Source organism: Hippopotamus amphibius, chromosome 14, assembly GCF_030028045.1.
Source record: "Hippopotamus amphibius kiboko isolate mHipAmp2 chromosome 14, mHipAmp2.hap2, whole genome shotgun sequence".
NCBI lineage: Eukaryota > Metazoa > Chordata > Mammalia > Artiodactyla > Hippopotamidae > Hippopotamus > Hippopotamus amphibius.
In genome coordinates this window covers 77,305,983-77,378,071 of record NC_080199.1, presented here as the reverse complement: position 1 = coordinate 77,378,071, position 72,089 = coordinate 77,305,983, and the positions used below count along the sequence as shown (strand labels likewise).

The 72,089-nt window shown below is 46.8% G+C and overlaps 1 protein-coding gene across 2 annotated transcripts; it reads right to left on the bottom strand.

The window, feature by feature from the left end:
- Positions 1–40,274: 40,274 nt before the first annotated feature.
- MTMR6 (myotubularin related protein 6) lies at positions 40,275–68,220 on the bottom strand. 2 transcript variants are annotated; one of them, XM_057707277.1, is made up of 15 exons: positions 68,061–68,219; positions 57,477–57,593; positions 55,829–55,991; positions 54,462–54,619; positions 54,138–54,266; positions 51,269–51,403; positions 50,501–50,614; positions 49,081–49,213; positions 48,228–48,337; positions 47,695–47,820; positions 45,351–45,400; positions 44,702–44,902; positions 44,203–44,334; positions 43,991–44,117; positions 40,275–42,123 (listed from the first exon to the last, which is right to left on the bottom strand). In XM_057707277.1, exons 1-15 carry the CDS (start codon positions 68,082–68,084, stop codon positions 41,863–41,865), a joined length of 1,980 nt encoding a protein of 659 aa, XP_057563260.1. In that variant the 5' UTR covers positions 68,085–68,219; the 3' UTR covers positions 40,275–41,862. The 2 variants fall into 2 exon arrangements, with proteins under 2 accessions (XP_057563260.1, XP_057563259.1); XM_057707276.1 differs by lacking the exon at positions 50,501–50,614 and having other exon boundaries at positions 68,061–68,220.
- Positions 68,221–72,089: the final 3,869 nt, after the last annotated feature.

Genomic DNA, 72,089 nt, shown 5'->3' with positions numbered 1-72,089 from the left:
CCATCATAGAATTTGGTGCATGACCTTGCTGATCATCAAGTTTTTATTTATTTTTGTTTGTTTGGCACACGGGCTTAGTTGCTCCGTGGCATGTGGGATCTTCCTGGAGCAGAGATCGAACCTGTGTCCCCTGCATTGGCAGGCAGATTCTTAACCACTGCGCCACCTAGGAAGCCCTCATCAAGTTTTTAAATCATTCAATAGTTCTGCATCTGTAGGCTTCCAGAACTCTATATATTTATATCTTCCTGGCTATCTCAAAGTCATTCAGTGCTACTCAAACCCTAAGCTAGTGTTGTATCTGTTAGTATTTTCTGGTTGGTGATAGTGCATTACCTTTCATGAGTGCTACTTCTAGGGATGATATCTTGCTGTTTTTTGTTAAAATTTTATACTGGAGTCTAGTTGATTTACAATATTGTCTTAGTTTCAGGGGTGCAGCAAAGTGATTCAGTTATGCATACACGTATATCTCTTCTTTTTCACATTCTTTTCCCATCTAGGTTATTACAGAATATGGAGTAAAGTCCCCTGTGCTCTACAGTAGGTTCTGGTTGTTTATTTTATATATAGTAGTGCATATCTGTTCATCTCAAACTCCTAATTTATCCCTCTCCAATATATTTCTGTATTTATATCTATCAAGATAAAGAAAAAGGTGCTCACCCAGTAAATAATCCAATCGCGCATGCATTGTGTACAAAACACGCTTACTTTAGACCTCAGCCTCCTTCCTGAGGAGAAGGATGCGGTAGGACCGAGGAGGAGAGAGAGGCAACCACAGTTCGGGCTTCGTGGCACCGGGGTCACAGGCCCCGCTGGGCTAAAGGCCTGCTGTCGCATCTTGAAATTGCTAATACTTTTTGAACAGGGAGCCCAACGTTTGTAATTTGTACTGGACCCCACCCGACTCCTCTGTAGCCAGCCTGCTGCAGAGCTCAGGGTCCCAGGAATCACAGAATAGGTCAGTGTGGTCTCTCCGGGAAACAGTGCTGGCGCTGGCTCTTTGGGGCAACGTGAGCCAGGACCGCAGGGTGCGGCCCCCCTGGCTGCCCACGCGCTGGTCCTCCGAGATGAGCCCGGGGAGGGCCGGGGCTGGCCAGACAGCCGGGCGAGCTCTTGCTTTGAGGCGGCGCCTGGCAACAGCTGCTCACCCTGCCCGGCTGAAGATCTTAGCTGGAAAAATCTAATTTGGAGCTCCCTGATGAAGCTAATGAAGTCAAGTCATTTTCATCTGTTCTTGGTCCCGTCCTGTGTCTAATCCCGGAGTAAATAGATCATTGTGACTTGGTGGCATATGTGTTCCCCCCCTTTTCTTTTTTTCTTTTCTTTTCTTTTCTTTTTTTTTTTTTTTTTTGATATATGAGCCAAGCAACATCTTTGTATGATTTTTTTTTTAAACTTTAGGAAAGGAACTGATTTTCCTTAGCCTCGAATGTTTGGGATGTGGTAAAACTGTGGTGCCTTTAAAATAAGTCAATCATGTTCTCATATTATGTTTACTGACGATTACAAACCAATTGTGCCCACATAGTCCCTTAGTCCTGAGAGACCCTGGGATCCTCAGTGCTTTCTTGTTCAGAGAACATTTATGGACAATAAATGTCACTACGTGCCGATGTCTCCTGAAACCGGCTGAGGTTAGCGGAAGAGAAACCAAGCCCTTTCTGTTCCTCGGCCTCACATTCTATAAACCAGGAAAATTCACTCATTAACCTTTCAACTGTATCACAGTATTTCCCCGAGGCACATACATCGTCACAACGCTGGGAACGCCTTACAATCCAGAGATGCCCGGCGTCACCCGTCCACCTTCCTGCCAGTCAAGATCATCCTTCACGTCTCTACCTTCTCTTCAGATAACTGAGATGAAGTCACTCTCTCCCCTTTGGAGCTGACGCGTTCATTTGCTGAATCTTTTACATAGGAATCCAGACACTAGGCTGTCCCAGGTGTCACCTATTTCTCTCTTTAGAGAGCTTTGTTTTCCACCATGTCATTGAATTTCTAAACATTAACAGAAAATACAGGAACCAAGAGCCCAGTTGGCTAATAATAATAATAATAATAATAATAAACAACAACATGATAATAATAGTGACAACGACAGTAAGAGGTGACGTTGGCCAAGAGCCTACTCTGTGCGTCAGGCACCGGGCAGAGGGCTTTGTGTGTATTATCACGAATTCTCCGGGTCACAAGAGGCAGGGACTCCCACTGTTGGAAACGAGGGAATCGGGGCCAGACCAGCTCTGCCCTGAACCGGTCCCCAGCTGGCAAGTGGAGGGAGGATCTGGCCCAGGCCGTCCCAGGGCTGCGGGCATCGCTCGGGCTCTTTTCTGCAGGAAGCTCTCTGTCCCCCGACGTAGCTCCAGCACAGCCAAGTGCTACACGTGAGCTCTCCACTGCAGAGCGACGGCCGGGACCCTGTGACTGGTCAGCGCCCTCCCTCCCCACCATGAGGGAGAGAAACCTCTCACATCGCGGTTGAGCACGGTTGGCTACCTGTGAGGCCGGCAGCTCCCCGTGGGGACACAGAGATCAGAAGAACACAGACCCTACGTCGAAGGACATCTGGAAACCTTCCAGATGTCCTTTAGAGAGATAGAGCCCAACCACCCTGTTTGCTGGGACTAAGGGGTTTCCTGAGATATGCGATTTTCAATTTTAAAATCCCTGCCAGACTGGGGTGCGGTGGTCACTCCACGGATAGAGAAGCAAGTAGCGTCTCTGTGTGTTTTGGAAAGAAAATACGTGCGCCCCTGTGTGGACGCTCTGAGCAAACACCAGCTTGTGTGCAGCCTTCCGTGTGCACCCCATTCCCGCGGAGGCTGAGGTCCCCTAGGTAGGCAGTGTGCCCAAGACTCACATCTTAATACGGAGTCCCTACGGACCCCGAGGCAAAGAGGGTCCAACTCAGGGGAAGACAGGCCCAAAGGAAGACCTGAAGCCCCGAGGATGGAGAGAGGAGATGGGAGTGAGGACAGGGCTGCCTGTGCGTGGGAGTGCTCTGGGAGAGACGGGTACCCCCTCCCTCACTCCCCCCACCATCCCCTGACCCCCGCAACGACACTGGACCATTTCAACAGCCTGCAGCAGGGACCACCGCTCTACTTGGCCGCTCCAGGACACCCTCTCTTCTCCTCCTGGTGACCCCAGCCACATTCTAAGAGCCCTGGGCTACCTCCCCAAGCTCTGCGGTCCCTCGCCGGGCATTTGGACAAAGTTCACGAGGACAGACGTCCTGGAGGGGCACGCTGGCCCCCAGGACAGAGGCCACCCTGCCATCTGTCTCCGGAGAAGCCTCTGCGCTTCCATGTCGGTGGAGACCAGCGTGGCAGACAGAGCCAGAGGTTTCTGATGAAGCTTTGAGAAGGGATCCTGGGGAGGCAAAAATAACAGAGAGAGACAAATAGCTTTTCTTTTCCTTTTCATATTTGTTGCTGAAGAGCCCCTTGTGTATAACCTTTGGCCTTGTTCTCAGTTCCCATGACAATGAGCCAGAATGTGACGTCAGACTCCCTGGCGACCGCAGATGCGCGCCAGGGGCTGCTGGGGCCCCAGAAGGAGGGCATTGGCAGCTGAGCAGGGAACAGTGGTGTGTTCGGTGCTGTGGACCCCCATGGCCAAATAGTCCAGATGGGGGCGTTTCTCGCAAGGCTGGAAAACCTTCCACAGAGGAGATTCTAGGGAGCCAAGACGAGAACGCAGCTGAATTTGGGTGATGAACTGGGTCTGGTTTCAGAGAGAGACAGGGTACTTCCCTGTGGTCAAGGCATTCGCTGAACCAAGAACTAGTTCTTGCTGTCGGGCAGTGGACACATAACTGGGTCCCCTGGGAGACACCAGATGCCCAAATCATATTAATGCTTAAGCTGATTAAAGATTTATAGCAACTCGGTTTAACCGTGCCACTAGACTAACATCTCTTACCTCTATTTTAATTTTGAGGTTAAAATGGGAACCATTGTGAAAACAAACGTGGAATTAATTTCCTGGCATCTTTCAGGAGGAGTGTGACATCAGTGCCATCGCCGGCACTGGAGGGCTCTCTGACAATACAAATCAAGTGTCGAGCCCTACAGTAATTCTGCGGGAGGGCGGCTCTCCTAGTAAAATAAGCATCCCATTTGATTTCTATCCCCTGTTTTGTCGCCTGTACTCGTGGCTGAACTGCAGATTTCATGAGAACAGGGATCAGATCTGTCTGCATCTCCTATGCCTTGCACAGCACCACAGAAGCACATAGGAGCCACGCAATAAGTGTTTGTTGAATGTACAAACATGAATGAGCAGAGTTCCTATGAGGAAGGGTCACTGCCCTTAAAATATGCAACCCAGTAGAGGAAAGAAAGATAATTTTTAAAAAATGCATACAAGGCTGACTGAATTAATTGACAGTTGGTAGTATCTCACACACAGGGGCTTCCTTGGTGGTGCACTGGTTAAGAATCCTCCTGCCAACGCAGGGGACACAGGTTCGAGCCCTGGTCCAGGAGGATCCTACACGCCAAAGAGCAACTAAGCCTGTGTGCCACAACTACTGAGCCCGAGTGCCACAACTACTGAAGCCCACACACCTAGAGTCCATGCTCCGCAACAAGAGAAGCTACCACAATGAGAAGCTCGCACACCACAACGAAGAGTAGCCCCCACTTACTGCAACTACAGAAAGCCTGTGTGCAGCAATGAAGACCCGATGCAGCCAATATATTAAATAAATAAATAAATAAAATTTAAATTAAAAAAAAGAAGTATCTCACATTGGTTCCTGTGAGATATTCAGTCAACAAACACCGAAGGCTGCTAAGAACAAGACTGTTGTAGGTGCTGGGGTTGTGGCAGCCACCAAGAGGCACCACAAGCCTGCCTGCCTCTGTGGAGGCGAGGAGACCCACAAAAAGCAAATGAATAAGGAGGGCATACAGGCTGTCCGAACCTGAAATATACACGCAAAAAAATCAAGAAACTAAGGAGGACAGATGGGGTGCTGGAGTCCGTTTTAAAAGGAGAGCCAAGAAGGGAGCAATTTGAGCCTGAGTGGGGGAGGACCGGGAAAGGGGAGTGCACTTGAGGCGGCCATGAAGGCTCAGAGGATTTGGAGCTGGTGGATGGAAAGCCTCTTCCTGCTGCTACAGCATCCTCCCTGGGGTCGGCACTCGAAAGTAAAGCAGGGTGGGCTGGAGGGCCAGAGGGAACCCCTGGGGGTCTTGCCTTCCTCTCCCTTCCCTGTGACGGACAACCTGAATCCATCTCTTCCCAGGACCCGGGTCCAGCAGTGCCCTCTCTGCCCTCCATCAGGCCAGTGGCCCCTGTCACCATCCATCCCCCGTGGATCTGCCTCAGGACGGGGTCTGCGGGAAGGACGTATGAAGGAGAACCATCACTAGGTTTCTACCTAAAGGCATCTACGTGTATCAGAGGGTCAGAGGACCTCCTTCCCAGCTCTGGCTCCCAGCAGTGGAAGGGCCAGGGGCCACCCCAAAACCAGTGCCTTTCCCGACACCCCCAGATGGTCAAAACCCTCCAGCCTTGGAACACAATCTTTACATCACATTCTGCTCTCGTGGGACCCCCAGTGAAATGCCAGCCTGGGACTTTTCCTTGAGTTTCACGCTTTCTTTTAACGATCTCCACTTCCCTACATTCACCCTTCCTCTCAAATTCTCTTCCTCTCTTCTCCTACCCACTGTCCTCTGCTCTCCTTCTTTGTCTGTCCTTCCTCTTCTTATTATTGAAAATCCTTTCAGATTCTAGGTAACATGAGAAAAAAAACCATGAAGCAATTTATACCAAAGCAAATAAAGCCAGATTTTTTAAAAAAGGTAAAACCATAAAAGTACTAGAAAAAAAAAAATCATGTGATCTTAATTGAAAATGTACCAATACCCATTTAGGATAAAAACTCTCAATAAACCAGGAATACAGGAGAATTTCCTCCACTTGATGAAAAAACACCTACAAAAGGCCTACAGCTAACATCATACATACTTAATGCTGAAAACCTAGAGGCTCTCCTGCTAAGATCAGGAGCAAGTGCCCTCTCACTGCTTCTCCCCAACTTACACTGCAAGTCCTTCTTAATGCAATAAGGCAAGTGCAGGAAATAAAGGGAATATCGATTGGGAAGGAAGAAACAAAACTGTCTTTGTTTACAGATGACAGATTGTCGATGTAGAAAACCTGAAAAAACTGACCAAAAAACTCCTGGAACAAGTAAGCAATTGTAGCAAGGTTTCAAGATACAAGGTTAATACACAAAAGTCAACAATTTTCTATATATCAGCAAAGAACAAGTAGAATTTGAAATAAAAAACACAATACCATTTACATTAGCAACCCCCAAAACGAAATATTTTAGATATAAATCTAACAAAATGGATACAAGATCCATAGGAGGAGAAATACAAACCTCCAATGAAAGAACTAAGTCAATGGAGAGAGATTCCATGCTGGTGGATAGGAAGATACAATATTGCCATGAGGCCAGGTCTTCCCAACTTGATCTGTAGATTCAGAGCAATCAGAATCAAGATCCTAGCAGTTCATTTTGTGGATATTAACAAGCTGATTCTAAGGCTTATACGGAGAGGTAAAAGACCCAGAAGAGCCAACACAACACTAAAGGAGAAGAACAAAGTCAGGGGACTGAAAGTCCCCAACTTTGAGACTTACTGTAAAGCTACAATAATCAAGACAGTGTGGTATTTGGAGAAAAAAAGACAAACAGGTCAAGAGAAGAGAATAGAGAATCTAGAAATAAAACCATGTAAATATAGTCAACTGATCTTTTTTTTAATAAATTTATTTGTTTATTTATTTTTTGGCTGTGTTGGGTCTTCATTGCTGCACACGGGCTTTCTCTAGTTGCAGCAAGCAGGGCCTATCCTTCATTGTGATGTGTGGGCTCCTCATTGTGGTGGTGTCTCTTGTTGCGGAGCACGGGCTCTAGGTGTGTGGGCTTCAGTAGTTGTGGCATATGGCCTCAATAGTTGTGACTCTCAGGCTCTAGAGCACAGGCTCAGTAGCTGTGGTACACAGGCTTAGTTGCTCCGCGGCATGTGGGATCTTCCTGGAGCAGGGATCGAACCCATGTCCCCTGACTTGGCAGGCGGATTCTTAACCACTGTGCCATGTAGGAAGCCCTAGTCAACTGATCTTTAATAAAGGTGCAAAGGTAATACAATGAAGCAAAGATCATCTTTCAACAAATGGCACTAGAACTGGACGTCCCATGCAAAAAAAAAAAAAAATAGAATCTAGACACAGACATTACACCCTTCACAAAATGTAACTCAAAATGGACTATCGACCTAAATGGAAAATGTAAAACTATTAAACTCCCAGAAGACAGCATAGGAGACTGTTCAGTTGACCCTGGTATGACAATGACTTTTTAGATCGAACACCAAAGACAGGATCCATGAAATAAGTTATTGACAATCTGGACTTTACTGAAATCAAAAACTTGTGCTCTGCAAAAGACAATGTCAGGAGAATGAGAAGACAAGCCACAGGCTGAGAAAAAAATGTTTGCAAAAGACACATCTGATTAAGAACAGTTATACAAAATGTACAGAGAACCCTTAAAACTCGACAACAAGGATGTGAACAACTCAATTAATGAAGGGACAGAAGACCTGAAAAGACACCTCACCAGAGAAGATGTATGGATGGCAAATAAGCATAGGCAAAGGCGCTGCACATCATGAGAGAACCTCAATTAAAACATCAGTGAGATACCGCTGCACACGTGTAGAGTGGCCAGAATCCAGCAGTGACAACACCAAATGTTGGTGAGGAGGTGAAGCAACAGGAACTCTCGTTCATTCCTGGTGGGAATGCAAAATGGTGCAGCCACTTTGGAAGACAGTTTGGAAGCTTCTCACAAAACGGAACACATTCTCACCATACCATCCAGCAACCACACCCCTTGGTACTCACCCAATTGAACTGAAAATGTGTATCCACACAAAAGCCTGCCCACATGTGTTTACAGCAGCTTTATTCGTGCCTGCCAAAACTTGGACGCAACCAAGATATCCTTCAATCGGTGGATGGGTAAATAAACTGTGGTTCATCAAGACGGAGGGATATTATTCATCAATAACAAGAAATGAGCTACCAGCCGTGAAAAGACATGGAGGAACCTCAAATGCACATCAGTAAGTGAAAGAAGCCAACCTGACAAGCCTACATACTGCATGATTCCAGCTCTATGGCATTCTGGAAAAGGAAAACTCTGGAAACAATAAACAGATCAGTGCTTGCCCCGGGGGTGAATGCGGAAGAAGGGATGTATAGACAAGCACAGAAGATTTTTAAAGCAGTGAAACTGCTCTGTAGGATACCATAATGCTGGATACATGTCATCCTGTGTTTCTTCAAATCCACAGAATGTACAACAGCAAGAGTGAACCCCAGTGTAAACTCGGCTCTTTGGATGATAACGGGTCGATACAGGTTGTCGAGTGTAACAAGTACACCCCTCTGGGGCAGGATTTTGATAGCGGGGAGGGTGTGCATGTGTGGGGGCAGGAAGTATATGGGAAATGTAATTCCCACCCCCCCACCCCTGCCACTGAACTGTTTCCACTTCCACAACATTTGCTGCCACACACATACCTTCCCCAGCCACCACCATCAGCTGGTCCCCACATCTCCGTGGAGACGGCAGCTAAGGAGAGTCAGCAGGACAAAGACCCCATCCATGTCGTGCCCTCTGTCCCTCAGGAAGGGCACCTCTCCACTCCCAGAGCCAGCGTGCCTGCTGGCTTTCCCTTCCTCCCTTGAAGGGCCATTTACAAAGCACGTCCCTTGGCTGTGGCCTTAGGAAGCTTCTGTCCTGGAGAGAAACAGCCCCGGATGCAGAGAAACAGCCGACACCCTGCCTGTGGGGGGTGGGGGTGGCAAGAGAGGGGTGTCTGTGCTGGCTGAGACACCAGTGTCCAGGTTCACTCCCCCCCAACACCAAGAATTCTGCCCCCATCTCTCACCTAGTGCGCTCAGTGGTCTACTCAGAAGAGAAAATCATCTTTAAGAAGGATTTTTTTTTAAAAGAGAAATGATCTGTGACATGAATGTCACAGGCCAAAAATTATGTGAGTAGAGAAAGCATCGCTTGTTTGGCATCTGTGCTTTTTTTCCCCAAAAAATAATGTATTAGAGAAACACACCTGAGAGATCAATGATACAGATACAGATATAGGTATAGATACAGATATAGATATAGATACAGAAACAGGTATAGATACAGAAACAGGTATAGATACAGATACAGGTATAGATTCAGATACAGGTATAGATTCAGATACAGGTATAGATACAGATCCGGGTATAGATACAGATCCGGGTATAGATACAGATACAGGTATAGATTCAGATACGGGTACAGATACAGATACGGGTATAGATTCAGATACGGGTATAGATACAGATATATAGGGAAGAAGAGATTTATTGCAGGAATTGCCTCCCGTGCTACGGGGCCAAGAAGGCCCAGGATCTGCCACCTCCAAGCTGGAGGCCCAGAAGAGCCGGTGGTGTAGTTCAGTCCAAGTCGAAGGCCCTAGAAGGGGAGGGGGAGGCGGACGGTGTGAGTCCCCGTCCGAGAACCAGGAGTGCTGACGTCCGAGGGCAGGAGAAGGTGGCCGCCTCAGCTCAAGCAGCAAGGGCAGGCTGCCCCTCCCCGCCGTGGGTCTGTGCAGGCTTCCAAGGGGCTGGATGGCGCCCACCACAACAAATGCTAATCTCTTCTGGAAACACCCGACAGACACACTCAGAAGTCACGTTTTACCTGCACTCTGGGCATCCCTTAGCCCCGTTGAGTTGGCACATAAAATTAACCATCAAAATAACATTTCTTTCTTCACCGCTAGGTTCCAGGCTCCTTTCTGTAACGATGCTGCATGAGTGAGCTTTTGCTGCCATCGTGCTGAGTAACAAACCAGCCCAGATCTCAGCAGAACATCTCTTTCCCACGGCCAAATGCCCCTCCTCCTGGCCTTGCTCTTTTGGATGCTGTCTCCCCAGCGCTCATAACTCGTACCTGGGGGGCTCGCTTAGTGAAGATGGGGAACCGGTTTGTCTGCTGCCTGAAACCCTGTGTCCCAGCGGAACTGCAGGTGCTCGGAGCCACGTGCTCTGCAAGCAGCTCGACACAAAGCAGTGGGTGAAATCAGCCAGCTCTCTAAACAGGAAGATGTGGGGTGTCTTCTTTCTTGTCCACCACCCCATGCACTTGTGTGTCCATTGTTCCAATTCTCAGGGCAACTGTCGCATCTCTGACACTGGGTTTGCAGGTGATGAGGGCAGTTCCTGTTAGTAACAGCCCGTAGATGAGAATGCCTGACGTGCTGTCTCTCAAGGACCTTCCATCCTGCTGCAGAGCTGGTGTCTGTGCGTCCGTGGGGTACACAGTTAGCCTCTGGTCAACCTTGAGACGGCTCCTGCCTGCCCGGCTGAACCCTCCATCCTCTGGGTAACTTTCCTGACTCCAAGAAGGGAGAGTCTCTCCTCTGGGTTTCAGAGACAACAATAATTATCACAAAGTCCACCGTCTGAGGAACATTCATGGAACTAAGAATGATACTCGGATTCTTACTTTATCCCCACCAGTGCCCACTGGTAGGTACTGGCTATTCCCATTTTACAGATGAGAAAACCTGAGGCTAGAAACGTTCATTCAGTTGCCCAGAGCTCAGCCTGAGTGAGAGCAGTTTCTGTGACTCTCATCAGTCTCAGAAAATAGAAGTCTTCCCATCATTTTTAGCACTGTCTTATTTCTCTGTAATTAAAAATGTCCAGTTCCATGTGATATCTGAGGCTCCAAATTCGTTTACAATGAAGTGCTTCTCCATCCAGGTTTGGTTTCTAAGTATCACTTTCTACTGAAAGGAACCAGGGCTCCTTGGAGAAATTACTTTGGTCAGATCTGGGGCAGGAAATGTACAAGATGAACGGGACATCTTGAGTCTGAATATAAGAAACCGTCAAAGACCCCAGAGTGTTTTTAAAATGACACAAGACCCAACCTGAAGGCACTGGTTCACCAAAAATTATATAATTTGAGCATCAAAACGAAGGAGAATGACAACCAAATATATGCACACTCATGGGTTCATGATAATACGAAAACAAACAAAATTAAACACACAAACAAAACAAAAATCCCAAACCTACTGGCTATCTGGAGGCAGCTAGGACACCTGAGGGTTATTCTGGAGACAGAATGTAAAGAAGACACCTTTCCTATACAGGCTGTACTTCAGAGAAACCCGCAGCTGGTGGATGGAAATTCTTCACAGGAGAACCCAGCTAATTAATACGCAAGTAATTATATTCTTAGAAAATCACAATTTTGCAAAGAAACGGTGGAGCTTGGGAACGATCATCAGTGGCTGTGAAAAATCATCAGGAAGGACGTGAAGACCTGAGAGACCTTTTCCCATGAACGGAGGGTAAGGGTGAGTCCCCCTGGCATCCTGATTTGAATAAATGAATCGAAACATTCATTTCTGAGTCAAGGGGAAAATCGAACGTGAGCTGCCTCTTAAATATTAGATACTATGGGAATACTTCTAAGTGCGGTTGTGTGTGATAATAGCATCGTGGTGATGTTTTTTTAAATGCCTTTATGTATTAGAGACACATACTGAAGTACTTACCAGCATTGTGATGCTGTGTCTGGGATTTGCTTTAAAACCCTCCAGGAGAAATCAAATTGGGGACAAAGAGGTAAAATATAAAGGCAGAATATTGATAATTGTTGAAATGAGGGGATGAGTAAGTGGGGGTTCAGTGCTCTATTCTTTCTACCTTTGCATATGCATATATATATATATATATATGAGGCCCGTTTCCATAATAATTTAAAGAATTTTTTATGAACAAGCTAAAGCTTCTCTCTAGCCCAGTTCTATTCTAGCCTGAGGACCAGAGGGAAGGGCCCTCCTCCCCTCCTTCTGCCCCCACGTGACATCTGGCTGGGAGGAGGACCAGAGGGGAAACAAGGGCAGGAACCGTCTCACGTGACAGGGGCCCTAGCCTCTAACGTTGGTGTCTGCTGAACCTGGCAGGTGAGCAAAGCTGACTTTCCTTCCAGGTAGGGGTGGGTTTTACGCTATTGTTTGGAGACTCTCCTTTGTTGTGTCCTTGCACCCACAAGTCCCTTCCTGGGGGCAATGCCCCCAGGTGGGCCCCTCGTCCTCCCCGCCCACCCCAGCCCCACGGGGTCCGGACTTCCAGCAGTGCACCCCGCCCCCTAGCCCCCCGCACGTGCACAGACCCTCTGTCGTTGCCCCAGTGTCCCTGCCCGTGACCTTCTCGGATGATGTCCCTTTTTTTTTAAGACGGCTCCGGGCTTGTTCTCTTCCATGTAGACACGGCTCATGCTACCCAGTGACCCAGCAGCAAGACAGAGGGTAGTCCTTGACTTTGGGGTCTCTTCATTCATTCCCTTTCCAAATTCTCCTGAGAGAGACAAACAGGTCCCCCTGGCTGAGGTACCATCTGGGAAGGGGTGGGGACAACAGAGGATCCGGACATCTCCTGGGGGCTAGTGCTGTTTCTCGGCTAGGGGTTACCCAAAAAAGGACCTGTTCAACTCAAGGACACAGAGAACAGACTTGTGGTGGCCAAGGGGGAGGGGGTTGGGGGAGGGATGGAGTGGGAGTTTGGGGTTAGCAGATACAAGCTATTATATATAGGATGGATAAATACCAAGGTCCTACTGTCGAGCACAGGGAACTAAATTCAATATCCTATGATAAACCATAATGGAAAAGAATATTTTAAAAAAGAATGTATATATACATGTATAACTGAATCACTTTGCTGTACAACATAAATTAATACAACATTGTAAACTGACTGTACTTCAATAGAAAAAAAATTTTAAATAAAAGAACCTGTTGCATCTTCTCCTGTCATCCTTGCTCTCTGTCATGTATGCAACAAGCTTGGCAAGATTACATCAGCTCTGTGGGCCTCTCCCAGAAGGTCCCAAGGCATGTTGGTGCCTGACACATCAGTCAACAAACTCTTGATAGCAAGTGACAGGACAGCTGACTAAAAGCGCATAAGCCCTTTTATAGTAATAGCGACTTGCTGTTACATATAATAAGTGTAGAGGTAGAAAATTCCACGTTGATCCATTGGTTTGATGATATCAGGGCTCCAAGTCAGCTTCTCTGAATTGTCTTGATTTTTTTTTTTTTACTCCTCTTGGTCACAAGACAGCTGCCACAGTTCCAAACATCACATCATCCACAATAACATACAAAAGCTGGAAGGAAAGGATAAGTTCTCTTCATGTCCCTCTGTTCTCATCAAAAAGGAAAATGTTTCCCAGAATTCTCCAAGCGACTTTCTTTTATATCTCATTGGCCAGAACAAGGCCTCACACCCCCATCCCCCTGCTGCCCAAACCCAATTTCCCAGAAAGGGGGATGAGAGTCTCAGGATTGTCTTACACTCATCACAATTCATCCCCTGGAGTTGATTCCATCTTCCCCAGTCAGCCAATCCCAGAACGGAACTGAGATTCCATTACCCAGGGAAAAGGAGGGACTGGCCGTCCATGCACCACAGGCACCAGAGAAAAACACCACCCCCTGCCCAGTGCAGATCACAGCATCGCCAGGCCTTCTTCCTCAGAGTGAAGCAGTCACACACATGTGTGGTTTGGGTGACGGGGACGGAGCTGAATCCTCCATCTAAAGAGGCTTGTTTCTGTATCACAGGCCCTCTGAACAGGTCGCCACAGAGCCGTCCCCACATCAGGGCGCCGCACTGGGACGTGTGCCCTAGCTGCAGGGTCCTCCGTCTCACCTGGGGATCAGGTACCCCGGCCCCTCCTCCGGGCAACACGGCCAGCCCGGCTTCCTCCCCCCACCTACCTCCCTGGCCAGGAGGCTGGGTCTGCTCAGCAGCTGGGGAGGGCGTCCCGCTAAGGGCTGACGTGCTGTCGAGTGTGGTTTGGGGCACGCACAGGAGAGGGACAGGGTGGGAGTGGGGTGGGGAGGGTGGGAGGACGGGGGAGGAAGGAGAAAGGGCCATTTCGTCCATTCGCAGGGTCACGTGTACAGATTTTACTTCTACTTCTCTTTTCTGCTGGTTTCTGGTGAACACTTAGGCAGGTTAGAGTGTGGCTTATTTTAGTTAGTTTGAATATCCCTGCTCTGGGTTGGGGGTTAATTTAATTTTCACCACAGTAGTGGACTAATCAGATTCTCCTCTTGGGGAGTTGGAATGTGAGACACAGAGACAGAAATAGCAGAAAGTTGTGGAGACAAAGCGAAGACAGAAGGTGCCGGGCATTCCTGCCCTGAGAGCTGCCATCCACTCACAACAAGAGAGACACGGGCTCACGCGGTCCTCCTGAGGCCACGGCGCCCAGCCTCACGTCTTCATCTCCTCACATGTCTGTTCACGAGCCCTCCTTCCACAGGGGCCCAAATGAGGGCCCTTTTTAGCACTAAAAAGCTCATTAAGATCTTCATTGGTACTTACTGTTCTTTAACCTTCTTCAATGTCTGGCTTCTCAATTTTGATCCCAAATCAATACGTGAAACATGTCCCAGTCCTCTGTTCACGAGCGACACTGTTGCCCAGGATCTGGTCTGGCTGGTGTGGCTTGCGTGGCCAGATATGAAATTCACTCCTCGTTCTGTCAGGGAACCGTTGACGGAAACCGCCCACCTTGGCCTTGGCCGCAGGATGATAACCTCTTGCCTGAGCTGTCTCACAACAGGAGGTCCTGATAAAGAACTCACCGGGAGAAACCGGGAGGGGCCGAAAGGAGGAGGGAGGAGATGATTTGTCCCGCCAACCTCCCTGAAACCCTCGCGCTGTGAGAGACGTGCCTGCCTCCTGGAAGGACCCCGCGTCAGACCGAATACGAGCCAAGCAAGATGACAGGCCAGAGACAACCGAGAAACTATCCCCATCACCGTAAACCGCGGGACTGGGAGTCACGGGGAGAGCGGTCCTCCTGGGCGCCCTGACCCTGCTGCTCTCCGCCTGGGCGCCCCTTCCCCAGAGTCTCCTGCTTCGTCAGCACGCGTGTCTCCTCGGACCACTCGTTTCCGACTGTTAGACGAGAGCCCCCTCTCGGGCCCTGGAAGGGGGCCCCCTTCCTGCAACAGTTCATCCTTTTGTTTAACAGGTATTTGATCTGCCCGGGGCGCCAGGTCAGGGGCTGTCCGGGGAGGATATCGCAGTGTAACAGGTCCATCCGGAACATGTGACGCCTTAGAAAGAGCCTGGAAAGACGGAAACCAAAACCAAGTTGAACTGTGGAGGAAGAGACGTTAAAAAGATGTTCACTGGCCGCAGGGAAGAAGGAGAAAGGGCCGCGAGGCACCTGTGTCCTGGTGGGGGCGGGGAGGGACGTGGGGTCACTGGGCGTGCAGGCAGCCGTCCTCTCCAGACGGGCAGCCCGTCCTGGGGACAACCTGGATCTGGCCCCGCCAGCACCCCCAGTGCACGAACGCCTCTTGGGCCCTGGGGCTTCCGGCGGAGGCCAGCCCAGGAGCCAGCCCCGTGTGCCCTCGGGGTGAGGCGTCCAAGGCCCACGCCTGCACGCTGGACAGCGGTGGCCCTGTGTTTGGCTTTTAAACCTGGAAAATGATAAAGGTGTTTCATACCAGCTAAGGGTTGTGAGCTGCGTGTCCACAGAGCTACCTGGAGGAGGGAGAGTGTGTATGCCGGCGTCCCGGCTGCACGCCAAGGGAAGGACACGCGACTTCGGGGTCAGAGGCCGCGTGTTCCGGGATCGAGTGGTTGGGCCAAGGCTTCCCAGTGACAGTCTGAATGATTAAGAAGGATCTGCGGCGGCTAACCGGCTGCCTGATTCGAGGCCAAAATCAAAGCCTGCACGCCGGGCTCAGCTGCTTCTCCGACGTGATCCTTGGAGGACGTGGCATCGCTCAGACGCCCATCGTTCGTGTGCCCCTCCGAATCCTTCAGACCGGGCGTGGGAGTGGGCTCTACGCACGCGTTCAGCAGGAGACAAGAATGGTTGGGATGATTTTTCTTCCTTTTTGCAACCGTTGGACGTTACGTTCAAAGAATCTTCTGGTTCCGCGTAGAAGGTCAGAGCTGTGGACACAGGGGCTCCCACCGTCCCTGCGGGGACCCCCACGTGCCCAGCACCCGAGGCAGGACTGGGGGTGGGGGGTGGAAGCTCTGCTGACCCCGGGCAGGGGCCCTGCCCCGACGCCCCAGCTTCCTCCGTCACAAACTGGGGATCCCAGTCACCCGACTCCAGGGCCCCTGCAAGGATGGGCTGACGGAGGCTTGGTGCGTGTTCAGCCTGGGAAAACTCCTCCTCACAAGTTAACTGTCATTACTGTTTGCCAGCAAACAGGGTGGGGGTGTGTGCGGGCCTGCACGTGCGTTTGTTGACTTAGAAGCACCCTCGTCAGACAAAGGAGGAAACTGAGGTTTGGGGGTGAGGGTAACAACGTCCGGGAAGTCAGCCTGGCAGTTCCGGTTGTCCAAGCGCCGTCGGGATGCTCTCGGCCTGACCGTCCACCAGGCCTGTCCCCCACACCGCCGTGACTTGAAGGAGGAGAGAACAGCCCCCTTTAGAGAATGGGTGGGAAACACCCTCCGCCAGCCTCACCCACGCTCGGGAAATGGGTGCCACACAGCCTGGCCGGGAGGCTCAGCCCAGCTCCAAGCTGGGAGACGGGCCCCTCTGAGTTTCTGAGCCTTACATCACATGGGAAGAAGACATCTTGCTATATGTCATCTATAGAGGATGATCTGAAGATTGAAAGAGATGCTAAGCGGTACAGTTCCTGGTAAAGTTACACAGACAAAGTCTTGGGGGTTTGTTTTGGTTTTGCCCAGAGATTGCTCTGAGCCCTGGTTCCCACAGAGCAGCCCTGGGACCTCGGTCCAAATCCCTGACACCTCCCAGACTCTGTTTCCTCATTTGTGACACTGACATGAGCACACCGCTCCCTGGTGAATACCGGGGCTTATATCCTATGCCACGATCCCCCGTTTTTCTCCCTTTTGAGGAGCTGAAAATTGCATCTCTGCATGCCCCAGAGCGCGGGGAGGATTGGACCTCTCCAAAGGTCGCATGTCTGTTCACATTCCATTGCAGACTTTATCCCTTCCGTGCAGCACGGGTGCTGATGAGACAGAGCAGAGCCCGGTGCCTCCTTCCCCGGGCAGCTCTCAGCAGAACGGCCCCAGGCTGGGCAGCGGCCTCCCCTCAGCATGTGTGTGTCCTGTGCGGCTACACACACGGCTCTCATCTCCAGAGAGAGAGGAAATATCTGACTGATCAAACGCGCCTGGGATAGCGATTCTGCAAGCTTTGATATAAAATAACATTTATGAACTATCCTAGGCTTTGGGTTGGACGTGAAAGATGAGGGTCATAAATGTTTCATCTCCCTCATTAGGCAAAGCGTCCTCGTGTCCCATAAAGTAGGTCTGCAGCTCCATCCATCACGTTATTCTGTGATTATCTGGAAACCCACAGGGAGTCCCTTTTGTGGGAGTGAAGATGAAAGACGAAATTTACAACTGGGACATGCAGAAGCCCGTCCGTCCTCCGATACTCGCGGAAGTGCTGAGGGCATGAAACAGAGGATGCTCTGGGGTTCCGCCCCCGTGGCTGTGGCCCTGGGTGAACCTGACTTGGGCACACACGGCCTGCACAGGGGGACCACACGCACCCCTCCCTCTGCATGTCTCCAAATCTGCTCGTGCCCAGGAGCCCTGGGCACGGCAGGGAGGCGGCAGGGATGGAATTTCCCCAGGCTCGGAAAATCCAGTCTGATGGGATCACTGAAGCATTACCCTCAGGGATCTGCTCAGTCTCTTCAGCAAAAGGCGGAGTCCTCAGACGTCGTCCCCTCTTCCTGCTCTCCTCCCAGGTGGTGACTGAGAGGGCAGGGTGGCCCCTGACAGCACGCGGTACTGGGCAATCTTGTCTCCCCTGGGGGCCTCCAGGGACCCTATGGTCCTGACCTCAGAGTGGCTGACGGGGCCACCCCCACAGCAGCTGAGGACTTACAGGGCCTGTCCGGAGGGGGAGGGGACATTGTGCCGACACCCGCTACAGGGTCCTCACGCCGGCCCCGCATACCACGCGGGCTTCTGCCCATCCGTGGGCTGCCCCCAGGGTGTGAGGGCACGGCCAGGCCGAGCCTCATGCAGTGGTGGAAGGGGCCACACGGGGGACCAGCGACAGTTAGAAACCGCACTGGGGACCAGGCTTTAGAGAAAAGGCGTCTGTTTCTCAGCAGCAGCAGAGAGAAGACTGACACCATCACTGGTGGCGCCTCTGGGTTTATCACAGGTGGGGGCGCTGACGGGGACAAAGGGTGCTGGGGTCCCTGTCACTCCCAGAGAGGCGGGCAATCAGTTTACCCCCAGAAGGATGCTGTCAAGTGAAGACCCCGGATGTGACCTCTTCCAGGAAGCCCTCCTGGTTCCCGGTCAGCGGGAAGCACCGGGGAAGGGAAGCCTGAGAAACTGTCACAAACCAGAGGTTATGGGGACATGACACCTGAACGTAACGTAGGAACCCAGACAGGATCCCGGAGCAGAGAACACTGGCGGAAACTGACGAAAGCTGAGGACAGAATGCAGTTTAGTGATAACATACCAGTGTTGGTTCCTGGGGCAAACCCGGATGTCGGCAGCAGGGGAAACGGGGACAAAGTGTCTGGAATTCTCTGTGCATCTCTGCAAACTCTGCCACAAACCAAAGGCTATCCTAAAATTAGGCGTTTTCTAATAATTTAGATGAGTCTCAACTAAAACAGGATTAAGCCATTTATATAAGTAAAACTAAGGAGGGACTTCCCTGGTGGTCCAGTGGTTAGGTCTCTGTGCTTCCCCTGGGGGCACGGGTTCGATCCCTGATCAGGGAACTAAGATCGCACAAGCCATGTGGTGCAGCAAAAAAAACCAAAAACAAAAGCAAAAATACACACATACAAAACCAAAAACCAAAAGAACAGCTAAGGAATAGAGTGACCCAAAAAAAAAAAAGTCTAAGCTGAACACCTGGACCCTGTTACTTCAAACAGCAGTTAGGATGACACAGATGGAATCAAAAGCAGGTAACGACTTTGCCAAACATCAATTACCTCAGCTTTGGGACTTAGGATGCTTCAGTGATCAGTGGCTGTACATGGAGTAATTACTTATAAAAGATTAACTAGACTATGATTTAATTTAAAATTTGAGTTTCAGATTGTGCTGCCTTTTCTCCTGGGGAAGCCTGGTTGAAGCCGTCTCTGAACTGTGAACTGCATTGGCAGTGACCCGCGAAATTTGAATCAGAAAGTTCTCCTCCAGGAAGGCACGACCAGCCCACACTGCTCCGCTCTTTGCTTCCAGCTACTTGATGGGACCTAACCCAGCAGAAGCAGCAGCAGCGAATCCTAAATTGCGGGAGCTGAACGGAGATTGAGAGCTTTAGAGCCTGAACTTGGAAGGTGCTGGTGAAGATGACGTGGGTGATGCTGGGAGGGGCCGCGTCTTCCCACGGCTGTTTCTCCGCGGAGATGGACCTTGGATGCTCACTCAGCCTTAGCAACGGGGTCAACGACATCCAGTCCCGCTGCATCTGAGCGACAGCTCAGTGGGAAACCCAGCTCAGCACAATGGAAGCCCTGGTCCTCAAGGCCAAGGCAGGGGTACACGCAGCTCTTTCCCCAGCCTCCCGAGGAGGAGGGAGGCGGGGCCAAGGGTGCTGTGAAAGTGCCCTCTTTCTGGCACCCCGCTGTTCCGTTCCCTATTGCCCTCAGGAAGCAAGCATTCAGACGCTGGAAGTGGTAACATCAGGGTTTTGACAGTGCGTTTGATTTTGTCTCCCTAAGAAAGGATTTGTGATGAAGACAAAGGTTCCTTTCATCCCATTCCAGGGAGGCTGGCAGGGAAGAGGTTACATCCCCAGAGACAGACTGCGATCTTATTCCAAGTGCGCTGGGGAGTCTTTGGAAGGTGCAGCCATTGAAGGACAGTGTGTGCTCCAGAATGCAAGGGCCTGCCTGGAACTGGGGGAAAGTTTATAGGCTCTGTCTATTCCCTCATAAATCTTCACAGCCTGGTAGAAAATCAGGGTCAAAAGAAACAATTTTCCAAAGTCTTCATTTCCTGAAGGGCTTACCCTACCAGCAGCCACTCTCCTCAGATCCCACCGTAAGATGGAGTTAGGTTTTTATTTGGGAAGGGGATCCTGGCACCCTGGGCCATCACACAGCATGATTAATTGATTAATAAATATTGATTTGGTACTAGGAATACTGGTGAACAAGACTCAGCTCCTGCCCTTGACATGCTCACAGCCTCATACTGGAGAGACACAGTAACAGGAAGTGTCTGTGATTTAAGAACAACTCTTTCCGTTGGCCCTAGTGAATTAACCAAGGTCCACACACACCCACCCACCCAGGTGCCGGGACAGTTGGGACACTGACAGTTTGATTTAGGGAACCCCTTGTTCGTCTTTCTATGTCTTTTCCACTCTCTTGAGGATTCCAAAATCTCTCTCCCTCCCCACTCCATCCTCTCAGGAAAAGAATCTAAAACTTAACCCACACCGAGATTTAAGGAACTGATGAAGCTCAAAGTGTGTTACAATGAGGGACAAAGTTGTTTTTGTGGTTTTGCCCTAAGCTCCCCTAAATTACACATAGGTGGTTAATATATGCGGAATAACAGAAAACATGAACACACAAGCAAAAAAATAAAATAAAACAATAAGATGTATTGGAGAGCACAAAAGGGGAAGCAGAGTTAGGCAAACAGAACAGTAGCACTCTAGTGCCCCAAGGCAGGTCATTAAGCAATCAACAAACAAAAAATATGTTATAACAGCAAAAAATGTAGAGATTTTCAGAAACATCCATCCCAAGAGAAGACAGTAAACAACCTGATCCCAACACAAAAGGGGAAACAGAGTTACGCAGACAGAACAGTAGCATCCCAGCGCCCCAAGGAAGGTTATTAAGTAATCAACAAACACAAAGAAAATACATTATAATAGCAAAAAAATGTAGAGATTTTCAGAAACAAAGAGAAGACAGTAAACAACCTGATCCCAACCTTAAAGACACACCACACTGTCTTTCATTCATTTTGCCCAAGTCTGGGGAAACGTTACCATGGCCTGAGGCCAGCAGCGGCCACAGGCTCGCTGGTGGCTGGAGCCCCTGGGCCAGGAGATGACCCTCCCGGCAGAAACTCTTTTTGACAGAATTTTGTACCCAGTGTGTGTGTTGCGCTTTCCCTGGAAGCTGAGCCTCTGATCTGTGATGTTGCTGCCGCGAGAGGAAAGGGCTGTTAAACCCACAGTCTCCTGACGCCTTTGCCACCTTCCTGCACCACCGTCTTCCATCCAGTTCCACTCATGCATCCATCACTTCCAGAGATCAATTAACTTCATGTCTTTTTCCAAAAAGGAACACTTAGAGGTCTTAAATTATTCAACTTGTGCCAAGTGATATTGACTCCTTGAGTAATTCTCTTTTCAAGCCACCCTTTAAACAGCATGAGAACACTGTGTTGTAGGTTGACTGCCTAACCCCACCCCCACCCCCTCACCCCCGCCGTGAGCGCACGCGCGCGCGCGCGCACACACACACACACACACACACACACCCTGCTTTACCCAAGTGACTCTTGACGTTAAGGTCAGTTTCAAGCAGGCTCCCTCAGCCTGCAGACTTCCCCGTGGGCTGGTGGTGTGTGGTAGACTTCCCAGAGAGAGGAAGAGGGAAAACCACACAGATGGGAAATGACAATATTTTCTTAATGAAGAAGGCTCTGGTCCCACTTCTCAATTATGACAACTTGTTTCAGACCAGATAAAGAATGCAGCGGCACGCTGGTGCAGAAGCAAGCTACCACTGTGCAGACAGGTATCGCGCATCCAAATCCACTTCGCTGATTCTTATCAGGAGATGCTTCTTTAGTTGGCTGTCTGGTGTTTTCTTAGGTAGTCAACAATACTGGCTGTGATTTTTTCCCCTCCTTTTAAGTAATTATACATCTTATTTCCATTTGGTATCTAAGTGCCCTGCCCAAAGCTTCTGGGAAATGGTGAATGATAATAGCAGTACTAGACATCCTTGGTTTCCCCTCAATTTTAATGGAAATACTTCTTGGGTTTCACACTTAAGTCAGCTGTTGCTTAATAGACTACGTATTCTATCCCAAGTGCACTTTCATATCTCTAGTGTTTTAAGGCTGCTTCTTACCTCAGTAGCGTGAGAGCCTTGAACGTCACAAATATCTCTTCAGCATCTAATGAAATGAACTTTTTTCTTTTTGAGTGACTGATTTATTAATATATTGCTATTAATGTAGGTATTCTTGTATTCCTGAAATAAATCCTATGTGATTATAATAAATTATTCTTTAAATGTGGTGTTCAATTTCATTTGCTACTATTGTATGTAGGATTTCACACCTACGTTAAAAGTTGAGGTTGGTCTTACAGTTTTCTATTCTGGAATTTGGGGGAAATAAATCTTTAACAAAAATTTTAAAAAAGAATTTTTAATTATTGGTCTATTCAATTTTCCCATTTTGTCCAGTTAAAATTTTTTCTATTTATTAGCATTTAGTGTTATATTTTATAATCTTTTAAAACTCCTCCGTATTTATTCATTCCTTCCTTCAACAAATACTGTGTTTGACCTTACAGATTCAATTCATAATGAGTCTGCCAGGGAGACTTGATATTTTAGGGATTAAATCACAGGGCCTGATGTTGATGTAGGTGCTGATGACAGAGTCGCGAAAAGGCCCAGAGAAGACCTTTTCCGAGGGAGCTTCCATCCTCGTGGGGGCAACCACAGACGAAGTAAACAAACGGAGAGCCGACAGTGACATGCAGATGACAAGGCGAGGATGATGGGACACAGTGCCCACAGGAGCTGGTTTTCATGGGAAGCAGGCCTGGGGAGGCCAAGGGCCAGCACTGCCAAGGCTCCAAAGCCAGGCCCAGCGTGGCAGGTTACAGGACAGGAAGAAGGACAGGTAGGAGACGCAGGCAGGTGACGAGAGAGGAGACCGAGGGGCAGGCACAGGTGCGGTCCCTCTCGGGCATGACTGGAAGGCTGGATGGTTGCTAAGGGCAACGGGAAGATGCGGAGGACTCTGCACACGGCTGGACAGGATCCCAGCACACTTTGAGGAGGGCAGTCTGGCTGTTGTGGGGGTGTCGGGGCAGACAACCAGCGTCGCCGTGGGAGCCTAGCCCAGGGTCGAGTGGTTGCCCGGGCACGAGGCGAGGGTGCGGCCGTGCCCCTCCTCTCATGTTGTTTCAGTTCTTTTCCTCCCCTGAGTAGATGTTCCAGAAGCTTGCCTGCTTGGTTGCTTTTATCTAAGAAATAGCTCTTGGCTTTCCTGCTGCACTCACTCTTCCAATGCTCTCTTGTCAATAATTCATTAATGGTGTTTCAGCCTCTGCGGTTGCTTTCTATTTTTCTGACATTCTGTTCCTTTTGCTCTTTTCTGAGTCTTAGCTCATTCGTGTGCTGCTTTGTTTAAAGACAAAAACATTTAGAGACTTCAGTGTGCCCTAGAAATCTGATAGATAGCAAACCCTTAGTTGCAGCAGACGTTGCCAGTTAGGGTACTAACATCAAGGACCCAAATTTCGTTAGATCAAGGTCCAGCGTGGACAACGGTGATTCTTTTTGAATCCTCCCATGTTTGAGGAACTCTCCACCTTATTGAAAAGGAGCAGGACCCTAGGGTCTTTGCCCCCATGTCCTCAGCGTGGCTTTTGACTGTGGAAACACTTTAGCCAAAGGATAAGTTTAATCAGAGAAGTGAGAAAATGCAGAAACAAAGGAAAACAGTCAAAGGAGACCAAATAAGAATAGCTTAGTCATTAGGCAAAGTCAAGGACCCTTAGTTCCTTCTCAAGGGCTGTAGATAATATTCTGAGCCCTATTCTGGGAGCTGTCTTATAGATACTGAAACCCCCACCGGGTGGAAGAAGTTAACTCCATGATGCCCAGGATGTAGCCATGACATCAGCTGCCACAATTCTGAGAACTGGCCTCAAGCAAGTGGGAACAAACCAACCTGGAACTGAGATTAATCGTACCTAAAACAATCAAGATGACGCTGGTCAGAGCACCACATGGCCAATTTCAAGGTGACGGTCAGCGCTGCCTGTGCTGTTTCTGCATGCAGCCCCCTCCCTCCGGCTATAAAAGTCCTTCCCTCCTGATTGTCGGGGTGAGGAGTCGGCCTTTGGACAGCAGCCTGCCGTTCCCCCAGACTGCCAGCATCCGAAATAAAGCAAACTTTCCCCTCCACCAGCCTGGCCTCTTCATTGGCTTTTGAGCAGCGAGCAGCCGGACCCCTTTTGGTTACCCTCTGGAACGCAGCCTGCTTGCCCCATATTCAATGGAAATCCCAAGGTGCCTTCCCAGCCCCCCATGCCAGGACACGGACGTCAGACTCCAAGTGGGAAGCCAAGGACAGGAGAACCAGGGCTGTGCACACCTGCTGGGACATGGCAGCAAGGGCCCCCACCGCGCACAGGGGCCAGGAGGCGAGGGGAGATGACAGCAGGAGAAGTTCCACGAAGGAGGGACGACCAAGCATGTCCAAGGTCCCTAGAAGGCCGGATGAGGGGGGCAAAGAGAACTAGCCATTGGAGGTGGCAATGAGAAGCCATGGGAGGGGAAGCTCCTTCCGATGGTGTGTATCTCTCAGTGGACAGAGAAGGTCAGCCACCACCTGGAGGAAGGAGGCAGCTGGGAAGTCAGCGCTTTGCGGGGAGGCAGCTGCAGGCACACCTGGAAAGAGAGACCATCCCCTGCTGCGCTTGCCAACTTTCTGAGATTTCTTGAACATCTCAAGAAATCTTATTAGCAGTCAATCTCCATGGCGTGTGTGTGTTTCAGAGGATGCAAGAATACAAGTTAGATAAGTTGCATCCTCGTCTAAAGCCAGTACGAGGTGAGAGAACCCCAGGGTCACCAGAAAGGTCCCTGGGGGCCCCGGGTCTGCAGAGGGAAATGCAGGAGTGAGCTCCCTCCTGTCCTGAGCAGAGCAGAACCACCCCGCTAGATACGGCCTCGTCCTCCATCAGGAAACTGGACTTTGCGTGTTAGGAAACTGAATTTCACTGAGGCAGTCGCCCAATATGTTTTTCCCTCTGATACAGCTTTATAACTATAAAAACTAGTGGAGGCTATTTCACAAACTCGCTCTTCTTTCACGAATACAACACGTCTCCACCCTCCTGGTGAGCACACATTTTATCCATCTCCGTCAGAGACCCCTGCTTTCCTCTGCGGGTCAGTGCTTATCTTTGAAGCCACCCCCATCCTACGGAGGAGCCGGAAAGAAGTCAAGGACATAAATATTTGAGGAGGCTAAAAGCAGACCTTCCCTGTCAAAACACTGTACTTTACCACCAGAAGTGAATCCCAGACCTTAAGATCTTTCCCTTGGAGCCCACACGCCCCAGATGACACTTGTAACCTCGTTATTGGCTTTCTGGTCACGCATTTCTGGTGGCTCACCCTCCCTTTTACAGGAGGAAGAGTCTCCTCTCACACGTACAATGTTCAGTCTCCATGGCAGACGGCTAATTTTAAACGGACTCTACAGAGCGAGTGCCAGAGGCTGGAATCCTCGGTTCAAGGGCTTTCACCTTATTCTTATTTACAAAAGGATATTTGACTATCTGACCCTCATTCATTTTCCCGACTGTGTTAATCACGAGGTATCTACCTGGGAAGACAGACACCAGGGTGAACTATTGTACTTGATTCTGGATGTGAAGCTCGCCGTCAAGTGTGGATGTTTGAATCAACTGCATCGGAGCCCTGGACAGACTCCAAGGGAACCCTTTAAATAGCTTGTTCTCATCTTCTTCCCAAACCCACTAGGAAAACATTATGCTGAACAAGTGAACATCCTACAGGGCAACCTTTTTTTTTTTTTTTAATAAATTTATTTATTTTATTGGCTGTGTTGGGTCTTCGCTGCTGCACACAGGCTCTCTGCAGCTGCGGCGAGTGGGGGCCCCTCTTCCTTGTGGTGCGCGGGCTTCTCATTGAGGTGGCCTCTCCTGTTGCAGAGCACGGGGCTCCAGGCGCGTGGGCCTCAGTAGCTGCGGCACATGGGCTCAACAGTTGTGGCTCACGGGCTCTAGAGCGTAGGCTCAACAGCCGTGGCGCACGGGCTTAGTTGCTCCATGGCATGTGGTATCTTCCTGGGGCAGGGATCGAACCCGTGTCCCCTGCATTGGCAGGCGGATTCTTACCCACTGCGCCACCTAGGAAGTCCCTACAAGGCAACCTTTGAGGCCATAAATAAACAGACGATGGAAGCAGATAATGCAAATAAATACAAAAAAATTCCTTATAGCTTTTAACAGGGCCCAACTGAAACCAAGGGGCAGAGCCAGGAGAGATGGCCTTTCACGGGCACATAACGTGGCCGGGTGAGGATTACTTGTAAAACCACGCAGAGGACCAGCCTTGTATCAGAGGTTTTCTTCTCTGTAGTAACCTGTCCCCGTGGAAAGCTTCCCAAAGTCACAGGTCTCCGGGGCTTATTTTCTTGGGCGACTCTGTTGCCTTTTGCCTTGCACTCCCTCTGCTTTCCAAATCCTCCCCCGTGACTCCCGGCCTCAGTCCTGCCTTCCACACATCACCAAGTGTCCACCATGCACCACACCCGAGTCACATCACACACGATGCCCGTCCTCGCTCATGGAGCTGATGGTTTAAAGGATCTCTCCAGGGACTTCCCTGGCAGTCCACTGGCTGGGACTCCACGCTCTCATGGCTGAGGGCCTGGGTTCGATCCCTGGTCGGGGAACTAAGATCCCGCAAGCCTCGTGGTGTAGCAAAAAAATAAAAATAAAATAAATAAAAGGATCTCTCCAGAGCTGTGTTGCAGAACCAAAAGGGTGGGCCTGAGTCTGCTCCCGTCCACTCTGCTCTGCAAAGTTCCCAGGCAGCTCTGCCCGAGAGCCTTTCTATCCCATGGCTAACTCCATTCCCTGCCTGCTGTCTTGGCTCCTGTGTCACCTCCTCCAGGAAGCCCACCACAGTCACCCTGTGCAACCCACAGCCTCCCCACCTCCTGCCCTGTTCCTTTGTCTTCCCAGCACTCAGTTTCTACTGTACAGGACACATTGCTTTCAATGGTTATAGTTTATTGATGGCCTCTTCCTCCCCGGCAGCCCCCTCTGAGTCCCCTCAGGTGTCTCTTGCTTCAGCCATACATTCTATGTTCCCTGGGGTGTCATACTCAGTTCTTCTCAACGGGTGATTTTCTGCCTGTTATATGTCAGACACTGAGGATACAAAGATGAAGCGAGCCCGGGTCCCTGTCCTCAAGAAGCAGACGACGTGCTTGAGGAGGCAGGTGTGCAAACATCTCACGTGCCACGCTCAAGACAACAGAGACCTCTCTGAACTGCTGAGAGATCACAAGAGGACCAGTCAGCCCTGACTGGGAGTGAGGACAGACCCTCCTGCTGACCACGAATTCAAGGATTCATCGGCCAGAGACGAAACCCGAAGGATGAGAAGAAGTTAGCCAAAGAGGAGGACTAGGTTACACGAGTAACCAATAAACTTGCCCCCAGTCCCAGGCGGGTCTCCCCAACCCCCAGCACGCGTCCCTGAAGGGCGGCCCTTCCAATGACTCCCCAGGGCACCTGGAGTAAAATGCAAGGACCTCACCTGTGAGCGTGCCTCCCTGCCACCTCTCCTTCCCGCACCGCCCTCCCAGGTGATAAAGGGAATTTTGACTTTACCCTGAGTCTTACGATTAAAAAGTTAAAAACAAAACTATAACATAACTTTTAATGAATGAATGTCCTCTTAGTTTAAAAAAAATGACAGAAGAGTGATGGGAAGAGTGGGGTACAGGAAACAGGGGTGCTCTGTACCACACCTTGCCCTTCCCTCCGCGAGCATGGGAGAGAGCGACACCGAGGGTATGAGACACTAAGTGGGTGTCCCCTCCTCCTCGGTCGTTCACTGTCCACAAACTGCCTGGCGCAGACCCCTTGCCTGGGCTCCAGCCTCTCGGATCCAACTTCCTGTCGACCGTCTCTGCCTGTGTTTCCACAGTGGCGTCTTCACGTGCGAAGTAGAACCCATGATCTCCCCCGCACACCCCTCTCTTAGAGCTTTCTCAACTGCAACTAACAACGACACCACCGTCCCCGTCAGCAGAGAGCTTTGCATCCTCCCTCCTACAGCCCTCCGCACCCCCTCCCCTGCTGACAGCCGGCCGTCGCTGTCTTGCGGGGGTCCTTCCTCATCGTCGCCTGAGCGACTGCACGGGCCTCCTCCCTGGGCCCTGCTGGCCCAGCCCGGGTCTCTCCCCAGCCTTCCTCCCTGCAAGAGGCGTGACTGGCAGCTGTGAGCGGGAAGTGGCTTTGGGAGGTGCTCACGGGAGCCTGGCGGGAGGGCGGCAGAGCAAAGCCAGTTCAGGGCTGAGCTCCTGAGGTCACCTGTGCGGGCAGCCGGGCTCCTCCCACTCGCCAGGCGTGTGCAGGCTGCCCCTCTGGACGGCCCACCCAGGAGGGGCCAGGAGCCGCACGGACCCACGGGCTCCCATCCCCCGCCACGAGGGCGTGACCTCCTGCACCTCCCAGGCTTGGGGAAGGGGTGTTGGGCGAGGCACCAGGGGCTCCTGACCCCCACCCAGTCAAATCCGCCCTCCTTCCCAAAGTCTTCCTAAAATATAAAGCTGATTGCACAAACTCCCTGCGTAAAACCCTCCAGCTCACAGAGACTCACGACACAGCGTCACCCCCATCAGACTAGAGGATAAACCCGCCTGGTCCGGCCACCACCGCCCTCCCCACCCGGTCCCCCTCTGCCCAGCCCTACTGCCCCGGCTCCATGTCAGAGCACCTGCGTCACCCGCGCTACTCCTCGTTCTTGTCCATCCTTCGTGTTTGTTCATCCAGCCACCTCTTCTCCTCATCCTCTAAAACTCAACCAACCACCACGTCTCCTGTAGAACCTTCCGAACTCTCACACACGCCCCCAGCCAGGCCCCCAAAGAACCAGCCAAGGCTCCCCCAGCCCTTGTTCCTGTAACAGTTACAAGGAATAATGCACTCAACTCTAATTTTACATGACCACTGCCCTGATTACATGCCTGTCCCTCCCCTGACACCCACCCCTGAGGGCAGGAACGCCTGCGTTTTATTGATTTTTGTACTTTCAGTGCCTTACACAGGGTTTGACCCACAGGTCACGCACAAAATGTGTCTTGGATAACAGCATGAGTTTGTTACTTGTAACGAATCAGCCACTTTGCTAAGCATTTGATGCGTATGCCACTTAAGTGCCGGCAGGAAGCAAAAAACTGCCCAAGTAAGGCGCACCTGGAACGCTCCCCATCAGGTGGGCAGGGCAGGCATGACACAAACAGCTGCAGACCCCACCCGTCTCCTGCCTGTCGTCTCCACCAAAGACAGAGCCCTCCTGCTTCCTGTTCATATTTTACCCCCTAACATACAGTCCTGTGAGAGCCACTGCTGTCAACTGTATGAGTTCAAAACCCCCAGGAACTCGAAAATGCTCTGGAGAAAGAATCGGGCGGGGACCTGGAGAGGATGGCCACGCGGAAGAGGGAATCGGGGTAAAGCACTCAGCGCGACACCCCAGGAAAGCAGCTCCAAACACAAGCTCTCCGCCCAGAGGACAGCGCGCTGCAGCGGCTGCAGGGGATGGGGGCATGAGACATTTATTAACGTCGCCCACGTTCGGGAACCATCTGGCCGGGAGCCACCTGGCCTGCCTCCGGGAGCAGTGGCCCGGCCCCCGGCTGCCAGGGGGCTGCCCTCAGAGCACACTTCTGAGGAAGAGAGGGCACCGAACTTAGCACCTAATACCCGCAGGCGCAGCTCTCTCCCCACACTCCAGAGGGAAGGGCAAGCTGCGGGGCAGGGCACCCCTTTCCTGCACCCCACCCTTCCCATCACCGGTTTTATGTGGGGGGGGGGTTTTGGGGGGGGGGGCGGTTAACTAAGAGGAAGCCGTCAAACGGCACAAGGGCTCCGCGCTGTGGTGAAACATCCCGCTAGGATCCTGTGTTCTCGTTATCCAGGATCAACATTCAAATGTTAAAATCGTAGCTCACTGCCAAGCTCTGTAAGATACTAAAATATTTAGATTAAATACTCTGCTAGAATTATGAGGACAGGAAGCATAGGGAAGGCGTATTAAGAGAGAAAAAGAGTCATCCTAGCAAATTAGGAAAATGACTATTTGAATGATATTTAAAAACCTGAAGGCTATTTGAAAATTAAAAGTATCATTCTTGGTACGTATCAATATTTTAACATGAGTCTGTTTAATTCCCTTTACTCCCTCTGAACCTAGAAAGAAAGAACCCTAAAAGGGCTGGGCCTGTGTCTCCATCCACCACCCAATCAATAAAGCTCTCCTGCCCAACGGCTGGGAGCCCGTCCACGCGCCCCTGAGCAGCGGATAAAAAGAGGAAGACAGCCCGGTCGTTGAAAGGCTGTGGCCGTCCAGGACCGAGTCCCCTAGGAGATGTTCTTTTTCTGTGTCCATTTCATAGGCTGTGTGTGCTCAGGTTTTTAAAATTGATGGTCTTTAATATACTTTCATTCCCTTATTGGAGAAGGTACATAGATGCAGAATCTTTCTTCTTCGTAGGCAGAAGTGCAGTCTGCATCCACGGTCTCTCCTTACTCATCTCCCGCTCAGCGAGAAAGCCACTGAGATCTGATTTCTGCCTCTGCCATCTAATACTGTCCCTCCTCTCGCCACATGACAATGGCATAGTTTCTGCTCTTTAAGTTAAATGACCTCTACGTGGCATCTGACGTAGTAAATAACTTTCGCAGACTCTTCCTCACGGAAGCCTGTCTCTCTTTGGTTTTCCGATTCGTTGCCTTCCTCTGTCGCGCGCTCACTCTCCAGTTCTCGCTCTCGCGGCTGTTCCCTGGGCTCCTGTCTCCTGTTCTTCTGTCCACTCCTCAACGTTTCCTCCTCAGGCCTCTCACCTCCTGAGACGCTGTAGGCACACCCTTAGCTGAACCCCCCCTGGCCACATGTGGCTTCCAGGCTTCCCTCTCTGGTTGAGGTCTCACCCCTTAACACCACTCCCATATTCCAATATTTACAAAATACCTCGACTTGGATGTCCCATTTCCAATGTAATACACCTCAACCCAAGAGCTTCTTCCCCCCACACACCTGCTTCACCTCTTCTCCTCCCTACCTGGTGAGGGGTGGTCCCCTGCAACCCAGGGACCCGACGAGACATCTGGACGTCACATGGACTCACACCCGGGCACAGCCCACGCCCGCAGCAAGCCCGGCCTCTCCCAGCCTTGCAGCCGCGCGGCCCCCACCTCCTCCGCCCTCCGAGCCGGACATCAGGCCTTTACCACTGCTCTCTCAGGCGATCTCAGCAGCCTCCCTCGGACCCCCTCCAGTCCAGAGAAATCCTTCTAAAATACAAGTCTGACCTCATGGCCCTCTTGCTTCAAAGTGCCTTTCCATCTCCTTCAAGAAAACATTCAGCGTCAGCTCTTACTACCCGCTCATCACGCATTTCATTTCGCTCACATTCGGAATGACTTACGATGCCCCACAAAAGCCATGATCGCCCATATTCTGCGCTTTTGTTCTAGACGGACAACTTTTTTCTTGACCTGGCCAGAACCCACGCGGTCACCACAAGCCTACTCATTTGTGCCAAAGTTCAAAAGGAAGCCTCTGATGACCCCCCCCACCCCACACACACACACACACACACCTGGGTTAGGATCTCTATGCTGTAATGGTAATAACGTGCAGCACTGGTAGCAAAAAATTACAAACAGCAACTAACATCTACTGAGGGCTAATCAGTCCCAGCGGTTCTCAGACCTAAGTGTGCACAAGAATCAGCTGGAAGTACGTTAAATTCCAATGTTCAGATTCACCCGATTTGGGACTGGGATCAGGCATCTGCGTTTTTAACAACGTGTTCTAAGCAGCTCTGACACAGTTGGTCCAGGAACAATATTCGGAAAAACACTGAACTACTGGCTCCCTGAGATCACTCAAAACGCTGCCGCCTAACTGATATTCATAAAATAGCTTTTATAATTAAAAACATCAAGTGCTTGGCACCAAACACGACTCTGTGCTTCACACGTACCTGTCAACTGTCTTAACTCCAGTGAGGCTGGTATCACCTATACACGAGGGAACGAAAGATTACGGAGACCAGCTCGGTCAGACTCACACAGGAACGACGGGAGTCGAGCTGGGGCCTCGTTGCAGGCTACCATCTTGGTCACTCACTGACAGTCACCTGCACCAAATCCTTGGCCCGGACTGGAGGCCCTTAAGAGTCCGCCCCTATGTGACAGTTCATCTCATGTGTCAACTTGACTGGCTGCAAGATGCCCGACAGCTGGTAACGCATTATTTCTGGGTGTGTCTGAGGGTGCTTCCGGAGGAGGTGAGCATTGAAGCAGTGGACTGAATAAAGCAGGTGACCTTTATTAAAGCCCTCCAACGTGGGCATCATCCAATCCGCTGAGGCCACAGCAGAACAAAAAGGTGGAGGAAGGGTGAATTCACCTTCTTTCTTTGCGCTGAGACATCCATCTTCTCCTGCCCTCGGACATCAGCCTGGGCCTCCGGACTCAGACTGGGACTTACACCCTCAGCCTCCTTCTCCCCCTTCCCAGGCGTTCGGACTCGGACCCAATTACATGTCCGGCTTTCCCGGTTCTCCAGCTGGAGGTGACTGATCTCGGGGATGGACTTCTCAGCCGCCATGACTCTGTGAGCCACATCGGTCCTGTTTCTCTCCAGGACCCCGACCAATAAAGATTTCGGTACCGAGAGTGACTCTAGATGAACAGAATTTTAAGGTACGTTTTCTGAATTGGTTCTTAGCATTCTTAGAGGAATTTTCCCTCTAATCTGACTAGGTTTAAAGGTGCTAATGAGCCTACTCCCAGTAGTAAGGAGAGCACTGATGGTCCCGGGGTGAACTGTGTATACAGATACGCAACATACCTGCACTGCACACGCCAAACCAACCGCTGGTAAGAAGCAAGGAGCAGGACGACGGCCTATGATGCCTTCCAATTCTTCTGGAAATCTAAGGACTGTAATGACACTGGCTGCTTCCTCCCAGTCTTCCAGAAGAGGGGTGAAAGAAAAAGACGAGCTCCTCAGTCCCCTCCCGCCTCCCCCAAGAACGGCTTCTGATACTTTTCTCATCAACAGCCCCTCCCTCTCAGCGCATCGCTTCTCTAACGCCTTCTTAACCACCACAGATACTTAGCTCTTCCTTTAAAAAAGTCCTGAGGTCTTACAACTGTCAAGGGCCCTTTACCTTCCAGGTGAGGAGACGGAGGCCCCACGGAGAAGAGCCTCGCCTGGGGGCACAGTGGCCGGGCCAGGACAAGGTCCTGGTTCTCCTGGCCTGAGGCCAGCGCCCCTTCTACACAAAGCACAGCCTCCCTTCACTAATAAACGAGACAAAACGCCTTGTTCTTACTCAGGAGAAGCTTTACTAAGCGATGAATAAATAAAAGTGGACTGCGGTGACGGTAGCACAACTCGATAAATTTACTAAGCATCACTGACTCGTAGGCTTAATGCGGGTGCACTTTAGAGTATGTAAATTGGGCCTCAATAAAGCTGTTACAAAACGGAATCTTGCCCTAGAGAGTGGGACCGAGTCAGAAGCGGACGTGAGCACGCAGACGGCAGTGAGCCGGGGTCCCTGTCCTTCCTGTCATGTCAGCCCTCTTACCCGCTGCACCGGAAGGTACGTCCCGGAGGGCAGGGCAGGGACTCTGTGCCTTGTCCTCTCCTATCTCCCCAGAATCATCCCTGCCACACGCAGGCCTGCCAAATATCTGCTGAATGAATGACTACGTGGGGGGCACACACACCTGTTCCTCACCACCCACCCGCTACGGTACGGGGAACCCGGCTTCTCCCCCTGGGAGGGGCCGACAACCTGCCCAAAGTCCACAGGTACTGAGGGGCTTCTTCGGGCCGGAGCTGGGATCTGAACCACGGCTCTCTGCGGCCTCCCACAAGCCCCGAATGCGTGTTAGCTGCTGTCACCACCAAACCTGCCAACGGCTAGATCAGCTGCGCCCCAAGACACAGCCAAATTAATCTGCATCATTCCTTCATTTAAGAGAGGGATGCGAACCTTTCTTTCTAAAGAAGAATAAGAAGGGTTTAGGAGTAACAGAAAGAGAGTGGGTTTTGGAATCAGGACAGGGAAGTGAGTCCCAGCTGCTGGCTGTGTGATGGTGGGCAGGTTCCTGCCCACAATGAGGAACGCGCCAGCATCCCTGCAGGGTCGCCAGGAGACTCCAGCAGAAAATGCCTGTGGCGCACCCAGCGCCCCACCTGGCAGACACCGGGCGCTCAAGAAAGGCCAAACGGCTAAGAGAAAAGACCGGGGAAAAGCATCAAAGGGGAGGAAGTAAGAAAACAGCACACGTGAGGAAAGACAGGGAGAACAGCAAGGCGCGGGCAGAGTACATTCGTGTAAGCTGAAGACTCCCACGCATGTGCACACACACTTTAAGGGCGAGCATGCTGAGAGGCGCGTTAGTTACAGTAAGTGGCTGTGTGGCAGGAGTGCAAGGAACACACGGGAGATGAGAGGGCCCGCGTGAGCAGCTGGTGACGCGTACCCGACTCACGCCCCACAGAGCTCACGTGTGTGCTCACACATGGGCGAGAGAAGAGGGAACGAAGCCAGCCTCTCTGCCCATCAACTTCTGTCCCCAAACTCCCTGGTGCTTTCTCTACCAGCGGCTCACAAGCTCTCCCTCCCGCTGGCTCCCGGGAGCCTAAGCCCCTCCACAAATCCCCATCCTCAGCGGCCACAGCCCCCCTCCCCCTCAGAGGCCCAGACTGCTTGCCAGGGGCTTGTTTCTTGATGTCTGCTATTTCTAAAGACCGCATCCTTACATAAACTAAAGGCTTCAGGATTTACACCTCCCTGCAGGAACGGTCCTGTTTACAAGCTGGCAGTTGGGTCATTTAAGAACAGAGGGCAGAAAAGTGATCCATTTCATCTGTGAAGCTTCGGGAAAGTAAATGGGGACAGAGCTGGGTGAGCGAGACCCCCTGTGTAGGCTTCTGCTGCCCCAACCAGTGGGCACCTGTGGCTGTCGAGCACGTACGAAGTGCAAATCCAAGCTCACACGTCCTGTAAGTGTAAAATACACCAGGCTTCAAAGACTTAGGACCCCAAATATGTTCAATGTCACATTTATAATTTTTATATCAACTACTTGTTAAAATGATAATATTTTGGATACACTGGGTTACATAAAATATATAACCTGTTTTTTACTTTTTTTTTAACGTGGCTTCTTAAAAAAATTAAATACATGGCTTGCATTATATTTCTATTAAAGACTTTCCCCACCACTGCTTTCAGTCACTACTTTAACACATGAACACCCTCTGATAAAAAACATAGGATAATCTGGAAATCTGAATGAGAGCTTCTCTCGTGCCCAATTTCACACTCACGCTATTCAGCACATCTCTAACTTCATGTCTTCTAAGATACTCTGCATTTGCTTTCGAATGGCTATAATGAGTCTAGAATTTCTCATGCATTTTACATGACCCTTTAAGCCACATTTAGTTTAATTTTCATATTTTTGGTAACCACATCAAAAGAAAAATGTAAGATGAGCTGAAGGATGATGACTCGGTTTACGGGGCTTTTCTGTCCTCTTCCTTGCTGCGGTGTCAGTTTCTCGTGGCGGTCACACTTCTTCTAGTTCACCAACTCACGTCACGTCAGCCATGAAGAATAAGACACAGTAAAAAGAGAAACTACACACCAATACACCTTGTGGACACTGACACAATAATCCGCAACAAATACCAGCAAACGGAGTTCAACAGCACATTAAAAAGATTACAGACCATGACCAAGTGGGATTTATTCCCAGAAAGCAAAGATGGTTCACAACACTGAAATCAATCAATGTAATATACCACATGAACAGAAAGGAGGGAAAACCCACAGGGTCGGTCTTAATTAATGCAGAAAAATCATTTGACAAAATTCAACACCCTTTCATGATTAAAAAAACACCCAACCAATCAGGAAGAGAAGGAAATTTCCTTAATATGATAAAGGCCATATATGAAAAACCCACAGCTCACACCAAAGGACTGAATCTCCTCCCCCTAAGATCAAGAACAATACAAGGATGCCTGTTCTCACCACTTCTATTCAACATAGTATTGGAGGTTCTAGCCAGAGCAATTAGGCAAGAAAAAGAAACAAAAGGTATCCAAACTGGAAAGGAGGAAGTAAAACTATCTCCATTCACAGATGACATGATCTTACATGTATAAAACCCTAAAGATTCCACATGCAAAAATGGTTAGAGCTAATAAATGAATTCAGGAAAGTTGCAGGATACAAAATCAACACACAAAAATCACCTGTGTTTCTACATGCTAAAAATGAAAAATCTGAAAAGGAAATTAAGAAAATAATTCCATTTATAATAGCATCAAACAGAACAAAATACTTAGGGATAAACTTAACCAAAGAGACAAAGACGTACTCTGAACACTATAAAATGTTGCTGAAAAATATTAAAGTAAACACAAATATTTGGAAATCCCTTGTTCATAGATCAAGAAGACTGAATATTAAGATGTCAATCACCCCCCCAAAAATAATAAATAAATAAATAAAATTAAAAAAAAAAAAAGATGTCCATCATCCACAGCAATCTATCAATTCAATGCAATGCCTATCAAAAATCCCACAGCGTTCTTGCAGAAATAGAAAAGCATGTCCGAAAATTCATGTGGGATTTCAAGGGATCCTAAACAACCAAAACAATCTTGAGAAGAAAAAAAAAAGGAAAAAGGCGATGACTGGAACACAAGTCCAAATATATAATTACCAAAAGACGGGTTCTAAAATATTTCAAAAATAAGGGTACATAGTAAAAAGACACACTAATTATAGAAGTTTCACTAAATATATGCATAATAAAGATACTAAAACATGGCAGAACTAATACCAAACATGAGTCCATCTTGATATAAATGAATACATTGAAAATGTGATTATAAGACATATCTGCACATGATATCATAGGGAAAGGGTTAGTCTCCTAAAATACATAAAAGATCTTAAATAAAGAAAAAAACAACCACCACCTGCTCAGGAAAAAAATAAGCAGAAGACATGAACAGGCAATTCACAGAGAAAGTGAAAATGACATTAAACATATGAAAAAAAAAACTCACTAATGCTACAATATCTTCACCACACCTAAGACATATAGCTTTATGTGTGTGTATGTATATATTCTGACACAAATACACACACATTTTGAACTACTTGGGTAAAAAAACAAATTAGAAAATCGCCATTTGGAACACCCAATGGAATAACTGACTTAGGCAGAGAACAAAGGATAGGCTGTTAGGGAACAGGATCTTCATTTTGATGCCAAAACATTACCCTGCAGAGCATCTGCCAAGTCCAAAGGGAAAAAACGTACCCTTATGTTGGCAAGATCAACCAAGTGACCAAATTCCGCATCCTAACAGTGAACAGCCTGACATGACACCCTCATGAGGGATTCAACGTGGAGTACACAGTATCATTCCTCAAACGTGAACCTGAATCTCATCTCGTGCCTACTTTACAGGAGGTAGAGCAGACAGATGAAGGAGAGAGAAGCTTACTGATCAGGGTAGGTGGTGTTCCTCAAGAGTGTGATTCTCCCACCATTTTGCATCAGAATCTCCAAAATATTTTAAAATGCAGGCACTTTATCGCTATGTAAATGTTTTTAATTCCAGGGTCCCACCCACACTTGCTGAATCAGAAACTCAAAGCCAGGGCCTTAGAAGTCTACTACGAAGTAGCTCCTGAAAGTCTCTTTCAGTTACACATCCCACTATTTTATAAAAGTTGCTGCGCAAAAGGATATTTTACCTGCTCAGTGATAACTAGAGTAGTGTTAATACTATTTATAAAAATGGCAGAAATTCGTTTTTTTTTTAATAAGATGGCAAGCGCAATAGTATATACTCCTTCTGAGATTATCGATCATTCTGAATTATAGGCTTTTTTCTAGTATAGCTTCCTAAAGCGTATAGTGACTTTTTGTTTTTCAATTTTCATTGGAGTATAGTTGATTTACAATGTTGTGTTATTTCTACTGTACAGCAAGGTGAATCAGTTATACATATGTCCACTCTTTTTTAGATTATTTTCCCATACAGGTATAGTGACATATTTTTAAAAACAGGTTCTACATTTTACTTAATTAATCGAGATATGCTAATGCCAGCTGGACTGCTACACAGGAAAGCCAACGAAACAGCTCCAACCTGGGTATGAAAATGGACCAACGCCATTAACGGTCTGCAACTGCCCTGGATGGTACTGCAGGTGACTGCAGGCATCTCCTCCAACCTGGAATGCCAACTGGGAATCGTCCAGTATTTGAAGCTGACCTTCTGCACATGGGGAAAAAGGAGTCAAAAAATACTGGTGACACGTCTATAAGAACGGCCGAAATTCAGACCACTGCCAACACCACATGCTGGTGAGGACGCAGAGCAGCAGGAAAGCTCAGCCACTGCTGGTGGGGATGCGAACAGTAAAGCCTCTGGAAGACGGACTGGTGGTTTCTCACCACACAAGCCAGCAATCCCACTCCTTGGTATCTACCCACACAAACACCTCAACACAGATGCAGATGTTTACAGCAGCTTTATTCATACATGCCCAAACCTGGAAGCAACCCAAACATCCTACAACAGGTGCACGGATAAATAAACTGTGGTCCACCCAGACAGTGGAATATTATTCAGAGCTAAAAAGAAATGAGCCCCCAAGCCACGACAAAACATGGAAGAACCTTAAAATGCAAACAACTGTGACCGATCTGAAAGGCTACTTACTGCATGATTCCTGCTGTATGACATTCTGGAAGTGGTAAAAGTGGTAAAACTATGGAGACAATAAAAAGATCAGGGTTGCCAAGGGTTGAGGGGGAGGGGAAGGATGAATAGGCAGAGCACAGAGGATTTTTAGGGCAGTGAAACTACTCTGTGTGGTACATAAGGTCACTATACATTTGTGCAAACCCACGGAATGTACACCAAGAGCGAGCCCTAAGGTAAACTACAGGCTTTGGGGGATCATGACGTGTCAGTGAGGGTCCAGCAACCGGAGCCAATGTCCCATCTGGTGGTGATGCTGACACTGGGGGCTGTGCATGTGTGGGCAGGGGGCAGGGAGAAAATCTCTGCACCTCCCCTCTAACTTTGCTGTGAACCTAAAACTGCCCCGAAAATAATGGCCTTTAAAAAAAAAAAAGAAAAAAAGAAAAAAAAGATCTCCCATCTATCTTTATTTAGTCATGATTCCTCGTGCTGATTCTAGCCTAACCAACCTGTTCAAAACATCCCCAAATAAAGTCACGCTCTTCTCTGCCAGGCATCTTCCTCTTCCTGATCACATCCAGGTCTGCCTCTGGAGAGACACTGCACCTTAAGCGTACATATTCACGGGATACCACCTCCCACCGACAAGCTGAGATGGGCACCGTAAAATACTGATACGACAGCCAGAAGTGGCAGGATCACAAGGAAAACACAGCCACCTTATCAACTACACCTGCCGAAACTTTCAACCCACCAGGCTTATTTTAAATATTCTGGAAATTATTTCTGGATGTGACAGTCACGATTCACCAACATCCCCTTCTGAAAAATGCGCGGCCCAAACCTTATACTGTGATGCCTGGGGTTATGTGCAGGTCCATTTGCCTACGTGAGGGAAAAAAACCCACAACAGGATCCCATCTGTTTTTTCAAAAAAAAAAAAAAAACTCAATGTAGAACATGAACATTTAATTACCTTTAAATAATATATGTAATAATGTACATGCTATACACTCCCAAACACATTGAACACAACTGCAGTCGTATAAGACACGTACACAATCTACTTTTTGCCAGCATACACCCTGTAGGTCACTTAGGATGTTAGCTGATTTCTCAGCCCATGTGTGAGCATATAAACACATATATATGCCTCAAGTTGAAGATGAAGATAATAAACCAAAGAGCTGAATACAAGAAGTCTGGCGTGGAAGATTCTAAAACCACAATCAGTAACTGGAACCAAGTAACAAGGCACAATAGCTTCCCTCTGTGGTCACAAAGATTAAGTCTCCCGCGCCAGCGCTTAAATACGGAAATAGACTTGGCTAAATCACAAACTATATTTTATAGTGCACTTCTGTTACTGTTTAAAAAGAAGTATTTTTCTTATTACATAATGCATCACAGAAAAGCATTGGAAAAATAAATAGCATTAGATAAGCTCATACAATAAAGCCTTTTTTTTCCCATTTGAAAAAGATATTTATGTTCAAAATTAATATAATAAATGTAGGTGTAATAAAAAGAAGCATACGGGATCCTATGCAGATTTCCTAGTACCTTGAATCATATCTTGTACCACCCCTGTAAAAGTGTCCACCTTAAAGCCAGCTGGGTGATCCTGTCAACTGAAAGCCTTTTTTTCTTTCTTTTCTTTCTTTCTTTCTTTTCTTCATACTTTAATGATATGTACTAGTACAAAGAATAAACAGTTATTGTATCATGGCAAAATGAAATTCTTCCTAGCATATAAGTTTTTTGGTCAAACATTAACTTTGTATTAGGTTAACCTTAATTTTCCTTTTTTCCTTCTCTGTTAACAGAGAAGAAAAAATGTTTCACAGAGAAAAATTCATGCAACCAAGCAAAAGCTAAACTATCTGTACTCCCTTTTTTTTTTACCCCCAAATTCTTGGGTAAATGGAAAGTTTATTCTAGGAAGAGCAATTAGTTGAGCAATAAAACAGTTTAAAAACATACATATATGTACTATTCCTTGTTTCTAAGAACAGTTTAGAGCTTTAGCTTTGTAAACGTACACAGTTGTCAAAGGGTAAAGCCAATCACAAGATAAGAATCAACAGATGCAGTGATGCATTCGTAAACGACCATCTAATGTGCTCACACGCAGTCAAGAAATCAAGAACCTCCGGTGTAAATAATAAGTCGTCAGATGCAGCACTAAACAAATTGTAACCAGAACAAAACCCTCAGTTTCGTTAATTTTGACTACGGAAGTGGGACCAGCCAAACGTGAGGCTGGCGTGTCCTTTGACCTCTGCTCCCACAGGGGCACCGCAGCACGCAGCCCCCGCAGGGGCCGGAGCAACTCTTCACAAACACAACCCGCTGAGCAGGGGAAGCAGAACAGACCCTCTCGCTCTAGGCTACAGAACTGAAGCGTGATGTAATGAATACACTGAGATTTTAAGGCTTTCTTAGAAATATTGTTCATGGCACTTCAACAATAAACACCACTAATAGGCAAAATTTGCAAATATTCATAGTTACATAACTGAAAGTACAGGCCATGTCACTTAGTAAGGAAGGAACCACTTTGTCACTTTTGCTTTCTGGCAATCAGATTACACTCACGGAAGGCTAGTCCTGTTTGGCTGTAATGAATGTGTGGATCATACAGATGTGTCGGTCCACTAGCACACAGTACAGACTGCGCCTGCAGGACGCTGGCCAGTGCCACCTGCTTCTTAAAGAACTGAAGGTCTTTCACTCCTTGCTGGAAACGCAGCTACACTGACCTCTCTCACACGCGCATCCTGATTTCCATTATGTGCCTGGTGGTAGACGCCAGACCATCACTAGGCCAATCCCTCCCGTCACGCACACGAGCCACGCTCACGATAACCCACTTCCCGCCCCGCAGGCAGCCAGGACACTCGCTGGGAGCCTAACACGTCATCCTGGCCACGCCGCACTCTAAGCTGACCACGGCAGGCTCCGCCTTGGGAAACTCGTCCGCATACTCGCTGTAGCGGTTGTCCGCGGGGCTGCTGCCCTCTATGGTCCGGAGAGCATCGTTCGCGGGCAGCAGAGTCTGCTCCTTGAGGCACAAGGAGGTTCTGAGGGCAGGTGGCTCAGGACGCACTGAACTGAGCGACTCCTTGGTGAGAACTCCACCCGCGTGCTTGTTTTTACATTGCTTAATTTGCTAGAACAAAGGCAAACGTGAAAAAATTACAAACTGTACACACTACATGCTCTATACTTGATGAAAGCAGAAAAAAAACCATGCTTTTTCAAATGCTCTCTTTATGTACAATGCAAAATTAAGTCTCAAAAAATTAAAATCTAGGGGAGGTGAGACATGATGGAAAATCCTGTTTTCAATTTTTGCAATGGAAAACATATTTGACAGAAGATGACAGAAGATCACTAGGTCTTCATATATGAAAAGCACACACATTTCCTAGAAAGTATAAAAAGTAAACATTTTATAATGAAAGAAATATGTATGAGATGGTCACCCTGATGTCACAGCTGTATAATGTAACAAACACTCATTCAGCTGAAGATTTGACGGCCTGAAGAGCTTTCTCATGCGGTTTTCCTACGATGGTTTGTTAGGGGAGCACAGCAGGCTTTACAACACACAAGAATTTTTTTGTAATAACAGATTTTGAAAGGATTCCTTGGCAGAATTCCACACTCTCCAAACCCTTGGACTGATCTCCAGATGACTTCCTGTGCCGCCTATACTCGGGCTTGCCTCTCCTGCAGGCCACTCATGCAGGCAGGACCTCCTCATCTGAGAGGTGACCAGCAATGCTCCTGCCTGAGAGGCAGACAGGACAGGCTCACTGAGTTACAACTACTGGCTAGGATTTTTTAAACCGTGTACTTACTGATTCTTTTTGCTTGCATATAATGGTAAAGAAATATCTCAGGGTAGGGAGGGATTTCTTAAACAAGATATACAACAAGGCATAAAACATAGAGACTGATTTGACTATATTAAAATTCACAGTTTCTATACAGAACACACCATAAAGAAAATGGCAAAGACAAGAAACGACTGGACAAGGCCATTGGCGATACATTTAACTAAATAAGAATTCGTGTCTGGTGCATAAAGAATTCCTATAAACCTGTAAGAAAAGGCAAGTATGCCAACAGAAAAACGAGCCCAGGGTTGAACAGACCATTCACAGAAAGGGAAAAATCAAGTGGCCAACAAACATGAAAAGTCATTCATCTTCACCCATTGTCGTGGAAATCCGAAACTGCGAATAACCGAAATGTCTGGCATAGCTGAACTGACAGCCTGTGACACAGTCACACAAGAGAACACCATTCAGTAGTTACGGATAAAACAGATGAATTAAAGCTACGTGTATCAACGTGGATGAATTTCAGAACAATGCGGAGGAAAGTGAAGCACGACAGCGTGACAGCCTTTGTATAGTTTTAAAACATGTGGTTTCTTAAGCGGGGTGAAGAGTAGCCAGGCATTCATGTGGCTTGTTGCCCTTTATACTTTATACAAAACTACTTTCTTTTGTATTTTTTCAATATATAATAAAAGTATTTTAAGTCATACAAAACCATATTATAAATTGTTTGCGGATACAGACATCTATAGAGGAGGTGTAAAAATATGCACAGGAAAGCCTGGCACTGGGTGTAGTGCCGTGAGAGCAGGTACGGAAGCCTCAGCAGGGGTTCACAGGGTCTGCGGCCAGATCGACGTTTCCCTTCTCCACACAGAAATAGGAAAGGTCTCGATCAAACACCGTAAATGTCAAACTCTCACAAAGCTAGGTGGTGAATGCCCTAATACTTATTATATCTCTATTTCTCTATAAATTATACTTCAAATATTTCAAAATATTTTAAAATTCAGAGAAAGCGATTTAAACGAACCTATTCAAAGCAGAGGAGACCTGATTTTGAAGCAACCATGTGTACTTACAAGACTGCTATTAATATATATGCTATATTTACACTGAGAGCACAGTAAGGAGATAAGCTAATTTAATGTTCCAAATATATTATGTCAGATACTTCAGGATACTTACAGATTCTAAGTCTTTGATGTCTTTCTCTAACTGTTTATTTTGCTCATTCATATTCATAATTATATTAAACACAGACTGCCTGGGATGCAACGTTCGGTCAAACTGGTGGTACATGTTTCTCCAAAACCTTTATGACAAAAAAAGAAAAAAAAGTTTCAGTAAATTGTGTCTGAGAAAAATCAAGTATAAATACTTCAATAATGCCACCTTACTTAAAGTTGAAAGATACTGTATTTGGCTCCAAAACTGCCCGTTTCTGAGAGGTGGAGCTGTAGAGAGGGTTGAAGTACTTCTTCTGGTCACCCAAGAGAAACGGCCACAGGGAGTGAGTCTTCTCCTTTAACCTAAGGCCATGAGAGCAACATGAGGATCTTCCCCAGAGAGGCTGATACTCTCTTATGAAGCAGGCAATCGTTTCCCGCGTAGATTTAAGTGTGTTTCCTTCTATTCACAGTCTAACCTCACCTCTGAATTCCCCACACTTACGCTGTACATACTTTTCCGTACGTACACTACACTTCAAAACAAATTTTAACTATTAACCCGAGAGTGTGAAGGGTACTCAGAGCGTGCTCAGCTTCATAAACAGAGACAATAAAATCTTCACAACGAGACTCAGTTCTGTATCGCACCGTCGAGAGTTCAACTATGGTTCATGTTAGATCTCAGCTGCACAGGAGGAGGAAAGCCCATTTCAACCAAGTGTCTTACTTGAGCTCTTCTCTTTCCTTCTGACAATTTCCAATAAAGTTTCCAAACTGGCAAGAATGAATATGTTCATGGATCTGAAGAAGAAACGCTTCATTGAACTCGAAGGCTCGTGGAAACTGCTCGGTCAAATGCCACACACATTCCAAGAACTGAGTAAACACGGGTGAGACTTCCTTTGGGTCACCATCCAAATGGCCACACCTAAGCCCCCAGAAAGTACAAGCTTTTGAAAATGCCACTGAAAGAGGTCAATTGTTTGAGTACTGTTAAATTTAAATACATACCTCCCCCCAACCAAAAAAACCCAAAAAATCCTAAAATATTGTTACATTGGCATAAAAAAAAACCTGCCATGTTTGTATTGAAACAATTTATACCTATAGTTTCTCAACCACAATTTTAAAGGGTCTGTTACATTCTAACTACTACAGTCCAGACAAAAAGGAAGGCAATACATTGCCGTGAAAATTAACAAAAGTATGAAACTTGGAAAAAATGACAGAAAAGAAATTAAATCAGTCTTCATACAAAACCACACCACTCTCACCTCCCATCAGACATGCGAGTTCATGAAGAATAGGAACATTCTAGAACTCTAAACTAGTTCTAGTAATTTTACAAAATACCTGAGTGTATAACTGTGACTCACCTCTCCGAAAATTTATGTCCAAAGGAGATCCAATCCTTTTCTATTAAAATCTTAAAGAGAAAAAGCAAAATCCATTTTACATCCACTTTCAGTTCTTTTTTTCTTTAGAATGGAATGAATCCTATTATCTTAAAAAACAGTATTTACACTTTTAACTTACAGTGGCAAACAAAACAAAACAAAATTTTTTAAATTACAGGCAAAAGACAGCAAGAACCTGGGTTAGAGGTTGCATAACAAAGAGTGAAAGTGATACACAGAAAGAAACAGCAGTCTTGTGACGTGCACTTACTTCAGCTGCATTTACTACATTTTAAGTGAAACGTGCATGTTATAAAACACTGCTGCGTCTACACTTCTGTATGTATGATGACAGATGCACAGAAAAAGGTCAGGAAAATGCGCATCAGAAGGTGCCCAGTGATTACTGGATGCAGCTGTTTAGACCTTACGTTTACACTGGGTAGATGTTTAGACCTTCTGGCTTACTTGTACATTACTTCTATGTACACTTAAAAAAAAGGACAGTGAAGAAACCAATGAAAAGTTTATATTCACATTCAAATGCTGACACCTAACCTCTTCAATGGACCCTTTATCTGTTTTCTCTGTCACAAAGCTACTAAAATAATAGGCTTCTAATTATTTTCAGTCTAATCTAAATCTTATCTTCTTAGTATTTAATACACTTTCTAATTTCATTATATAATCACCAACTACATTCTTTTCAATGTCTAAATTGCCACTTTGAGCTCCTCGGAAGGCACGGCACGTGGGGGTGAAGACGCAGACTGGCGTCCCGCGGCCGGGGCTCAGGCCCCGCTCCCCACGTCCACCCCCACACCCTCGGCACGTGGTCTTCAGGCTGTAGCTGCAGATTCTGCTGTGGCCCTCGGCCACCCTTCCACACACCCACATCTAAAACTTCACTCAATATGCTTCTCAATAAGCTTATCTGCCTGCGTCCCACAGTGAAGAGAAGAACAGCACGACCCGTCCCGGACGCTGAGCCCAGAGCCTGGCGACGACCCTAGAAGGGCCTCTTCTCTTCCACCCACAGCCAGTCCGTGAACAGCTCTTACTCTGCTGTCTGAACCTCCCTAGAGAGAGACCCATCACCCCCTCCTCCATCCATGTAGTGCTGCCTTAGTTCTGGCCCTCTTTTCTCTCTTAAATCATCCTAGCCGCTTCTATGCGGGTCTCCAAGCCTCCATCCCCACCCCTCTGCCTTCAAGACACCATCTTTTTAAAAAGATGAGCTCTGAGACGGTAACTGTTTCCTGCACGTAAAGCCCGTTACTGGCTCTCACCACCCAGCAGGGTTACGGCCAGGTGCCAGGCTCCTCTTCCTTGGCTCCCAGCCCCACCCCTCAGACAGCCTGTGCCCCACCTGTCACCCGCAGGCTGCAGGCCCCTACGGGAGCCAGGCTTTCGCCCTCGCTGCTCCTTGTGCTGGGAGGCTCTCGTACGGTCGCTGGTCACTCACTGCACACGTTCATCTGGACTCACCTGGACGTCCCGCAGACAATGAAAGCCAACCATGGCAAAGGAAACCCCCTTGTCTCGCACACTCAAGGCAAGCGGACCTTACTTTATCAGCAGCACTTGCATCTGGCCTGTCCCACGTTCAGGATGTAGGCACCACAGAAACAATGGTTTTACAAGGGCTCGGGGGTGTGAAGCCTTTCCCTGCATTGAGACGGCACTGTGTTCCTAATTCCAAACTAATGAAAACTGCCCACCTCATTTACCCTACCTGCCCTGAGTTAAGAGGTAAATTGTGATCAGTTAACCCGATCAAACGTGAAAAAGCAAACAAAACCCAGGAGCCAGGGCTTTGGCAGCACACAGCAGAAAACCTGTTCACTAGAAATTTCCTCTTCAGGTTTAAAACATGCTTCCTGAAGAGTAGTTACAACTAACAAATGAAGGTGTTGTAAATAGTTTCCTCTAGAATATAACTTACAAGTACTCTTATCTATGTCTTATCTTACTACATTATTTACATCTGTTAGATAAAAATGAGGGCGAAATACTGAATATTTACATTGCGACATTTTACAGAAAAAAAAAAAACTTTTAATCTAAAACTTTTTGTCAAAGAGATGGCACAAGTGGAAAATCATCTAACCCAGGGTTTCTTAACCTCAGCACTACTGACATCTCGGGCCGGGTAACTCTCTGCTGTAGGGGCCGTGCCGTGAATCACAGGGTATTAGTAGCTGGGCAACCACCAGCAGGATCCCAGGTGCACCCTTTCCTTTAGTTGTAACAACCAAGATGATGCTGGGGGGAAAAAATCACTCCCATTTGAGACCAGTGGTCTGGCCAGACAAATCCTTACCATGAATCCTCTGACTGTCCTGTAGTAGGGGTCCAGTAAGAGAGAGCCCAGGGAGCAGACCTGGGAAGTCCTGTCCCAGCCGTCAGAGCAATGCACCAACACACTTGCGTTCTCAACCACTATCGCCTGCAAAGAAAGACCACATACTTCCATTCCAGCAGAATACATTTTAGGTAAATCCACAGGTGCTACTTGCTCAAAAACCAAATTAGCTGGGACTGCATTATAAAGAAGAGCTAGGACTGCAATGATAATGTTGTAACAGCACAGTCTCCAAGAAACAAGACAAAACACAAAGCAAACACACAAAAAACAAAGACAAAAATGCTGTTTCAAGTGTTGGGAAATTTCTTTTGACGTTCCTACATTAAATGCTGCGTATTTTTAAAGCTCAAATGAAAGTGAACCTCATTAAAGAGGTAAAACATAATAAAAGTTATCTGACTGGAAAGGATACCAGCAACCAACAGAATAAATCCATTCCTTCCCAACCAGTGGAAGGCCCAGATCAATTGTGAGTGAGGAAGGGCTACTTTGGCTAAGAAGATCGCGGCGTCCACAACAGCTTTGATGTGGCGAAGCCATCCTGAGCTCTCCAGACCCGAGTAGAAATCGTTGACGGAAAGCCCTTTGGTACCGTTGACTGAAAGGGGAGAGACATTTCAGTTAGAAAGGAGCTTGAGTCCCCATTTCTATTCAAGAGAGCCCTAGGGGAGCGAGGTGGGGAGGAAGAGAAGAGGATAAAATAACGAGGCTCTTCACACATGAAAACATGCTACTAAAAGCTCAATAATGGATTTTTGGGTACATTTTTCTGTCATTCCTTGTGCTAAAAAAAAAATGCTCCAATCCCCCTTTTAAAAAAATTTTAAACACAGGTGTTCAATTAAAAATCATCTGACACTGATTTTTTTAATCCCACACCATGGCTGGAAAGAGAGCTCACTATTTAGATGGAACACTGTCACACATTCATCTTTCCTGTACTGATTAATCAAGAATATTTAACAACAGCAATTTTTTGTAAAACCATTAGAATTATACTGTCCAATAAACATAGTAGCCAGTGCTGGAATATGGCTATTAAACACTTGAAATGTGGGTACTCCAAACTAAGATGTGCTGTAAGTGTAAACGACACACTAGCCAACTCTTAGGACGTAAAGGGAAAAAAGCAAAATATCTCATCACTAATTTTTTACACTGATGACGTTAGCATCATGTTTTTAATATACTAGGTTAAGTACATTAATTTCAATTGTTCTTTTTACTCTTTTGAATGTGACTACTAGAAAATTTCTAATTATGTAATTTTAAATTTTATAATGTGACCAGCATTACATCTGTATTGGACAAAGCTGCCTAGAAGGCAAGCAATAATCGTACCTTCCAATAACTTCTGGAGGCTGGACCGCATGACGTGAATATTTTCAATCCCAACAAACTGGAACCTAATGTTAGAATAGTTGTCTTCATTTTCATAGCCTTTTCCAGCTGCTCTGTTGGCCATCGCATTCAGCTAAAAGTTTAAATTTTAGAAATTTAGAGACAAATTGCTTTTATCTTTTAAGTTAGTTTACCAAAATATCATGAAAGCACTAAATAAACCACATTTTAGCTACCAGAGTTTAAAGGAACTCATCAAAACTGAATATGCTACCATTTTTTAACAAGTGAAAAGTGTCATATACGTTATTCATATATTGAAGGACCCTATAAAGTAACAAAATGATTGCTATACAAGGATCAGCTAAGAAGTTCCCCACATACAGTTCATGAAACTAATTCACATATGTATTTAGTCAGTTTTCCATACGTTTGTAATACTTCAAAATTTTAAAAAAGAAGGAAATATCTCCTGTGCAAATCCTATGTGATTCAGGGTCGAGCAGAGATTCACTTCAGAAAAGCCTGAAGCACGTGATCACTCAGAAAGCCACAGGGACCCTGAAAAACCACATCTGAAACATGCGTCAGGCCATTCACGGTCCTCCAGGTTTGAGATTATGGAGGCCACACAGTATACGACACAGCATGTGATGAGCTAGCCTGATACAGCTCCAAGAACTGGGCCAAAAATAACCTGGTTTCTAGGGAGAATAGACTGCCCACAGGCCCATGGTCTTTGGTTATTAGGTCAAGTGCTATCAGAGGTTAAGATCTGGCGTGTTTAATTCTCTCAGACTAGGATTTCATATGGTACATTATTATAACTTGCTAAACAGTCTTATAGACTTGGATGAAACAAAACCTAAGCTGGAAGAAAAGGATGCTTTTCATGCAGTGGATGGGGGCCCAGGTCGGTAAGAAGCACAGTTCATTGTGTCTCCTGACTCCCTGGTCATTCGGCACCTGTGATGAGCTTAACTACTAAAACAAAACAGTCAAAGAAAGATGTTTTCTGTGTAGAAGTCACTTACACAAGTAAGCGATATGAGGGCCTGAGGAACAATTACCCTCAGGCCTCCTATTCACAAAGTCTCAAATTACAACCAGCTTTTATGTCTAATACTACCTAAAAGTAGTTCTAGGCAATTAACCCGCCCAGAGTATACAAGGAAATGAACCAAAATTTTTCTTATAAGATATATCACCAACACTCTTGAAGTCTATGAAAGTCTTTTAAAAGAAAAGAATATCAAATTATCAATTTCTAATTTTAATACTTCTTAATTTATGCAAATTAATCTTATCTTCTGTTTTCTCCATTATCTTTTGTGAAACTGCATAATGATGAGAATTACTTATAAAACAGCCACCATTCCTTTCAACAAAACTGCCTGAAACTGTGTTCTATATCGCTCACTCGCTTTTTCCCATCGCTTTCTCTTATTTTCTCATCATTCCAGATTTTTGAAGAAATCCTCACTATAATTCTGCCAATGTCCTTTTGTGTAGCCCACCAGCTCTGCATGCGATGCTATAATAAAAATTAAAAGTAATGTTAGCTATTACCATTGAGGATTTTAATTACTTTATTTTCAGGATCCTACATGAATTGGTTGTTTGTGTTTACAAAAATAAAAAGGGATTCTGACAGTTGTCCCAATGATAAAAATTTATCCGGACGTTATAGATACCTAACAGAACAACTACTTACTGTTCACTATTTAAAATTCTCTAGTTCAATGTTTCCTAAGTTACTAGCTATCTATTTTCCTTATTTTCTTGAATATTCCAAATTAAGGTCCATTATTTTAACACTGAGTGTTTTGCCAATTAAAAATTCTACCAAAAAAAGTAATAAGAATTTCTAATTTTCACAACACACACTACTTGGTATTTCTCCACAATAACATAAGGTTTATATACCATCCAGAGCTCCCAATATAAAATTCAGCTTTCCTAAATTTACCTATACACAGAAGAGATGAGAAATTACCACCTGGGTTACTGGGAAATTGGTCTCCTAAGTTGGTATCTTTTAAAAGATTGATTTCCTTAGTATCATCAGCCTCGGTTAATTTAAAACTAGGATTCGGATATGTTAAATGTGGACAAATCGATCAGCTCCCACTAACTGAACCAGCAGAGACACGTGAACTGCCAGACACACTGGACTCGAGACACATACTCTGGGCCTGGTGTCCATGACGTACATGTAGCGGTTGGCGGGGTTGGCTTTGCTGATGGCCTGAAGCAAGTGCTCATCCTCCAGGCACCGGGCGCTGAATCCTGACAGTGGCTGACTACACCGGCAAATGGCAGCCTAGTTTTAAAAAGAGAGAAAAAAGACCATCCGAAGGCATCCAAAACACGCTTAGAAGGAAAAGAAACCCCAAAGTCAAAATCAAACGTGCACTCTGCTTAAGAGCTGGCAGGACAATCAGAGAGCACTAACTATGAAATCCCATTTGCCTTAAATACTATTTCAATATTTTGATGTTACTTAAATTTTCCCAATATTCTCTTCTACTAAGAAACCTGGATACCTCCTCACCTAGTTTGATGGGAAAAAGAAAAATCTTTGCTCCTCAGAAGCAACACCTGGTCGATTCTCTTATCAAGTAACCTAACAGATAGTTGCATTCTCTGCTCTGGGTTATAAGATTCTTTCAACTCAAGCAAGTGATTTGTTAATAAATGTAGAACAGAATTTTTTAAAGTAGCAACATCTGAATTTTCACTTTCCAAAGGCTTTCAGATTTCTAATTAGAAATCAGCACTCTTTATATAAAATGAGACATAAAATGAGAAAAATGAGCTTCAATTCAAATTTGGTTAAAATACAGTCAATCTAAGAGAGCAAACATATCTATAAGAAGTCATGGATGTTGAATTAGATATTTACTTATTGTTTAAAGTCTTAAAAAAGATTTGAAAGATTTAGCAGCATATACCTTTTCTCCAGTCTCATCCTTACCAGCTCCAACTCAACCCTGACCCAAACAATGCAACCATATAATATCACCTAGGAAAAAAATTCACACTCACACATTTTAAATTCACACACAAAATAAACTCATGGAAATGTAATAAAATAGTAGAAGAAAATAAGGATTGACTTAAGGTTTTTTTCAGACCTATTTTCTGATTTGTTAAGTTGGACACTGAATATCTATTTTCAGCCCAGCTTTCCAATAAAAAAATGTGTACAAACACGGGTGTGTCAAACAGAGGCCGTAATCAGAGCAATGAAACCCTCCATGACCTTGCTATGAAAAGTAGCTTAGGAAATTCTGTTTAAGGTTTTACTTTCTCCTCTGCTCCCTTCTAGAACCCAACTAAAATTCCAATAAGAAAACTGTAAATGCCTAACACCAAAAGGTCAGAGAGAATGAGAAAGGAGACAAAAACAGAGCAGAGCTGTCACTAAAATGTGGGGAAATGAACGTAGACTGGCAAGTAATAAGCGATTTACCAGAGCAAAGAAAGCTGACCGCTTGTTATGAGTCAGTAAGAAGCAAGGTATTTTGAGGAGCAAACCCTAGGAAGTCTCAGGACTTGAAGCCTCTGAAAGCTTGACGGGGCGTAACTGGGAGCAGCTGGGTGGGGGTGAAGCCCTGTACCCGTCCAAAGCAGGAGGGCTAAGTAAAGCCTACATAACAAGATGTGAGCTCTTCCCATCCTGCTCCCTGCACTCAGATCCCGGGCGAACGTGCTACACACACTGGGATGAAAATTACAGCAGAAAAAATCCAAACAAAGTGATCATGACACAAGCCAACTCCTAAACGATTGCTTTGCAGTACCTCACTCTGAAATACGAGAGACAGCCAAGAATCAGGTACTCAAGAGACATGAAACACAAAAAGCACAATAAACAGGCAAAAAAGAACTCTGAGCAGACTACTGATGTGGGGAGCACAAGAATTATTTTTTAAAACTTCTTTAACATCTTCAGAGTCACATCCAAGGGTAGAAAACTGTCTAAAAAGTTCAGAAAACAGGAGAGAATTCTTGGATTTTAAAAACACTATGGCAAAAATAAAGGAGCCAGGAAATGGACTAGAGAGAAGGTTGAGGAAACCTTACAGAAAGAGATAAAAGAGAAGAGAAGATAAGAAAAATGAAAGTTTATGCTAAGAATCCCACTTGTCAACACACACACAGAAAAGTACACAGAAAATTAACAGAAGAGAGGAAGTAACCAAAGAAATGGAGGAGCAATGTCCCAAACCCAAGTCCTGAATTTCCAGACAGAATTTAAAACAACCTGCCAGGGCACATCACTGAGAAATTTCAGGACACTGGGGGAAAAGAAAATTCTAACGGCTTCCCAAGGGGAAAAAAACCAGGTCACCAAGGCCTGGGAGTCAGAACTGGCATGGATTCCTCACGTTCCTCGCTGTGAGACACAGGAAGATGATTCACCCTCTCTGAACTACAGGTTCCCCGTCTGAAAGGTACAGAGAATCCGCAGAGTCTGCCCTATAAAGTTATGAGAGGATCCCATGCCTATAAAGCATCAAACCGGAGTACCTCCCGGCCTCCTGTGGAGACCAGAGGTAAGTCTTACTAGAACCAGCAATCCTGACAACAGCATCTCCGTAAAAAGATGCCTCCTCCACCTCTTCCTACTGGAAAACTCCTTCTCATCTGAAGAGCTGACTGGTACAGTGGGGGCCTGAAATACCCTTGGTTCTCCCACTTTTCTCAATCGTTGGCTTTTCAAAACGCTCTGGTTTCCCCAAAACAAGCAGGATCAAAGCAAACCACCGAAAAGGAAGAAGAATCTATCTGTTCACAAATCCTATTATTTTCAAGTCACTACAGGAAGAAAGGAAGGAAGCGGGGGGGCAGAGAGGACAAATATGACAGTTTCTGTATTTCAGGATAATTTTGTTTTAAAATTTCAGAAATGTAATCAAGGGAAAGCCAGCATTTCTCTATCAGTACCACTGTAACAATGACCTTTAAATGTAAAAACGAGTGTTCTTCTGGACCCTCACACCTGAAGAGCGGTTACACTCCACGTGTCAAATCAAAAGACAGCTTCCTACCTCCTTCGTTTGATGATAGTAGGAGAGGACTGGGAATCTCCCCTTGCTCCGGAACTTGGAACTACCAACAATTATTGGTTTGCTTGCTATCCGGGGAACATAAAGGTCTCTGGGATAAGTTTCACAAATCTGTAAAAACCAAAGAAAATGTAACCATTCTACTTGTAGATCAAAAACCAAGAGGTTAAAAATCACCTTTAGAAACCTCTAAAACTTACTACACGCGAGAACAGTACTTGGCGGTACACAGACAAGCCGCTGCTCTGAGGCTCTCTGACCCTCCGGCCCGACACCTCTGAGTCCCGCCCACAGGTGACAGGGTACCTTGTAGTCGCGGTTGGCGTCAGACAGCTGCCAGTTGGAATTTGGCACACCCATCCGCTCGTACTCCTCCGCAAGGTCGATGAGCTGCCAGCCCCGCCGTCTCTCTGCGTCATTTTGTTTGGGATTATAAGAGAATGCATAGAGGTCTTCATATTTTGCTACAGTACACAAAATACATGAATGTTAAAATGCAAGTTATAGGACTTAATACACTACAAATGAAAGAAATTTTTCAGCTTTATCCCTCCAAATCTTCAAACAGATAACTAATATCTGAATATACTTGAACGTAATATTTTCTCAGTTTCCTGCTGCAGATGACTACACCTAAAGGCACACACATTGATCTGAGAGTCAATCTATACCATCAGCAAAAGCGAGCAAACACAGACTCATACATTAAATACTCAACTGCACTATTTCCTTTTCTTAAAAGTAAAAATTTAAAGACAGAAGTAGACACTTCCCACCCACCACTTTTCCCAGACATGTAAAATGGAAGCCCAGCGCTTTAATGGAAAGCTAGAGGTGGCATACAGACCCTGAGATCATATAGACACCCCCTGGGATAGCGTGGACCAAAACTGCCAAAGGCGGCACAGAGCTCCAGAGAGCACCCGCTCCTGAGCAAGGCCACGCCCTAAAGTCACAGAACCATCCCTGCTGTAAGGTGTGGCTGCCCTGGGGACAGTGGGAGCAATGGCACAGGTTTCCAGGGTTAGGAGAGCTCAGTGGGCATGGACCTGCTCCCAGACCACTGCGACCCAGGTGTTCAGCACAAAGGAACATTCAGGAATCGGTGTGCTTGCCTCCTGGGGGAGGAAGCCTGCAGACCTTGGGGGGGGGGGGGAGCAGTGACGCGACTCCTCTCTAGGGTCACGTCGCCCTCACTGCCACCTCTGCTAAAGCGGGGGTCACCCCCTCAGGCTCCACTCCCGTGGATTAAACATACGAGCCCCACTGCTACCAGAGGAGCCTGACCGTCCATAACTTCTCATTTAGGAATCGATTTCCAGGTCATTCCTCTGGGTTGTGGGATAACCACTTACAAGAAAGAAAAAAAAGCAGTGCTACTGGTTATCAGCAGACTTTAAAGACATCCACATAAATCTATGGTTTTTCATATCTGTGCTATTATAAATGTTTCGCTCTTTCCTTACTATTACCCCTTCTTTGGAAACCAGTCTCACAATTCAGATTCGAAGTTTCTAATTATTTCTAGGCAAAATTTTTTGCAATAGAGTGTACATGACCTTGACTTAAGAGTAGCTTGAAGTACAAAATAACAATAATTAGATAGTTAAAAGTAGCTTAGATAATAATCCATCACGGTTGAGCAGCTAAGCTTTGGTCCCGAACAACGGTACCCTGTTTTGACAGCTGCAACAGAGAGTTGTAAATGTCATGGCAGTCCCTTTCTCTGGGAACGATGAAATGCACAATCCGGAAGTTCTTGCACTGGATGACGAGGGGGCACCCGGAAGTCGTCAGAGCTAGTTTCTCCACCGAGGCAATATGGTGGTGCAGTATCTACAGCATGAGAAAAACGTTTGATCATCATTATAAAAAAGCATTAAGCATCTTACTCTCTTCCAGAGTGCGTGTTGGCAAAGCCCTCTTCAAATAAAGTCCCAAAGGTTATATGCTACACACTCAATCTTAAGCTTTTAAATGAGCAAATGCCCAAGCCAGAAACACGCCCTGCTACTCCCCATCACTGCACGTGCTCCACACACCATCAGACCCTGCGAACGGCACCTCCTGAATTCCTCTGCCCCCGTCGCCTTCTCTCCATCTCCACTGTCACGGCCCTGGTTGTCATGTCCGCATGGTTTCCCACTTGAATTACTGTAAAGAGCCTCCTAAAGGCTCCCTCCACATCTACTCTTGACCTTCTCTAAGCCATTTTCTACAAGGCAGAGGAGTGTCCATTAAAAAGCTATTAAATAGAGCTGCCATGTGGTCCAGCAATCCCACACCCGGGCATATTATGTACACCCAGACGAAACGCTTGTGCAAAAAGTCACACGCATCTCCACATTCACAGCAGCACTATTCACAACAGCCAGGACGTGGATGCAACCTAAATGTCCGTCCACAGGTGAGTGGATAAAGAAGATGCGGTACATATGTACAATGGAATACTACTCAGCCATAAAAAAGAATGGAATTTTGCCACGTGCAGCAACATGGATGGACCTAGAGAGGATCATACTAAGTTAGACAAAGACAGACAAATATCAAATGATATCACTTAAATGTGGACTCTAAAACATGATACAAATCAACATATCTACAAAACAGAAACAGGCTCACAAACACAGAGGACTTGTGGAGCCAAGGGGCAGGAGAGGTACGGGAGGGAAGGACTGGGAGTGTGGGCTTAGCAGAGGCAAACTAGCATGTACAGGATGGATCAACAACAGTGTCCTGCTGTAGAGCACAGGGAACTGTATTCAATATCCTGTGATAAACCAGAATGGAAAAGAATATGAAAAAGAACATATATATATGCAGAAGTTAACACTGTAAATCAGCTATACTTCAAAACAATTTTTAAAAATAAATTTAAAAATTTTCAAAAAGCAATTTAAAATAAAGCCACCTAGTCACGTTATTTACCACTTTCCTAGCCTCATTTCAAGTCCCTCCCCACATCCCTAAGTTCTGGTGACAACAGCCTCCTTTGGGGCTCCTCCAATGCACCGAGCTCCTTTACACAACACTGTGTTGCTCCTACCAACTGGGATGAGGTAGCTCTACCTCTTCACCCGGAACTTCTAGTCTTATTTCTGGCCTTTGCTTAAAACTCATCACCGAGAGAGAATGCCACTCTACATGACGCCACTGTTTTATTAAAAAGGAGGGTAGGTGTGATCACCTGACTTTGAAAATTTTGTTTGAGACACACAGCCAATGATGACAATTTTTTGTATAGATTCAAAATAAAACATGGCAGACCAAGTCCATCACTACTACAGCTACAGTGAAGAGCACAGCAGAGGCCCTCCTTACCCAGGTTTCTTTCTGATGAGAGTCTATGAACAGCAGATGCGTGGCGGTGAGATACAGCGTGCCTGTTACTGACTTGCTGCTGGTGCTGAAGCGGTCAAGTAACTTCACTTGCTCAACCTGACAAAGAGAAAGGTGTTATTTCTCATTTCAAAAGTCGTATAAATTCTTTTTCTGTTATCCCAGCATTTAAATGTAGATTTTCAAATTGTTTCCTCCCTCTGTTCAAAAACATGAGCTTATTTGCGGTTGAAAGTTAAATTTCACATATCTTGGGGACTATATAAACCACCAACGTAGGTATTATTTACAGTGACAAATGTAACCGATAAAGAAGCCTGCAAAACACTGCACATAAATATGGAGGAACAGGAAGGAGGCTGTGGTATAAATAAGCATAAACATTTCCAAGAGTCAATACATTTTATTTAAAGTTGGCGAGTCAAGAAATAAATAGGGTTATTATCTACAGTTAGGAAAGTAAACTACCAGAAAAAATACATCAGGAAACAGTTAAATGGTTGCAAACTCCAACTTATCTGCTCACCTCTCCAGCCAGGACACTGCTCTGCGTCCAGCCCTGTGGGTTCACTCGCCCCGTCCTCCCTGCCAACGCAGCCTCTCCTGCTTAGCTGAGTGCGAGGTAATTTTCAGGGCTCGGGGCACCCTGTCTCACCAGAAAATTAACTAACTACCGATGGCAGCTCCGTGTGTCTTCCTGGCTATGGGTCCCCGACACACATGATGCCACGTGCTGTGCCTCCACCCTCTACGGCTGAGGCAGTGAGGGACACCGGACATCTCTACTAGTAGGAGGTGCACGTGCACGCGCGCGCGCGCACACACACACACACACACACAAACGGGTGCCACTAGAGAGCGGGGTTAGAGTTGGCCAAGAATATGTGGGAGGGACCTCCTAGGTGGCGCAGTGGTTGGGAATCCGCCTGCCAATGAAGGGTACCTGGGTTCAAGCCCTGCTCTGTGAAGATTCCACATGCCACGGAGCTACTGAGCCGGTGCACCACAGCTATTGAGCCTGTGCTCTAGAGCCCGTGAGCCACAACTATTGAGCCCATGTGCCGCAACTATTGAAGCCCACGTGCCGAGAGCCCGTGCTCCACAACAAGCGAAGCCACTACAATGAGGAGCCCGTGCACCACAACAAAGAGCAGCCCCCGCTCTCAGCAACTAGAGAAAGCCCCTGTGCAGCAACAAAGACCCAACGCAGCCAATAAATAAATAAAATAACCATCACCAGCTTGAAGGTGTTAATAATCCACAGCTACAGCAGCAGGCTGTAGACAGCTCTTTAAATTCTGTCTTCAGAACTACACTGCTAACCATTACCTCATTAATTCTATGCTTTCACATCCTATATATTTTCTTTTCTCTTACTAGAACTGAAGACAAACTGCCCCCATTATGAAATTATGACTTCCACAATAATCAGTAACTACCATTTAAAAGGCTAATCAGCTCCTCCAAGAAATTCAATGCCACAGTTTTTTTTTACTTAGTACTCGTTCAAATAAGTTAAAATTTAAATGTCAAATTAAGATATTTGGTTTTGATACAAAACTTTACCTGCACGGGTAAGGCAATGACTTGAGTTTTAACACTTTCCTCTGGAAACTTAAGGGACACGAGCTAACTTAATGTAGCTCCAGGCTGACAGCTGATGTGAGAGACAAAAACTGTCAGATCACACACTGTCCTTTAAGACAACAGGAAAATGTCCTTCTTACAAACCTGAACAAAGACTGGAAATCAACACCTATTTCATTGCTTAGGACCATTTCTTCCTTAAATAAAAATCTAACTTTATTATACCACATCTCATCGAAACTTAAACACTTTTAAAAAAAATGGGATCAACTACTATTGACTCCTCCTTAACTGTATGAGGCTCGGCTGCAAGGAAACTCCAGCCAGCCAACAGCGATACCAGAATATAAACCTCACCTGTCTTATTTCCTGCAGCAATTAAGACAAAGGGTTAACAGCTCTAGAGAAAAGAGAACTGATGGATATACGTGGAAATAAAGGTTATCATAAGGTGTTGACACTGCTCAGGCAAAGTCTGGGCCAACGTCACTGCGCAGCAGTCCGGACACCCCCGGGTGAGAGGAAAGAGTGTGCTGACAAGTCACTTACAGAGGCGAAGGGCTGATTTTATTACCATTTATTTAATTACACAGCAAGTTTTTTTTACGAAAACATACTTGTGAAGTGTTTAAATCTGTGGATTTTTAAAAGATCGTATTTCTTGTTGTACTCCAATCATAAGCCTTAAATAATAATTGCTCCACGAGACTCAAAACTGTCTATACACAATTCTCTATGTGCAGAACGATCACACTGCTGTTCCCCTGGATCTTGACCCCCTTTTGCCCACCCCCACTCGCTGCTATTCTTCTTCAGGGCTCTGTTCTCTGCAGGCAATGTCATCCGTTGTCACTGTTGTAGCCGGTAAGTTAATGGCTCCCAAAGCCGTAAGTCCAGCTCTGATCTCTCCTGAGTTCACAGTGTCTGCTGCACGCATAACAACAAGAATTCCTGACATAGTATTGAGGTCTTCTTACACGCTCGGTGCTACAGTAAGTGTTTAAGGAACATACTTTTTTAATGTTCACAACGCCCATGTGCTAAGTACCATTCCTATTCCCGTAGAAACTGAGACGTAGGTTAGTGAAATGTGCTAATAACAGTTGCTAAGTGGACCAGCCCGGTCCTAACCCTCCGTCACAGGTCTGACTCCCACCACTCGGCAGTGCTCTACATCGATGTCTTAGAGGCATGTTAAGTGTACTGAGAACACTAGGGCTTTCCCCTGACCTCTAACAAATATCTTCCTAATTCCGTGTTTCTGGTTGAGTTAATGTTACTCCATCCTCATCCAGGCACCACCACGGGAAACCTCAGGACCATCCTATGAGACTTCCTGACCCCCAACATTCAATGAATCACCAACTCCTACCAATTTTATGGCCTCAATATTTTTAAACTCTGCCCCATCCACCACTACTAAAGTGTTCCCACATTATAATGAAAGCATCTGTTCAAGGGTACATCTCTCCTACTAAGGCTGTAACGTGTCCCAGGGCATGTTATTTGTGTCTGAACACCTAATGGCTAGCACAGCACCCAACACAATAAATGTTTGTTGAACTAGGGTGAACTGCCACAGAGAAAGTCTCCACAGGGAAAAACAGAAGCTGCCCAAAATTTACCAGTGGTCTCTCTTGCTGAAGTCACACAAAGCATTTATTAGAGTTCTTCTTCATAACATTATACTGTCCCTCACTTCTGTCTGCCCCCTTTTCCCTACAAAGTAGGCAAACGGTAGACACTCCTTCAGTAATTTATGAATGAACAACTCTAAAACAAGCATACGAATTACTAACAGGGTGCACAGTAACAGTTCAATTTCTTTCTTTTTCTTAAATACAGGTGTGGACTCAGCCCTCTACCCCACTCCATCACCGTGAGGACAGTCATTTCTTCCTCTCGGCTGTAAATACGACATGCTTGCTTCCACCTGGGCATCTACCAAGACTGGAAATTCAGGTTGAAAATACTCTTCCCAATGCTCTAAGCCTAGTTCTTGATTCCTCCTAATTTTCACATCCAAAATTTTCTGAAATTCCCTTTGTTAGAGCTTTAACTTTGGTTAGCGACATCCAAATTTCAAAGCCTGGCTGTTCATGTGAATCATCTCTGAAACTCTGCAAAAGTACAAATCCCACTTCCCACCTCAGCTCCACTCAATCATCTCAGGATGTACAGACCAAGAATCTGCATTTTTAAGAAGCTCACCAGGTTGTTCCTGTGCAACTGATATTCCTTCTAACATTAACTCCAAGAGAATCTCTCTTGTTCTTCACTCAATTAGGCTCGGTTCCGTCTTCGTCTTTACACTCTTTCCCCAAACATTTAGGGCCCCAGCTTGTCTCATCCTCCCATGTTTGAAGAGAGCTTCTCACAACTTTGGCATGCACAGCCCCTCACACACATCTTTGAAGAATGTTGGGGAAAAGATGCACATAAATATACAGAAAGAGAGTTCGCTAATTCACTCAAAAATTCACTGGCTACCAACTGCAGGTCAATCCATCTGGGTCTCATAGTCTTTACCTGTAGAATAAAGACAAGATCTCGTCCTCAAGGCTGCAGGAAGCAAGTGCTCACATAAATGTCAGTAAGCTGATAAGGTAAGCCGACCCCTAACAGCCCTCTGTATTAAACTACTGTCTGGTTAAGTTCAAACGCAGAAAGGAAGGAGGAGGTACATGGACTTCGAAAGCAAACTCACTATTCTAATGTGCTCTATTACCAGAAAAATCTATGCTTTCCTAATATAAGTGTCAAAAGCAAAGATCAACAAAATTTTCTTGACAAATCCAGAGAAAACATAGACTTCTCAATAGAGGGCATAAACTGTAAAAGGGGAGGGCGTAATATTTTACCTGATGAAAAAGAAGTACCTGTTAAGGTAGAGAAACTGCGGTAGGTGGAACGATACCAGTCGGGGACTGTAAGTACGGGAGTCTGTGCTCAGAGGGGTTAGGAAGATCTTTCCAGTGGCAACATGGAGAAAACGCGGCGCTGGGAAGAGTCTGCTAGTGCAGTAACCAGGTGAGAGGACGATGGAGGAGCCTGGGGGGCCTGGAGGATAAAGAGGAAGCCCACCCGGGGACAACAACAAACTGACGTGAGCCGGAAGGAAGGAGAAACGGGGGCTTCTTAAGACATTAGCTTGTCACTGGTGGCCATGTGCTAGGACAGAGGATCAAAGGAAACCTAAGTGTGAGGGGAAAGAGTCTGTCTCAACCATAATAAACTGAGGAATACTCATGACCTTGTAAATGCAGAATTACATTCAAATGAAGAACACATAATAGACGGGAATTTCCCGGTGGTCCAGTGGCCAGGACTCCGTTCTTTCACTGTGGAGGGCCCAGGTTCGATCCCTGGTGGGGGAACGAAGAGCCTATAAGCCGAGGCTTGGCCGGAAAGAAAAGAAAAAGAACACACGATAGAAAATCATCACACATCTCCTTCAATACGGCAATCTCTACATGGATGTGACACACAATAAATCTGAAATTATTCAAAAATGTTTATTCACTACTTAAACTAAAGTTGTGGAGAAAATAAGAGATTTTCTGAGAAAACAATTATTCTGTTCTTGGCTGAAAACCCTGAGATTTAAAAAACAAAGAAATCGGATCCTTTTCTTTGCTAAAATCATCAGCAAATTTCCAACCACAGACTTAGCCAATTTCTCAACGCCAACTGCTGCTTCTGTCCCTTCAGCGAGGAACTGAAAGTACTTTACAGAGGTGGCTACAGACGTCCCCCGGTGTCTTCCCAGAAGTGGTTTCCGTCAGGTACGCAGACAGCACCTCTCTCTCATCAGCAGCCCTGAGGAAATGCCGACACATCACTTTACGGGCCACTCAGGGGAACTGTGGCCAACTCCGGGGCTGCACTAAAAGGGACCCTAATGGCCTCTACAGCAAGCTCGCATTTCAGCTGACAAGGCTGGAAATGAAAGGCACAGGGAATCACACACACAGAGAATCACATTCTGAAAATTCAGACACCTGTTTGCCCCAAGACGGAAAAGTGGCCGCTGGGACGGAAGGGACCAATGGCCTCCCTCAACCAGAGTTCTGTGACCACCCGCTGTGCGCACTCCACAGCTACAGGAGGCCCCTGAGGCAGGAAACGCCCTGTCAAGGCCTCTCTGGCACCGCAGGCCCCTCCCAACAGCCAGGCATCCACTTGGGAGTGTTGGAATCATTATTCCACACTCAGAGCACTGACATCGCGCCAGGAATTAGCTCTCAGAAAGGAAGAGCCTCGGGAGGGATAAAGGAGGAGACGGGACTGACATGTACACACTACTGCATATAAAACAGATGACCATCAGGGACCTTCTGTAGAGCACAGGACTCCAGGCAATATTCTGTAATAAACTATAAGGGAAAAGAATCTGAAAAGGAATATCTACTGCACATGTGTACATTTTATATACACACATATATAACTGAATCACTGTGCAATACATCTGAAACTAACACGACACTGTAAACCAACTAGACTTCAATGTAAATAAGTAAAAATAATACAATTATTTTAAAAAGAAAAAAAGAGCACCACGTTGCCTTTGTGAAGTGGAAGGCAAGCACCAAAAAGGCAGAGATTTTTTGTCTTTTTTTGGCCACGCAGCCCCAGTCGGAGGACAGCGTCTGGCTGCGTCAACCACCAAGCGGCTGCACGCTGCAGCCCCAGCTTCCTCTGCTTTCCCGCGGCAGCGGCGCGGCTGCCATCCACGAGCAGCCTTCTGGACCCCCGGCCCCCCCTTCCTCTCTGCTGCTCTCCCGTCCACTCCCCCCGCTCCGGCCACAGCGTCTCCTGCTGCTGCTCACCCACCAGTCTTCCCAACATCGTGCCTTTGCTCTTGCTGTTTCCTCTGCGGGGCCCTCCCCACGTGCCCCCCTCCCCCGCAAGTGACGACGGCGGCCCCCCCACCTTTCAGGTCTGCACTCAGGGATCACCATCTCTGGAAGGGCGTCTTAACCACCCTCTTCACCGCTGTCCTCCCCCAACCCCACCCTGGTACCCTCCCCAAGATCTACCACCATCTACCATAGTATATATTTGACATTAATTTTGTTTGTTTCGTCTTCTCCAACTAGACGAGTTTTCAAAGGGCAGGGATTTCTGCGGTTGATTCAGCGCTGTTTCCTCAGTTCTGAGATCAGTGCCTGGCCCTGGGCACAGGAGGGAGGAGGAGGGCAGGGGGAAGCCAAGAAGGAAATGAGAACCGGGAGGGCTGTGCCCGCCAACCTGTGACTCTCCTCTCCCCTCTGTCCCGAGCACTCCTCCCCAGCCCCTAGAAGGATCCCCAGGGCTCGACCTTCAAACTCTCCTCCAGCCTCTGCACTCTCCAGGCACAAAAGCATCCACAACAGAAAATCTCAGCAATTCCCTAAACACCAACAACTCCCGAGTCTATGTCTCCACAGCAGACCTTCTCCCCAACTCTAGACCCTCGAGATTAGCCACCTACTAGATGTAGTCCTCCCACCTACGTTCCGCTCATGCGTCCCTCTTCCCTTCCTACTCACACCGACCTACCTCACGACTCAAGTCTCTGGGGGGCAGGAGGGTGCACCAGCTAAGAGAACATGCGTTCGCGTTCCCTGCTCCACCTCTTTCTCGGTGGAGCCAGCTGTCTGAGTCAGGACCGGCTACTTCACTCCATCTCTGCAAGTATCAGTTTTCCCACCTGTATAATGGGCTATTACTGGGTGATAGTCGATGTAGCACTTTGCATGGGGAGAGCATTCACATGCTCCTCAAAATCTATTGGCTCTTATTTCAAAGACAAAACACCATCAGTTTCCCCTTGTTCTCGATCCACTCTCAGTTTTGATCCCCTTCCCTCTCCGTAGCAAATAACATGTATTTGCCCACACACGTGTATGATCGACCTCACATTCTAACAACAAAAAGGGGTAGCAAGCTAGGGACAAACTGAGCGTTACTTTTGAAATAACTCAATTTGAGCCCCAGTGGGGTCAGATGCTCATGGGACATTCCACTGGTTCTTTTTGTTTTTTTTCTTCAGGCTGTGCTGTGCAGCATGCGGGATCTTTGTTCCCCAACCAGGGATTAAACCCCCGCCCCCTGCATTGGAAGCGTGGAGTCTTAACCCCTGGACCGCCAGGGAAGTCCCCCATTCCACTCTTTAAACAGTTCTTTGAAGCAGTCTTTCATGCACGGATAGCTGAGGAAAACACCCTCCCATCCATTCCGTAAAGTTCCATTCACAGCAGCACAATACCATTCAGCATCAACATATGATGTCAGCCCGAGTGCCGGAGCCTGGCGGGAAGAGGAGGAAGATGGCATAAAGATGGACTGTCGCCGCACAGCGCCCGCTGTTTCTTGGCAAGACTCTCTCCCTATGGCAAAGTCAGAGCAGCTACACTGCTCGTAAGTACAGCCTGGAAATGTGCTTTCAGAAATGCAAATTCAGACTTGACATCTTTACTGACGCTGTATAGTTATAAACCAAATGCGACCAAAACAAGATGTACCTGTTTCTGAATTTGAGAGCTATAAAGCCATTTAATTAGTAATTAGCTAAAATACTTTATCTGATATATCTCTGGTTAGTAAGCAGTAATTAGTAATTTTTAAAAATGACTAAAAACAGTACAAAAACAATACCATATAAGTATGATTTACTCATGTCAAGAAGAGGTCTGGGGAAGAAAAAGCTCTTAGAATCATTATTAAGGTTTATCTCTGAATTAACATTAATGCATTTGAACAAAACAGACTGAAAGTAGAGAGATAATGAAAAAGTCACTACACAGTCTAGGGAGTTAGACAAACCTTGATTTAAACCTTGGCTCTACCCGCTCATGAGCTAACTGGGCAGGTTGCTTAAACTCTTGAAGCCAATTTCCTCCTCATCTGCACATGGAGATAATGTCCCAACTGGCAGTGTTAAAAGATTAGGGATAATTCTGTATATATTAACATATTTGTGAGCTGTAAATATTGTGAAATCATACTGTAGGGTTGGCTATACTGATATACAGTTGCTCAATAAATGGTAATGATAACTTTTCAAATACAGCAGTCTGAACAACATAGAACAAATCATTAGTTACACAGCACTGCAGTCAGTTCTTCACTGTGACTAAACTACAGAGTTCAAAACAGCTAAATAAACGTAAAGAAATTCATTTTTAGTTTTCAAATACTTACAATTACTTTTGCAGCAAATTAGCTGTCCAGGTGAAGGCTGGGTGTAATAGAAACAAAAAGCTGGCTGTGTTCAAGTCAACCTTTTAAGAATACGTTATAATTGAGGAAAAGCTCACAGTCCACACAACAACTCTCAGAATGCACTGTGAGGGCCACGCGTGGCCTGCTCACTGCTGTGTGCCTGCGGTCTCCATGCAGTGCCTGGCGCCTAACAGGTACCTTGGAAACAGCCGTGTAACTGCAGTCTACATACAGCCACTTAAGAGAGCAGGAGTGGTCTAATGCCAGAAAAATAAACCCAAAGTAATAAAGGAGCACACTTGAAAAGTCATCTTAATGTGAGATTAGTCAGAAACCTTTTAGTCCTTAAAAAAAATCATAAAAAGACATTACTAAACCACCAGCATGGGCCCACTATGAAAAAAGGTAAGACCAAATCAGAAAATTAAAGTCCATCAACTGGTAAAGAGGAACATCAGGCCAAATGAAAGTCACCAGGAAGAATCTTAAGGGAATAAGGGCTGCTATAACCACAGAAGTAAAAACAAAGATATATATTCATAATAAATTCCAGGTGGAAAGACTTAAAATAAGCCAAGGGAGCCTAACGATTTTCTAGCATTCTGTTCCCACTTACCAATCCGGAGGAACAGGGCTTGTTCTAATGGATTAAATGCAGTTCAGTGTGACTGTCTTTCTGTTGTGTGCTGAGCACTCTGGCAGGCATGAGGAAGGATGCAAAGATGGGGTTCAACTCGGCGCAGAAGGCAGGCACGCGCACACCGCTGCTATCCAACACACACCTGGGACCTGGGACCAGGACAAGACCCTGATCTCACGCCTGCCCTAGTCCTCTGCAGCTTCTACTAGCTTGGTTATTTACTTAATCACTCTTCTATCTTCAAACGTTAGCAGCAACTTGCATTCTAGGGTTACTTTACCTTTCTTCTCTTGAAAGCACAAGGAGAAATTTTCTAAACGGGGTTACCCTTGAGCATCTTTATTATAGTGTGTGCTACGTTAAAAAAAAAAAAGTTTTAATGTAAATCCACGTCCACCTTTTAAAATAAGGTTTGTGAAGCATGTGAATGACACAGATCTCATACCCTCCCCAGAACAAACGAAGAAGACGGATGCCCGCTCCTTCCCGAGTGAGCTGTCTCTTGAGGATGGGAGCAACTGACGGACGGGTTCACAGGGGGTCCTCGTCCCGACTCTGTCAGGCGCCGCGCCGTTCCCTTCTCCTGCTCCCCATGGATGTCTTCTCCCCCCAGGGCTGAAGCTGGCCTTCGATGTCGTCGGTGAGGTCGCCTGGCAATATTTTGATGCCATCTCCTTCCGCTTTCACGGGTATGCCGGAATCACGAGAACGTCTGTCTGTGCTCAAACTCAATGCCTCTCACACACAACGCGGAGGCACGGGGGTGCCGCCAGCTCCGCCGGAGAGCAGGTCCGCCGGCCACGCGGAGACGTGGGGCCGCACTCCCCCTCCTGCGTACCGCGTGTGCCCGCTGAGGACACCCGCGGCCCCAGGGAGGCGAGGGCGAGCCGAGCGCTGGCCGCGGCCCCCCGGACGCCCGCACCGCGCTCCTGCGAGCCGGGAGATGCCCCGGCGCCCAGGCGTGTGCCAGGCGAGCAGGCCGCAGCAGCCCCGACCCCAGCGCTTCCGCACCCAAGGCCGCACCGGAAGGCCGCCCCGCGCCCCGGGCCCGCCCGCCCGCCAGGCCCTCCGCCGGCCAGCCGCCCCCGCCCGTCAAACCGCCCGGCGGCGAGCCGCCCTCCGCGCGCGCCCACCTTGGTCGTACGGATGTGCTCCATCCCAAGGACGCGTCCGCCGGCCGCCGCCGCACCCGCGCACCATGGAGCGGAGGACCCGGGCCGCCGCGCCCCTGACCCGCCGGGAAGCCCCTCCGACCGGCCGCGCCCACCGCGCACGCGCAGCACGCTCGCCGTCTCCTGGAAACACTTCCGCAAACCGGAGCCGCCGAGACGGCGCGGCGCGGCGGGCAGAGCGGCCACGGCGCCGGGAGAGCGGCGGCGGGCTCTCCCCCACGGCGCCCCCTGCTGCTGGTGGAGGCCCCCCAACCACCCCGAGAGAGCGCGGTCCTCTCCTGGGAAAGTTCCCCGCGATGGGCTGGGTGGTGCGGGCGTGCTGTGCGAGGAGAATTCGGTGGGTGAGGCGAGACAGGGTGACGCCGAGCTTCGATACTTCATCTTTTGTCTGAGCTGCAGTTCTCCTCCCAAGAATCTAGTCTAAGGGAATAATCAGATATATTTAGTGTAGCCTTATTTGAATCCATCGCAGTTTCCAGCGTTATGGGATTGTTAGGTACAGTGTGGTATGTCCATGCACTGTTGATATCAGCATCCCTTAAAAATTATGTGATGGGTCCCAACAAGTCAAAGCTGAACAGACTGAAAAATCAGCAGCTTTATTTAGTTCTCTGAGAGAACTGGGAGTACAGGGCAAACCACTGCCCCCCAAATTAGAGAGAGAGAGGCAAACATAGAGAACTCGTGGAAGCCGAAACCCACCAGCAGCGACCTCCCTGGGAACCAGTGCCCGGCAGTTCATTTTACCCAGTACATTGTGTCCGACTATCTGGAACACAGTACGAGACATACTAAAAGGTGGGAACACAGTTTGAAGAGAAAGGGCAACCTCAAAACCAGACTCAGCTATGGCAGGGGTGTGAGAATCATCAGGCTGGAAATGTAACACAATTAGGATTAGTAGGCTAAGGGCTCTGAGGGGTCACGTAGACAGAATGCAGGAACACACGGGCATCGCGAGCAGAGAGATGGAAATTCTAAGAATGAGCCAAGAAGAAATGCTGCCGATAAAAAAACGTTGCAGCAGAAACGAAGAAAGCCTTTGATAGGTTTATGAGTAGAACACATGTGATGCAGGAAAGACTCGCTGAGCTTGAGGATACCTCGATAGAAGCTCCTGAAACTTAAAAAGGGAAAGAAAGACTGACAAAAACGGAACAGAATGTCCGAGAACTGTGGGACAACTACCAAAGGTGTAACGTACGTGTAACGGGAATATCTAAAGGGGAGGAAAGGGAGAAAGGAACAGAAACAAATATTTGAAACAATAATGACTGGAAATTTCCCCCAAATTAATGTCATACACCAAACCCTCAGGGAACACCAAGTGGGATACATGCCAGAAAAACTACAATCATTCTCAAACCATGGAAAATCAAAGATTAGAAAAAGAATCCTGAAAAAGCCAGGGATGGGGGAAACCCTTAGCTATAGAGGAGCAAAGAAAAGAATTATATCTGACTTCTCTTAAGAAAGAATGCAAGCAAGAAGAGAGGGGAGTGAAAGAAAGTGTCATCAGAGAAGAAGTCCACCAACCTAGTGTGTGCCGTGTGAAATGCTTACATACATGTGACATTAATGACAGCAATGATATAAGGGGCAGGAGGGAGGACTTAAGATTATTTTATTGTAAAGTAATCGCACTCCGAAAAAAAGTTATGCTGTAGAGGAACATGACATGACAAAAGTGTTGATGCTGAATTACTGAGTGAAAAATAAACTGGCTATAGAATGTTAAGTTCAGTGTGACTGTGCTGGGTCATTTTTATTTATGTAAAACAAAAGGCTTATATTTCTAGATACTTAGAATAACAAGTGACTTTCCTAATTCCTCTATTTCAGTGGTGCTGGAGTGATTTCTGCCTGGAGTGATTTTGCCCCCAGGGGATGTTTGGGAATATCTAGAGACATTTTTGGTTGTCACAACTAGGGGTGTGTGTGTGTGTAGGGGGTGCTCCTGGCATCCAGTGGGCTGAGGGTAGGTCTGCCACTGAGCACCCTAAAATGCACCAGACGCCCCACCACGCACCAAAGGATTGTCCAGCCCAAGATTTCAATAGTGCTGCGGTGGAGAAACCCTGCTCTATGTTTTCCAAGTGTTCTATCCTAAGCAGTTTCGCTTTGTTTAGAAGTGAAAATGCTACTTTTCTAGAACATGCTATTTTTAAAACATCATCACCATTTTTACAGCATCTTTCTTACTATGGTGCTACAAAGGCCTTTCTACCCTCTAGGTTTTCTTTTCTAATTAAAAATCATGTTTTATTTTGCCAGTATTTCATTCATTTATTTTATTCAAGTTGTCTTGGTTTTGCTTTATATTGAGTGCCTGCCATGTTTCAGACAGATTTCCAAAGCAACGGAGATACTCACTGAACACAACAGTTTTGATGGCAGAATTACTCCTGTGAGGAAAGTCCACAATGAGGATGAGACTGTGCTACCTAGAAACCAGCCTTGGTACAGAATCACATCCAAAAGACACAAATCCTGCTCCAAAAAGAAAAGAAAAAAAGAAAAAGAAAACCAATGCAGGTCTTTCCTGAAAATCTTTTGAGAAAGCAGAAAAGGGTGACTTGTATCACATAACATACACCAAGACTTCCTTGATAAAATCTCCTTTTTAAATTATTTTCCCCCAGATTTTTGTCATTTTCTCCATTCTACACCCCCATACATGTTATCCTCACAACCCTATCTCCCTCTTATCATTTCTCCCTTTTCCTCTTTGACCAATTCTCATAGAAAGGTCGTAATAATCATAACTAATACTTAAATGATTACCAGGTGGCAGAAAGAGACTAAGTGCTTTACCTGTATTATGGGGAAAATACTATTACCTTCCTCATTTTAAAGATGAAGAAAGTGAAACAGTGAAGTTAAGTAACTTGGCCAATATCACACAACAGATAAAGCCTAGATTTGTGAGATAAAGTCAGACAGCCTGACTCTACACTCTGCATTCTTAATATCATTCTATATCGATTTGTTTTTCAAAATCCATATAAAAGGTTCATTTATGGTAATATGATAGGCTAGAAAATGACTCTGCATTTTCAGAGAAGTAAAGTAGTCTCTAAAATAGAAAATCAAATTCTACAAAGGACTAAGTATCTGAGAAGAGAGTGAGGACTTACAAGTGAAAAATGTAAGGGAAAGTGTGTACCCAGAAAGGTAAACAGGGTATGGAAATTCCTGCAAGAGGGCCATACCCAAACCAGGTGACTTTAGTACTTGTTTTGATTCTCTCACAGTACTCAAAGTCCAGAGGTCAAAGTCTAGAGTCCAGCTCAGAGAGGAACTACCATGGGAAACTCTCCCCACATAAAGCCAGGGCCAGAAGGAAACTCAACCAACCCAATGCCCAGAATACCGCGGGAAATTCACCTTGACATTAAGAAAGGGGCGGGGGGGGGGGGCGATAAAGATCTGTCTTGCAAATATTATAACCATGGAAAGGTTATTAGATGAATTTACAACCTGGATTCATACCACCTAAAAACCTTTCAAAAAAACTTTCAAGTTTTAAAGGTTTGGGATTAGTAGTGCCTAGGAATGTTATTAGAGCATACACAAATCCTTTTTTGGTGAAATGTCACTCTATAATAGTTTTTTTTTTTAATATATTTATTTATTTATTTATTGGCTGCGTTGGTTCTCTGTTGCTACACGCAGGCTTTCTCTAGTTGTGGCGAGCTGAGGCTACTCTTCATTGTGGCACGTGGGCTTCTGATTGCAGTGGCTTTTCTTGTTGTACAGAGCACAGAGTCTAGGCTTGTGGTTTCAGTACTTGTGGCACACGGGCCTAGTTGCTCCGTGGCATGTGGGATCTTCCCGGCCCAGGATTCAAACCTGTGTCCACTGCATTGGCAGGCAGATTCTTAACCACTGCACCACCAGGGAAGCCCCTATAAGAGGTTTTAAATAATTCTCACAATTAAATTTCTGAGGAAGATTATTAGTCACAATAGAAGATAACTAGCACACAAG

Excerpts from the sequence above, each read along its gene's own strand:
- MTMR6 (XM_057707277.1), bottom strand. The coding sequence starts at position 68,084 with ATGGAGCACATCCGTACGACCAAG. Across the intron at positions 48,338-49,080 it reads CCTCCAGAAGTTATTGGAAG|TCAACGGTACCAAAGGGCTT; the intron begins GTACGATTATTG and ends CTCCCCTTTCAG. Across the intron at positions 44,335-44,701 it reads AAGGAAAGAGAAGAGCTCAA|GTTAAAGGAGAAGACTCACT; the intron begins GTAAGACACTTG and ends TCATGGCCTTAG.